This window comes from Nuphar pumila, chromosome 4 (genome assembly GCF_984573655.1).
Source record: "Nuphar pumila chromosome 4, dmNupPumi1.hap1.1, whole genome shotgun sequence".
NCBI lineage: Eukaryota > Viridiplantae > Streptophyta > Magnoliopsida > Nymphaeales > Nymphaeaceae > Nuphar > Nuphar pumila.
Genome location: NC_143252.1, coordinates 136,382,777 through 136,452,571, shown reverse-complemented (window position 1 = coordinate 136,452,571; position 69,795 = coordinate 136,382,777). Strand labels below are relative to the sequence as shown.

Genomic DNA, 69,795 nt, shown 5'->3' with positions numbered 1-69,795 from the left:
CCGCCTGCCATCTCACCCTCCGAGCGAGCGTCAACGACAGAAGCCGTCGGCCACCACCTTCTTCCTTTCTCTGCTGCGTGGGCGCCAGCGACCCACCGCCTCCACCATCCATTTCGACGACTTCGGCCGACATCCCCGAAGCCACCCTTTTCCCTATGCGTCTGTCGGTGACACCTGAGTCATCGTCGATGGCTCCCAGATAAAACCCCTCCCTTCGTTGCTCGTTGTGTCGACAGGGGGACTCTGTTCCCCCTGTTCCCCTTTCTCTTGCCGGCAGGGGGGGAGGGGGGGGGGGGAGCCCCCTGCTGATTCGTTGTGTCGACAAAGGGACTCTGTTCTCCTTGTCCCTCTTTTGGTTGCTGACAAAAGGACCTGTTGTGTCGACAAGGGGACTCTGTTCCCCCTGTCCCTCTTTTGGTTGCTGGCTGGAGGGCAGAGCCCCCTACCATCTATTGTATCGACAGTGGGACTCCGTTCCCCCTGTCCCTCTTTTGGTTGCCGGTAGGGGGGCGGAGCCCCTTACCATCTGGTGTGTCGACAGGGGGACTCTGTTCCCTATGTCCCTCTTTTGGTTGCCGGCAGGGGGGCGGAGCCCCCTGCCATCTATTGTGTCGACAAGGGACTATGTTCCCCCTGTCCCTCTTTTGGTTGCCGGTAGGGGGGCGGAGCCCCCTGCCATCTTTTGTGTCGACAGAGGACTCTGTTTCCCCTGTCCCTCTTTTGGTTGTCGGCAGGGGGGCAAAGCCCCTTGCCATTTGTTGTGTCGATAGTGGACTCTGGTCCCCCTTTCCCTCGTTTGTTTGCTGGGAAAGGGGCAGAGCCCTTTGCCATCTGCTTTGTTGTAGAGGGCTCTGTTTCCCCTATCCCTTGTTTGTTTGACGGCAGAGGGTGGAGCCCCTTGCCATTTGCTTTGTCGATAGAGGGCTCTGTTCCCTTCTTCCCTCGATTGTTTGCCAGCAGGGGGCGAAGCCCACTGCCATCTGCTTTGTCGACAGGGGGCTCTATTCCCTCTGTCACTCTTTGTTTGCGGATAAGGAGGGTGGAGCCCCCTGCCATCTGTTATGTCGACAGAGGGCTTTGTTCCCCCTGTCACTCTTTGTTTGCCGGCAGAGGGGCAAAGCTCCGTACAATCTGTTGTGTCGACAGGGGGCTTCGTTCCCCCTGTCCCTCTTTTCTTGTTGATAGTGGGCCATGCTTCTCCTGTCCTCTTCATCGTGCTGCCTCCACTGCCTTCTCGTTGGGTGCTGCTGTTTGGGTGGTCTGGCACCATTGCAGGTGTTGTCAGACCTATTTTCTAACTTTGGCTTTCACGCTAACCTTTCTTTTGCGCTTGCAGGTTGCATGACAGAGCGCACTCGTGTCCCATTGCCCGAGACTGTTTGCACTTACGCCCGCAGATGCTTGGCAACTCGCAACCCCCAAGGTAGGGGAAAGTTGTGTAAAAGGACCTTCAATGAACAAAACTAAAACTAAAACTAAAACTAAAACTAAAGAAAAGATAATCTAACAAGAGAACGATTATATACGTACACATATAAGTTATATATGTACGTTCTTTAACTCAAGGATGCGGTTTCGCAATCCTTATCCTCTTTGTCTTTTCAGCACTTTACTTTCTGTTGCCGCCACGCTTTATGTGCCTAGGCTTGATTTTCTGCCTTTTAACTCATGGACATGGTTTCACGATCCTTGTCGTATTTACTTTTCAACATTTTACTTTTCTGTCGCCCCATGCTTTATGCGCCTTGGCTATTTACTTTTCAGCACTTTACTTTTTTGTTGCCCTGCACTTTATGCTCCTTGGCTATTTACTTTTTATCACTTTACCTTTCTGTTGCCCCACACTTTATGCGCCTTGGCTAATTACCTTTCAGCACTTTACATTTCTGTTGCTTCGCGCTTTATGCGCCTTGGCTTTATTCTCGACTTGCTTATTTTACGTTGTTACTGCTTTATTTCTTGCCTGCACCATGTAAATTGCGATTATGCTATTGTTTCTATTACTGAGGTTTCTCTCAAGAATGCTGACAGGGTTGAATTTGTTTTGGGTGCCTCCTTGTGACCCTTGGCTATCATCATAGTCACATCCCCTGGCAATGATGTCGTGTGATACTACGATGAGTAGCATGAGGTAGAAAAACCTCATGGAATGCAATAAAGCATAATTATGGACATTCACTAAATAATAATCATGCGCCTTCACAGGCAAAATGCTCGAGTGGGTTGAATAGACCAGGGCATGTAGAACAAAGCGATGATGATGAAAAACCCCTCTTCATACTTGTTCGGGATGGTTCATCAAGGAAGAGGATAGATGGTATAAAAACTCTGATGGACATGCCAATAATGGCTATTTTGAGCAAAGGTTTGGTTTTTCCCAGTCATCGGAGCTAGGGAAAATGAAGGCTACCATAAGTATCCTAGGTGGTAGTCGCCCAACACTTCTGTAGAAGTTGGATGCATCCTTAGGCCCTGTTTGTCTTTGTGGACTTACTCTCTTGGCCACTGGTCGTCCCCTTAGGAGCGGACTCAGTCAGTCATTCGAGGTATAATAAAATACATATCATAATGGACCCCTGAATTGATCTCGGCTGTTTCTACATTTCATACATTGTGCGTACCCACAATGGTCAGTTAATAATCAAAACAAAATATAACATGCTCACGGTATTATTAGATTAGTACCTTGGTGATGTCACAACAGTTCTTTGCTCTTTAGCTTGACTGCGTGTTTTACCTTACTAGTTTGCCACTTGCGATGTTTAAAAAGTATGCATGGTTAGTCATATTGCAACTGCTTATAGTTAGATCTGTTATCACTGTAATATTAGCCTGGTTGTACTCATGATAATACTTATGATAGCTTGTTATAGTTTTGGTTATTCTCTTGCTTTCTGCCTATTGCACCAGTTTCTATCATAAGGTTCTATCTGCTCAGTTATCAACAAGCTTTAGATTAGTTGTTGTTCTCCTTGTTCTTTTTGCGCACCTACCAATTTTTGCAGGACTGACCCCATTTTTTTGGGTGTAGGTGACAGGTAAGCTCTCCTTACAGGAGGCAATGCAATGCTACATGATCAAAGCCTCACCTTTCTTTTGGTTGTTAGGGGTGGATGACCCCACTGTTCTATACAGACGGAACCTTTTTACCGATAAAAATCCTTTCTATCTTTTTGTTCACTGTTGGGCTTAGTTAAGAAATGGGTTTTGCTGGATCTTTTGGCTAGTGTGCTCAAAAGAATTGACTTGTGCTTTTTTTTAAAAAAATCCTCTGGTATCACTAAAAATCTTAGTTGCAAACTCTGACTTTCGAAGGGAATTTCATTCAAATCTTCTTGTCTCAAGTCAAACTTTTGGGGTGTTACAACTTTTTGGTATCAAAGCCATAACGAGAAAGGTTGAGCTTCAACCATCAAGCATTCCACCACACTGTATGTAGACCTTCGTTATCATTTAATTTTGGATTTGATAAATTAAAGTATTGTTTTTGCTTTGATTAGTACTTTTGTCTGATGGATCCGTTAGCTGGTCCTAGTGGCTGTTATGGCAGGGGTGCACGCAGAATGCATGCTCTTTCGGTTAGAGGTAGGGACCTCTTTGTAGAAAGAGGATGACTTAGGGTGTCCTCGGAGGATTTTTGGGCTAGTCGCCCACCTCTACCGACCTTTACGGACGAGTTGGATAGTCTGCTACCGTCATACTTCCAGATACCGTTGGCAACAACTTGGTCCTCGGTTTGTGCACAGATGGGTGGGCATGTACCTACGTAAATTCAAGTATATCGGTAGGTTATGCCAGAAGCATCAGAGAGCGATCGTCCCCTCGACGTATCAGTTGAGTGTGTCTTTTGTGGTGATTTGGGACACACCCTAGACTCTTGTCTCCTTAAGGAGGGGCACGATAAGGCTTTTGCGACCCAGGATTCTGCTGAAGCTGCCATCCCGGACCTGAATATGCCAGATCTACCTTTGGCGGTCCTCGAGCAGTCATTGCCCCCGGTGATCCCGGAGGGCCCTGTGCTTCCAATACATGTTGTTGATTGTCCGATCAACATTTCAGATTCAACTACGAGCGGCTCAGGCTCACTCGATTATACGCCTTCAACGCCGATGTATGAGATAGAGATTCTCTACGATGAGCCACTCCCTTTCACCCCTCGATGTAGGTTTAGGCGCATTGGTAATAAAAGGGAGTACCTTCGATAATTCGACCATCCCTAGAGGGAGGTAGTGCTTGCACAATTTTGTTCAGTTTTTGTTTGGGAGTTTGCAAACTCCAGTGCGGATAAGTTCTTCTTTTTGGCGTGTACACCAACATCGCTGGGATTTTGTATATGTAATGACTTAAGGATTTATAAAGCACTTTGTTTTTTTCATCAGTCTTGGTGCATTCTTACTTGTACCTTATGTTTATTGTTAACGATGGCACGAGAGCCGAACGAGGATTCAACTGAAGATGGGTTCGAGCGCAGGGGATTCATTGTGGATTCCCTCAATTCTTTGGCCGAGGCCATCCAGAGTCAAGTTGCTGTGCAGAGGGATCAGACTCCTTCCTCTGGGCAGAGGGTCACTTTTAAAAAAAAATTTAAAGTTGGACCCTCCGATTTTCTCCAGTGGAGTGGACCTGGACGCAGCAGCGTATTGGGTCAGCGAGATTGAGCGAGTTTTCGAGGTCCTCTCAGTTCCCGATGAGAGGAAGACTTTGTTTGGGTCCTTTCGACTAAAGGATGAGGCACGTGTTTGGTGGGATACCACTCGAAAGATGCAATTCTCGAGTATGGGTGTGGTGCTTTGAGAGACCTTCAAAAAGGCATTCCTTGATAATTATTTTTCCCCTCATGCGAGAGAGAAAAAAAAGATTGAGTTCTTGGAATTGTGCCAGGGCAACCTATCATTGAGCGAGTACGTAGCCAAATTTCAGCAACTGGAGTGTCACTGCCCCAACCTCTTTAATGACGAACGTGGGCGGGTAAGGAAGTTCATTAGGGGCCTGAAGGAAGGGCTCAAACCTAAGGTTCTTATGAGTATGCCTAAAACCTTCTCTACAACTGTTGAAATAGCTGCCTTTCTCAATGAGGATTGGGAGCGTACGAAGACCATTCAGGCCAAAAGACCACCTGTGGCAGGTGGCGATCAGAAGAAGGTTTAGCCTTGCATCCAGACTAAGCAATTGTTTCTGCCCATCAAGATCGAGGAAGGAAAGCAACCGGTTCTGCCCGTCAAGATCGAGAGAGTGAAGCAGTCAGGTCCTTCAGCCAAGAGGCAGCGAAACTAGTACCGTCCATCACCATGACAGCCCCCCAGACGCACCTGCAGAGGGCGTGGGGATCGCATGTTGGTCAGCCCTGTCCCTGCGAGACAGGTGGCTGCTTATATTTTGGCAAGATGGGCCACTACATTCGTGATTGTCGCAAGAAGGCGGCAGACGACCTTAGACAAGCAAGTGATGTGTCCCAGCCTCCCCAACTACAACAACAAGCACCGCAGCTGACGCAACTGAAGCAACCGCAGACTAGCGGTGTAAAGAAAGCACCTGCACGAGTCAATGCTGCCACAGTCGAGCAACTGACGAAGGGGGATCTCGTGCAAGGTACGGTCTTAGTTGCGGATCACGCAGCTTTCGTTCTTTTTTATTGTGGTGCCACTTATACGTTTATTTCTATAAATTTTGCTGCATAATTATAATTACCTGTATCCCAGTTAGACTCTGCCTTAAACGTATACAACCCGATTGGGAAGAATACGGTTTGCACCACCTACTTGCCAGAATTAGACATAATCATGGCAGAGCGACACTTACCTGCTTGTACCATTTTACTTGAGATGTTTGAGTTTGACGTTGTTCTAGGCATGGATTGGTTGCACAAATACCATACCAAGGTCTTGTGCCGCGAAGGCAGGATTTTTTGTCTCCTCCAAGCTTTCCAAAGGTGGAATTTTGGATTCTGCGATCGGTGCGCGAGACCAAGATGATTTCAGCACTGAAGGCACAAAGTTTCTTACGTAAGGGATGTACAACTTTTCTAGTAAGTGTTATTCAATCAGTTGCGACACTGACTCCTCTTAGCGAGTTGGATGTAGTACTCGATTACCCAGATATTTTCCTCAAGGAGTTGCTAGGTCTTCCTCCGTCCCGAGAGGTGGAGTTAGGTATTAATTTGTTGCCTGGTACGACGCCCATCTCGAAGGCCCCATATCGTATGGCGACCGCAGAACTCGAAGAACTCAAGAAACAACTCCAGGAGCTTATGGTTCAGGGGTTCATTTGCCCTATTATGTCACCTTGGGGAGCCCTTGTTTTATTTGTTAAGAAGAAAGATGGGTCATTGAGGTTGTGCATCGATTATCGAATGCTCAACTAGGTTACGATCAAGAATAAATATCCGCTATTGCGTATTGAGGACCTATTCGATCAACCTGCAGAAAGCCAGGGTCTTCTCAAAGATCAATCTTAGATCCGGATATCATCAGCTCTGAATCAAGGAGAGTGACATTTCGAAAATGGTCTTTCGGACTCGATACTGGCATTATGAGTTCACTGTTATGCCTTTTGGACTCACGAATGCCCCATCAGCTTTTATGGATCTTATGAACATGGTGTTCGGGCTTTTTTTGGACACTTTTTTTATCGTGTTCATTGACGACATCCTAGCATACTCGAAAAGTTGGGAACAACATCGTGAGCATTTGTGCATTGTCTTAGAGACCTTGCGAAGGGAGCGTTTGTTTGCCAAGTTTTCCAAATGCGAGTTTTGGCTCAAAGTGGTGATGTTTCTCGGACACGTCATTTTGAAGGAAGGAGTGTCCTTAGATCTTGTAAAGGTTGAGGCTGTGTTGAAGTGACAGCAGCCGAGAAATGTTCGTGACATTCAAAGTTTTCTTGGATTAGTCGGGTGCTAACGAAGGTTTATCCAAGACTTCTCCAAGATTGCTTAGCCAATGACCAAGTTGTTGAAGAAAGAGACCAAGTTCATTTAGGATGATAGTTGCGATGTAAGTTTTCGGTCTTTGAAGGAGTGACTTACTACTGCCTTTATCCTGGCCTTGCCTTCTGGCCAGAAAGGATTCGTGATTTACACTGATGCCTCAGGTACGGGCCTCAGTGGTGTCCTTATGCAAAATGCTAGGGTGATAGCGTATGCCTCTCGTCAGCTCAAGCCGCACAAAAAGAATTATCCAGCGCACGATTTAGAATTAGCCACCACCATCTTCACGTTGAAGATATGGCAACATTATTTGTACAGAGTGCAGTTTGAGGCCTTTACTGACCACCAGAGTCTCAAATACCTTTTCTCTTTAAAGGAATTAAATATGCGTCAGCGACGATGGCTCGAGTTTCGCAAGGACTATAATTTCTCTCTCTCCTACCACCCATAAAAGGCAAATATTGTGGCAGATGCCCTCAACTGCAAATCTTCAGGGGCCTCGGTCAGCACATTAGCTATTGTATGGAAGATGATCAAAGTCTTTAAGTCTTTGTCTAGTGGAAACCTTTCATTTCCTCAGCAGGCTCGTTACGTTTGTCCAATCTCGTTGTCCAACCGGATTTGTCCGCCAGGATTATATCCGGACAGAGGGGTGATCGACTCTACGAAGGGTTTAAGGCAAAAGCGACGCCGGATGATACCCCTTTTCGTCTGAGGGAAGACGGTAGTATATGGTTCAAAGATCATCTTTGGGTCCCTAATGATTCTGTCTTGAAGAATAAAATCTTGATCGAAGCACACGGGTCCAGGTACACCATCCATCCTGGGGGTACAAAGATGTTTAAGGATCTGCAGCGAAATTACTGGTGGAGCAGCATGAAGCGTGAGGTAACGGGGTTCATTTCTAGATGTTTGACTTGCCAGTAGGTCAAGATCGAGCACCAACGACCGGGTGGAGTCATGCAGCAGATGGATATTCCGCTATGAAAATGAGAAGATATTATCATAGACTTCATTATCAGTTTGCCTAGGACGAGGAGAAAGCACGACGCGATTTTGGTGATTGTCGATCGACTCACCAAATCGGCGTATTTTTTGCCTTTTCGTCTAAGTCAGTCGGTGGACAGCCTAACAAATTTGTATATCCGTGAGATCGTGCGATTGCACGGTGTGCCAGTCTCTATCATATCCGATCATGATCCAAGGTTTACCTCGAGATTTTGGGGACAACTTCAGCTAGCATTGGGCACCAAGCTAAAGTTTAGCCCAACCTTCCATCCTTAGACTGATGGACAATCAGAGCACACTATACAAACTCTAGAAGACATGTTGCGAGCTTGTATGATAGATTGAAAGGAGGAATGGGATTCCCACATCAGTTTAGCGGAATTTGCATACAACAATAGCTACCACGCAAGTATCAGCATGACTCCTTACGAAGCCTTGTATAGAAGGTCATGTCGAACACCAGTATACTGGGATGAGGTGGGTGAGCGAAGGCTTGATTCACCCATCATGCTTTAGCACTATACTCAACAGGTACATCAGATTCGGGAATGACTTCGTACAATGCAAAGTCGACAAAAGAGTTTTGTCTACTGTCATCTCGTGAACTTTCTTTCGCTGCTGGAGGTATGGTGTTTGTTAAAGTATCTCCGACGAAGAGTGTTTTTCGATTCAGAAAGAAGAGAAAGTTATGTCCCAGATATGTTGAGCCTTTTGAGATTTTAGGATGGGTTGGTGAGGCAGCCTATTATGTGGCGTTACCCCCTCAATACGCACAGATTCACGTCTTTCATTTGTCCATGCTGAGGAAGTACATCCACGATCCATCCCACATCATTTGTTTTGACGACGTTGATATTCGCGATGATCTGACATTCAAGGAAAAGCCGATTGAGATTATTGATCATCGCGATCGAGTGACGAGATCAAGGACGATACCTTTTGTAAAGGTTCGATGGCAACACCATGGCATTGACGAATGTACTTGGGAACCCGAGGTTGATATCAAGGAAAAATACCCTGAATTGTATTCCTAACTTTGATTGCAATAAAATTTCTTGGACGAAATTCTTTTAAGGAGAGAAAGATGTAAAATCCACTTAAACGAGTCTGACACGTATTGGACACGCGCTAGGCATGTGTCAGACACATGCCTAGGTCGGTTTGTGGTGTCGAATCCAAGCTAGACCCGAATCTGAGCCCGGCCCGAACCCAGCTTCTCGATGATTCAAGAAGCCTGTGCTTTTTAAAAAGGCATAGGTGCCTCGGGCGAGGGGCAAATGCCCTCATCCTTTCTCTCTCCTCTTTACTTCTTCCATCTCCTCTCAATCTTCCGTAACCACTGTTGCCGGCGACCGAAGCTGCCAGTCATCTCACCCTCTGAGCGAGCATCGACGACAGAAGCCGCCGGCCACCACCTTCTTCCTTTCTTTGCTGCGTGGGCGCCAACTTCCCACCGCCTCCACCTTCCGTTCTGACAGGCTCGGCCGACGTCTTCAAAGACACCTTTTTCCCTCTGCGTCTGCTAGTGACACCTGAGTCATCATCGGTAGCTCCCAAGTAAAACCCCTCTCCTTCGTTGCTCGTTGTGTCGACAGGGGGACTCCGTTCCCCCTGTTCCCCTTTCTCTTACCGACAGGGGGACGGACCCCCCTGCCGGTTCGTTGTGTCCACAGGGGGACTCCATTCCCTTTGTCCCTCTTCTGGTTGCCGGCAAGAGGGCGAAGCCCCCTGCCATCTGTTGTGTCGATAGGGGACTTTGTTCCCTCTGTCCCTTGTTTGTTTGTCGGCAGAGGGTGGATCCCTCTGCCATCTGCGTTGTCGACAGGGGGCTCCATTCCCTCTGTCCCTCGTTTGTTTACCGGTAGGGGGCGGAGCCCCCTGCCACCTGCTATGTTCGACAAGGGAGTCTATTTTTCCTGTCACTCTTTGTTTGCTGTCAGGGGGCAGAGCCCCCTGTCGTCTGCTGTGTCGACAGGGGGCTTCGTTCCAACTGTCCCTCTTTTCTTGTTGACAGGGGCTATGCTTCTCCTGTCCTCCTCATCGTGCTCCCTCCATTGCCTTCTCTTAGGGTGCTCCTGTCTGGGTGGTCCAGCACCATTGCAGATGTTGCCGTACCCGTTTTCTGACTTTGGCTTTCACGCTGACCTTTCTTTTGCGCTTACAGGTTGCACGACGGAGCATACTCGTGTCCCGTAGCCCGAGTGCGTTCACACTTACGCCCGCAGACGTTTAGTAACTCGCAACCTCCCAAGGTAGGGCAAAGTTGCGTAAAAGGACCTTGAATGAACAAAACTAAAACTAAAGAAAAGATAATCGAAGAAGAGGACGATTATATGCGTATACATATAAGTTATATATGTATGTTCTTGAACTCAAGGATGCAGTTTCGTGTCCCTTGTCCTCTTTATCTTGTCAGCACTTTACTTTCTGTTGCCGCCGCACTTTATGTGCCTAGGCTTGATTTTCTGCCTTTTAACTCAAGGACGCAGTTTTACGATCCTTGTCCTATTTACTTTTCAGCGTTTTACTTTTATGTTAACCTGCACTTTATACGCCATGGTTATTTACTTTTCAACACTTTACTTTTCTGTTGCATTGCGCTTTATGCGCCTTGGTTATTTACTTTTCAATACTTTATCTTTCTGTTGCCCCATGCTTTATGCGCCTTTGCTATTTACTTTTCAGGACTTTACATTTCTGTTGCTCCGCGCTTTATGCGCCTTGGCTTTATTCTCGACATGCTTGTTTTACGCTCTTACTGCTTTATTTCTTGTGTGTGCCATGTAATTTGCGATTATGCCATTATTTCTATTACTCAGGTTTCTCTCAAGAATGCTGACAAGGTTGAGTTTTTTTTGGGTGCCTCCTTGTGGCCCTTGGCTATCATTGTAGTCACATCCATTGGCAATGATGTCGTGTGATACTACGATGAGTAGCACGAGGTGAGAAAAACTCATGGTATGCAATAAAGCATAATTATGGACATTCACTAAATTATAATCATGCGCCTTCACAGGCAAGATGCTCGAGTGAGTCGAATAGACCAGGGCATGTAGAACTAGGCGATGATGATGAAAAACTCTTCGTTGTACTTGTTCGGGGTGGTTCATCAAGGGAGAGGATGGATGGTACAAAAACTCCAATGGACAAACCAATAATGTCTATTTTGAGCAAAGGTTCGGTTTTTCCCAGTCATCGGAGGTAGGAAAATGGAGGCTACCATAAGTATCCTAGGTGGTAGTCGCCCGACACTGCTGCAGAAGTTGGATGCATCCTTAGGCCCTGTTTGCCTTTAAGGACATACTCTCTTGGCCACTGGTCGTCCCCTTATGAGTGAGTCAGTCAGTCATTCGGGGTATAATAAAATACATAGCATAATGAACACCTGAATCGATCTCAGCTGTTTCTACGTTTCATACATTGTGCGTACCCATAATGGTCAGTTAATAATCAGAACACAATATAACATGCTCATAGTATTATTAGATTGGCACCTTGGTGATGTTACAACAGTTTTTTGCTCTTTAGCTTGATTGCATGTTTTACCTTGCTACTAGTTTGCTACTTGCGATGGTTAAAAAGTATGCATGGTTAGTCATATTGCAACTGCTTACAGTTAGATCTGTTATCACTGTAATATTAGCCTGGTTGTACTCATGATGATACTTATGATAGCTTGCTATAGTTTTTGGTTATTCTCTTGCTTTCTGCCTGTTGCACCAGTTTCTATCATAAGGTTCTATCTGCTCAGTTATCAACATGTTTTAGATTAATTGTTGTTCTCCTTATTCTTTTTGCGCACCTACCAGTTTTTACAGAACTGACCCCATTTTTTTGGGTGTAGGTGACAGGTAAGCTCTCCTTACAGGCGCCGATGCAATGCTACTTGATCAAAGCCTCACCTTTCTTGTCGGTGTTTTGGCTACTTCGCTTCGGGTTTTGTACTTTTGGTTGTTACGGGTGGATGACCCCACTGTTCTATACAGACAAAACCCTTTTACCGATAAAAATCTTTCTATCTTTTTGTTCACTGCTAAGCTTAGTTAAGAAGTGGGTTTTGCTAGATCTTTTGGCTAACGTGCTCAGAAGAATCAACTTGTGCTTTTTTTTTTGAAAACTTCTGGTATCACTAAAAATCTTAGCTGTAAACTCTGATTTTTGAAGAAAATTTCATTCAAATCTTCTTGTCTCAAGTTAAACTTTTGGGGCATTACAGTGAGTGTGAAATTTTGTTAACTTTCCAACGCAATAAATCACTCATCAAATTTCTTTTAACCGAGAGAGTTATGAGCATTTACTGGTCAAATATCTGGCAAAAAAGCTATCATACCGGGTCTATGCATTCGGGTGGGGTCAAACTGAGTCACCCAAATCCATACATTCGTATTGTTTTGATATAATTTAAATTAAAATTCTAGATAAAAGTACATATATTAGGCTATTATACTCTAAAATAGATAAACCTTTTTTTCCTGGCCGTTTGGCTGAAAAAATAGACCCGCCTTGCGTATAGCTTAATTCCTCAGAATTAATTTTGGTAAAATACACTATTAAATAAATAAAACATGGATTTTCTATACAAATAAAAATTTAAAAAAATATATTAAAAAATCATAAAATATACTCATGCACGTATTCTAGCAATTACAATCAAATATTACATGGACTTAATTACGAATTTCATGGGTTTTGCTAAATTTACTAATTTAAAAAAAAAAACTGATAAGACAATTCACAAAAACTAAAAATTTCAACCATAGAAATTCTTCATTTTTTTACAGGATATCTACAACATCATACACTACTGACCCAAATTGAAATTTACATAAAAATTATAGCCTAATTTACGTATTTTGAAAATTTACGGTTTATTTTTTGTGAAGCTGATTTTTGGGGAAAAATATATTTTGAAAAGAGTTTTTTCTTGAAAACCCATTTTTTTCTATATTTTGATAGCTCTAAGCCAAACCCACATATGTTAGGTTTGATTTAAGATCTATGCTTATGAAAAATTAATGGAATTTATGTTACGAATTCTGTTTCGCAAGCAAAGTATAAATCAACCTACCTATTTGAAAAACTCGATCCTATGCGTGTAGCTTGATTTTTTTGTATGTACGGACCGGTCCACACATACTACAACCTCGAATGGGCTCTCCTTAAGCCTCCCTTCAATCATGTGAATTTCTCTCTTGTAGACCCAAGAGAGAAAACAACATGGGATTTGGTCTGAAAAAGGGATAGAAAGAGGAGAAGAGGTAGGGAATTGGGGAAGAAGGGAATTCTTAGGAAAATTCTCAAGGGTTCAAAATAGGGGTGGGGGGGTGGGGGAGGCGTGAGCCCCTCCATAGTTTTATAGGCTTGTTAGGGGGTGGTCAAGGGATGGATTCATTCCTAGCCTTTGATCTAACCCATGGTTTGTTTCTAAATGTCATGGTTTTTTACTTTCTTTTGTTCTTTTTTTTCTCCTAAGCTCTTTCTTTTATATATATATATATATATATATATATATATAGGGAGGGGGGTAGATCGACCCCTCTCTTTCTAATTTTTTTAATCGGCAACTTGATTGCTTGGCAAACAAGTTGACTTTTTAATTTTTTTTCTTTCGTTTCTTCTCTCCATGGTTCAGCCCCTTCTAAAGGGTTCCAAAGTTGGCGCCACCCCTTATGGGGTTAATTATTTGAAAACAATAACTTTTGACTTTTCCAAACCTTTACTTTGTTTTGTGGTAAGTTTGATTTTAACTTTATCTTCAAGTTTATTTTTGTTTTTATTAATTAAACTTTGAATTAGGATGCTATAGAGGATGAGTTGACCCACCTATGGACTCCTACAATTTTATAAATCTTAGTTAATTTTTGAAATTCATTCTATGAAATTCAAGTTAAATTTATTTTAAATTAAATTGAAATGTTATATAAATGAATTTGTAATTCACTTGAAATGTTAATACATGTAATTTAATTAATTTCACTGCTAGTTACAATTCATTAATAATTTTTTAAAGTTTTAAACATTTAAAATCATTTATTTTAATTCATTCTCTCAAGGCTAAATCTGAATTTTATCAAAAATATATTTCAAAATTCTAAAAATTGTAGGTCTGTAGGGTTATATATATTTTTTTACTTTTTAAAATTTTCAACTAACCCTACAAATCCCTTTAGTGTAGTTCTAGCTAAAATTTAGAATTTATAGTTTATGACATAATAATTCAAGCCAAAAATTCAAGAAAAGCCTCAAATTTTTTGGGTATTACATACCCAACTGTAGATATTAATCATATATGACCTGGATTTTATTTATCCTTAAATTCTAACCCTAGAGGGTTTGGTACGGGTCAAACCCAACCCATTGACACCCCTACTTGTACTCTTTTTGTTTCTTTAAATCGGATTGTCATTGGTTATTGGCTTTGATAGGATTTAGAATGTTGTTGGAACCCACAATTATGAGGTTTTTTCTTTATTATTAATATTTTTCGAGAATCATGGATAACCATCACATTCACTCATGAGTTTCTTGGTGTAAAAGCCTTAGGTTTTCTTGCCCACCATGGAGTACGCCCAGCTTTGGCCTGGGCACATTTGGAAGCAAGTAAAAACTCTCATAGCAAAAGATTTTTTTTTCTATGAAAAGTTTTGAATTGATATTTTTTCTAAAATGAAACATTTTCACTTGTTTGGGTAGTATGAGAAAAATAAGATAGAAATTTTTTAAAAAATGAGAAGGGGTGGTGGTGAAGCTTCTCTAAAACAGTTTTTTTGGGAGGTGGGTGATGGTGATGGTGGTGGTGAGATGCATGGTATTGAAAAATCATTGTGAGGTGGAGGTGGAACTTCTCTAGCACTATTTTTTTTGATGTGGGTGGTAATGGATGGTGTTGATGGATGATGGTGATTGATGGTGGGTGGTTATGGATGGTGGTGATTGGTGGTAGGAAGGGTTGTTTTTCGGGAAGTGGGTGATAGTGAGTGGGGATGGCAGTGGATCGGAGGACAACGGGGCCCCGCCCCGTTTGGACCGAGGGTGAAGGCATGAAACAGGGATGGAGGTGGGGATGAAGGTTAAAATCTATCCCTGTGCGGGGATGGACTTACGCTTTCCCTCGCCCGACCCCGTCTCCGTCTCAATCCCTGCCTTGCCCCGTCCCTAATTCTTCGAGGATGACTATATACCAAGGGGAAACAGGAACCCGCCTTACCCCCGTTTGGACCGGGGATGGAGTACATGAAACGGGGATGCAAGTTAAAATCCATCCTCATGCGAGGATGGAGGCGGAGATGGAGGTTTGGATTTTGAAATGGGGAGGGGGTGGAGACCTTGTCCCCTGCCCCCGCCCCGGTCCACTGCCATCCCTAGTGGTTGGATGGATGGTGATATTGAAAAATCAACATGGGTGGTGGTGCGGAGCTTTTTCGGGAGGTAGGTGATGGTTGATGATAGTGATAGTGGTGAGATGGATGATGATGATGGATAGTAGAAAATCATCGTGGGAAGAACAATTTTTTCAAGAGGTGGGTGATGGTGATGGTAAGATAGATGGTGATGATTATAGTTGTCATAGTTAGATGGTGAGTGGTGGTGAGATGGCTGGTGGGGAGTGAACCTTACCATTTTCCCTTGATAAGGAACATTTGGAGAAATGTTTTCTATGGAGAAAAATATAATTTTCTCTTGTTTAGAATAGTAAAAAAAATGCTACAAAATTTTCATTTTGTATCACTTTTCCTACGTCTTTTCTACTTCCAAATGTGCCAGCGCACACTTGCCAGTTAACTTGTAATGTTAGTCAGTTTGTTGAGCCCAAATACAAGGCGTTTGGCTTGGCTCAAAGAGCTCGCATATATGTATATATGTAAATGCTAGTTATTAATCAATGTAATTTACAACTAATTAGAAATTACTCTTTTGTTCATAAATTTTAAATTTTTTATAGATTAAATGTTATAAGTGTGATCGGCATAATTTGTTTAATAGAAAACTTGTTTTGAATCATGTCATTATGACAAGTAATTAGGTTTTTAAAGAGGTAAAAAAATCAACAGTCCAAAATGTGTCAAAATTTTAAAACTCAAAAAATCATATTTTTACATCGGAAAAAGACCAACTTGATCTTTAACAAACAAACCATGCAGAGATTGATTAGATAGTTTTTAGGTCATTAGTTTCTTACCTTCGTTAGCATATATATATATATAAAACATTTAAATGTTTTTACAGCTTGCATTTGGCTTATCTTGTTTAGGATGAGCCGAGTTCGGCTTTGCTAAACACGAACATGAGTCGAGTCACAGACTCAATCCCCTAGTAAGGGAGCTGAGTAAAGTTCGTTCGGCTCGTTTACCAGCTTACGTACTTGTCCAGAGAGAGAGAGAGAGAGAGAGAGAGAGAGAGAGAGAGAGAGAGAGAGAGAGATGTCTTCTCCGTTTCCCTTTGAGAGAGAGAGCTGCAAACGCGTCCTCAAAGGGGTCTAGCGATAGAGGAGCACCATGAGGTTAGAGAAGGCCCACAGTTACACACTGTACAGAGTTTCTTACTGGGTGGGGCCTGCCACTCTCCAATTTCACGCAACTACATCATCGTCTAAAAACTTTTGAGTAGAGATTTTCTTTCCTGTCATTATCATAGAAAAGGTATTGAGTCAGCGCAGAGGAACACTCCAACTGGATCCTACCACCCCCAATTCCCATCGTCCATTTCCTTCCTCCTTCCTTCCATCGGGATTTCTTTTCTTGCTTCCTGCCTTTTTCCTTTTCTGGTTATTTTTTATGTTTTTTCCCCGTCTTTTCTCTTTCAGCTGGCGGTGAAATTTGCTTAAAGTCTAATTCTGTTGTTTCCATCGAATTTCTGCACGTATCGGGTCTCTTTCTTGGCTCTTTCCTTCGCCGTTTTGCCGTTCCGGATTAAATTTGATGGGTTGATTGAAATTGGCTCTGCCCATCGTACGGTCGGTTGATGGACGTACCATCACTCCATGATTTCGCGGCTCTTCGGAGGGCATAGGACCAAGGAGGGGGCGGGCAGCTCGTCCACTCCGGCGGAATCGAGCAGCCGGCGCCGACGGAAGCCCCACCGCCTGGAGCGGCAGAACGCCGCTAAGGACATCGACTACGATCCGCCCTCGCCCTCGCCGGCCTCCTCCCCCGCCCGGTCCCTCGACCCGCGCCCTTCCGACGCAGCGGCCATCGTCACCAGCTTCCGGGTCGTCGACGGCAAGTTGGAAGAGATCTACGAAAAGATCGGGATCGCCGGCCCAGACGATTTCGGCATCGCCGTCGACGCATGGTTGGCGATGAAGGTGCGGTTGTCGTTTGATCTGCTGCCGATCTCGTGCCTCCAAACGGCGGGGAACGGCATCCGGCAGGAAACAACCGGCCGGAAGCCGGCGGAGGTGGAGAAGCCTAGGCTTGCGAATGGGAGCGATGGGGTGTCGGAAAGCGGGGGAGAGGCGGCTCCAGCGCATGAGGTGCGGGTTTCAGCCCGGGGATCACGGACGGAGAACGGGATCAGAGGGTTCAGGCCGCCGGTGCTCGCGCCGGCACCTTTGATGCGGGGTAAGGGCTTCTCCACGTTGGGTACCACCAGCCGGTTCGCGTCTGATAATGGTTACAGGGGGAAGGATGAGGTCAGGGATTTGTCCGAGACCGAAGCGGAAGAGGAGAGGGAGGAAGCGCCGGGCAACAGTGGGGCCATCACAGCCTGCTGCTCGTTCTCGACCTCGAATGACGACGATTCATCTAGCACGACAACGGAGTCATCGATGTTTTTTATATCCCCAAATGGGAGATTCAGGAGACAGATCAAGTCGTGGCAGCGGGGAGGGATTCTTGGGAGAGGATCATTTGGGACGGTATACGAAGGGATCAGCAAGTAAGTGGTTCTTCCGATCTTTAAGCTATGAGGAGATAATTCATTGAATCAATAATGGTTTCTTTTTCTTATCGTTTTTGTTTGGAGTGAAAATTGTATTTGATTTTTTTCTTGATTGGGTTATGCAAAATTGGGGAGAATTAGTTGTTGCGCTAGATGGGGAAAGCGTCTAATAGGATTCTCATTGTCTGTTTAGAGCTTAGCATTATTACCCTTGGAATTTGTCTGCGGGTAATTGAACTACTATAAATTCATTCCCTGCAGGACAGCTTGGTTCTTTGAGACGAATTTAGGCCTTAGGGTGTGATAGCACTGGTTATCTAGATTAGTGGATCATTGAGTCAGTATATTTCGTTTATGGGAGAGTATAAATATTTTTTTGATTCTCTAATCTATTGCATTTGTGCGGACAGAAGGAATAAACTGAATTCTGCATTGTTTTATGATGCTCTGTGAACTATATCTGGGATGTAACTATGGCTGGTAAACGAGTTGAACAAACTGAATAGAGGGTGTTCAAGCTCAGATCGTTCTTGTGGTGAGCCGAGTGAGCTTGAGCTCATGGCAAGCCTGAGTTAAATGAGCTGAGCTTGAGCTCGCTCATTAACAAAAAAAAGCTAATTTTTTTAAATAAAAAGAAAATAGAAATTGAATCCTGAACCTATTGAGTCAATCTCAAAATAACTCATTTTACAAAATAAATACATTATTTCAAAGATATAGCAATAGGATTTCGTTTCTAGCTTATTGCTTTCCAGCCAAACACTTCAACTATGTATACTCTACGGTGTAAAATATATGTAAAATATTTTTGTTACTGGTTAAGGGGCTTATGCGAGATGAGCCAAGTTGAACACTCATTGTTCGTGTTCAGCTTGTCAAGCCTATTTCACGATTTTGAACGAACTGTTTATGACCTGAGCCACGAGTGGTTCATCCTGTTTCCCAATGTAACATTAACAAAAGTTGTTGAAACTTGAAAGAGACACAACAGGATGGCTAATATGCTTGTGGAGAAATCTCTCAGATAGAATTTGTTAAATTATGTATATATAAAAATATATATACATATACTTATATATATATACATTAGTATATATATATAAGTATATATACGTATATATGTATATATACATAATTATATTTTCTTTTTCTGTTTTGTATAAACCAAAAACCCAATAGGGGTATTTTGGTAATTCCCTAATGTACCTTTTTCTTTTTCACTTTTTTCTCTTTTTCCCTTTTTTCTTTTTCCTTTTTTATTTCTTCTTTTTGCTTTTTGGAATCATAAAGGGGCCCCACCCATCTAGTCGTTGGGGCCCCAACAGTCATATTTATGACCGTTGGGGCTCCCAACGACTAGAAGGGAGCCCCCTTTATGGGTCCTCTTTAGTGCTTCCCTCCTCTATTTAAAGAGGAGGTTCCCCCTTGTAAATGTATGGGTTTTTACACCCTTCTCTTCCTTTCTTCAATAAATCCAACTTATGACTTTAAGTCATTTCCTATATTTGTGAGTTTTGTGTGTGCACATTTGGTGTTTGTGTTCTTGGCTCTTGTAGTCACTCTTAACGAGTGACTTTTGCTCTATTGGTGCTTCCGCCTCTTTTCATTACATGGTATCAAAGCTCGGTTGGTGATTGGGCTTCTCTTTTGACATCTTGGAAAGCGTGCCTCTCAAAGTTTTGAAGAAAGGAAGTATATTTGGTGCCGATGGAACGTGACTCTAAAGTGGAGCTCTCTTTCAAGCTAAATGGGTCCAACTATCTCATGTGGGCCTCCGCTATGGAAAATCATCTAAGAGGTAAGAAACTTTGGGGTTTTGTTATGGGGACTACTCCCGAACCCTCTCTTGTTCTTACCAAAATTGAAAATGAAGTTGAAAAGGCTTTAGATGGCGATGAGCGCATCAAAGCCATTAATGAACATCAATCCAAAATCGAGGATTGAGAAAGTAACCATGCCAAAATCTTGGCATGGTTTATGAACAACGTAGATCTTAAAAATTGTGCCAATATTGCCAAGTTTAGAAGAGCCAATGAGGCTTGGTTTTTTCTTAAGGGTATGTATACCCAAAAGGATCTTGCTCGGCAATTCTTTTGCCAAGAAAAAATTCGTTCCACCAAACAAATGGATATGAGTGTCCGGGACTATTTTAGCTCTCTAACTCCTCTTTGGGATGAGCTTGCCCTTCTTGAGCCCAAATGGGTTGCTCCACAAGACATTGAACTAAGAAGAAAACAAATTGAAAAGGAGCACTTTTTTCAATTCCTTCATGAACTTCGCCTGGAATTTGAACAAGTGAGGGCATCTCTTCTCCATAGAAGCAAAGCCCTACCTATTGAAGATGCTCTTGCCGAGGTATGTCAAGAAGAAACTCGACTTGGCTTGAGCATTAGGAATGATGAGGTTTTGGCCGTTAATAGGCCCGGTTCTAATGTTAAAGCATATAGACCTCCCCACTTTAACAAAAATATCAATGGGCCTAGAAAGGGAATCATATGCCACTATTGTAATGAACCGGGACACATTAGACCGGTTTGTCCTAAGCTTAAAGGAAAGGTTGCCGCGGTTGGAGAAAGTTCTCCAAAGAAGGAAGTACCCAAGAAGGAGATATCAAAGAAACTCTTAATCATATCTCTGAAGTTCTCCAACACCTTCTCAAGTCTTCTCCTTCAACATCCGGAGCCGCAATCACCTACTCTTCATCACCTCCAGGTATGTGGATACTAGACTCTGGTGCTTCTTTCCATATGACATCTCATAAAAACTCCCTTTCCAATATTTTTTCCGAACCTATGTCCTCCTATGTCTCAACGGCCGATGGAACGTCTTTAAAAATTGAAAGTATTGGAACACTTGACTTCAAAAATTCTCAGAATTTCTTTGTTCGTAAAGTAAGAGTTGTTCCAAAAATTAATTTAAATCTTTTTTTCGTTTCCCAAATCACCGACCATGGATGCCAAGTCTCTTTCTCACCTAAAGATTGCATCGTGCAGGATCTCCAGTCAGGGAAGCTGATTGGGCAAGGCCATAGAAGGGGTGATCTCTATTTTATGGACTTTTTGACGCTTCCATCTAAGTCATCTTGCAATCTTGTTAAAGATAAAAGTATTGGAATTTGGCATGAGAGACTTGGTCATCCAAATTTTGTAAAATGTCTCTTTTCCCTTTTTTGAACAATACTTGTAAAGACAATCACATGACTTGTAAAGATTGCATTTTTGGGAAATCTAAGGCTATTCCGTTTCCTCAAAGAAGTTATTTTGCCACTCGGCCATTTGAACTTGTTCATTCCGATGTGTGGGGACCTTCCCCTATTTTATCTAAAGGAGGCTTTTCGTATTATGTGGTATTTATTGATGACTTCACTAGATTTACATGGATATACTTCTTAAGTCGCAAATCTGAAGTCTTTTCGTTCTTTAAAGAATTTCATGCTATGGTTAAAAATCAATTTTTGGGAAATCTATCTATTCTTAGGTCCGATTCGGGAGGTCAATATATGTCTAATGATTTTCAAACTTACTTAAAAGAAAATGGAATTTATCATCAACGTTCTTGTCCCAACACTCCGCAACAAAATGGTCTTGCGGAAAGAAAGCATAGGCACATAATAGAAACTACAAGAACATTATTGATTTCAAAAAATATCCCAAAATCCTTTTGGGCCGAAGCAGTTCTAACTTCAACATATCTCATCAATAGAATCCCTTCATCCTCTTTGAAAAATCTTTCTCCATTTGAAAAACTTTACAATATGTCTCCCGATTATAAAAGATTAAGAATTTTTGGATGTAAATGCTTTGTTTTAACTCGCAAAAATGATAAACTTTCTCCTAGAGCTATTGAATGTATTTTTTTGGGATATGGCAAAAAACAAAAAGGATATCGATGTTTTGACATCCTTAATAATAAACTTTATATCTCAAAAGATGTCACATTCCTCGAAGAAGAAAATGGTTTTTCGCATCAACCAAATGAAAATATTGACTATTCCTTTTTATTTGACTTGTTACCTCAAGAAAACATCATAGATGATCATATTGATCTTAATGAACCTCTTGAAGATCTTGTTGAACATCCAAATAATGATCAAAACTTAGAAGAGAATGCTTCAAGACAAATGCAAGTCTACTCTAGAAGGAATGAAAGAAATCCTCCATGTGCCCTTGAAAGATTTTCTGAAAATGAGTCGATAGAAGAAACCTCTCAAAGAAGATCAAATCGCATTCCTAAGATTCCAAATAGATTTGTTTCTTATGACTCTTTTTCCCCTAATTATCGAGCATGTCTTCTTGCTCTTCACTCATTTCATGAACCATCACATTACAATGATGCTAAACAATATGATCATTGGAATGAAGCTATGGAGCTTGAACTTGATGCCCTTAAAAAGGCACAAACTTGGGAAGTCATTGATCCTCCTAATGGCAAGAAACCCATTGGATGTAGATGGGTGTTTAAAGTAAAAACTAAGAGTGATGGTTCATTGGAAATATATAAGGCTAGGTTGGTAGCCAAAGGTTATGCCCAAGAGTATGGGGTAGACTATGATGAAACTTTTGCCCCGGTTGCTCGAATGACTAGTGTTCGAGCCCTTATTGCTATAGCTTCTGTCAAAAAATGGCCCATCTTTCAACTTGATGTTAAAAATGCTTTCTTGAATGGTAATTTAAATGAAGAAGTTTATATGGAACCACCTCCAGGTATGAATTTAAATGGAAAAATTTTAAAATTAAAAAAGACTTTATATGGACTTAAGCAAGCTCCTAAAGCTTGGTATGACAGGTTGAGTACTGTATTAATCAATTTAGGTTTTTCTTCTTGTTATACTGACACTGCTCTTTTTGTCAAAAGAACAGGTGACTCCATTATTATGCTTCTACTGTATGTTGATGATATGATCATCACTGAGAATGACAAAAAGGGAGTAAATGATGTTAAGTCTATATTAAAAGATACTTTTGATATGTCTGACCTTGGTTATTTGAGATATTTTTTAGGAATTGAAGTGGCCTATTCAGCACGAGGGTACATCTTATCTCAAATGAAGTTAGCTGCGGAAATTTGTACCAAGTCAGGAATATCTGATGAAAAGAAAGTGGAGACCCCTGAAGTTATCAATGCGAAACTAAGACTTGAAGATGGTGTTCTTCTTGAAGATCCAACCCCCTACCGCCAATTAATTGGATCCCTCACCTATCTATCCATCACACGTCCAGATATAGCTCATGCGGTTCATGCAGCGAGCCAATTTCAGCACGCTCCTACTACGGTTCATATGGCGGCCGTAATGAGAATTGTGCGATATATCAAAAATACCATCTCCAAGGGACTCTTCTTATCCTCTTCCTCATTTCTTGAATTAACTGCTTTTACTGGGGAGGAAATCCCAATGATCGGATCTCAATTACGGGTCTTTGCATTTTTTTAGGTGAATCTCTCATCTCGTGGAGATGCAAGAAGCAGCAGAAGGTCTCCTTATCATCTACTGAAGCTGAATATCGGGCTATGGCAATGACAACTATGGAGATTGTGTGGCTCAGAAGTCTTCTTAGTGACATGGGCGTTAACATTTCCACTCCCACAAAGCTCTGTTGTGATAACAAGAGTGCAATTTACATTGCCAGCAATCACACTTTTCATGAGCGGACCAAACATATCGAAATGGATTGTCATTATGTTCGAGACGAATATCTCAAAGGAACCATCACATTGCCACATGTCACTTCAGAGTATCAACTAGCTGACTTCTTCACCAAGGCGCTCCCAACTCCACGATTCATGTTTCTTCTTGGCAAACTTTCGGTCTTCTCCCCGTAAAGTTTGAGGGGGCGTGTTAAATTATGTATATATAAATATATATATACATATACTTATATATATATATATATACATTAGTATATATATATAAGTATATATATGTATATATGTATATATACATAATTATATTTTCTTTTTCTGTTTTGTATAAACCAAAAACCCGATAGAGGTATTTTGGTAATTCCCTAATGTACCTTTTTCTTTTTCACTTTTTTTTCTTTTTCCCTTTTTTCTTTTTCCTTTTTTATTTCTTCTTTTTGCTTTTTGGAATCATAAAGGGGCCCCACCCATCTAGTCGTTGGGGCCCCAACAGTCATATTTATGACCGTTGGGGCTCCCAACGACTAGAAGGGAGCCCCCTTTATGGGTCCTCTTTAGTGCTTCCCTCCTCTATTTAAAGAGGAGGTTCCCCCTTGTAAATGTATGGGTTTTTACACCCTTCTCTTCCTTTCTTCTATAAATCCAACTTATGACTTTAAGTCATTTCCTATATTTGTGAGTTTTGTGTGTGCACATTTGGTGTTTGTGTTCTTGGCTCTTGTAGTCACTCTTAACGAGTGACTTTTGCTCTATTGGTGCTTCCGCCTCTTTTCATTACAAGAATTATCTGCCTCTTCTTTGGCAGACTGCTTTTACTGCCATGTTAAGCTGCTAGCAAGCTTAAAATCACATATACACAATGATAGCAGAAGAAAGAAGGTCCGGAATTCGTGTATGGAAACTCCATATGGGTGCTATGATCTTTTTGCTGTTGAAGTGGAACCAACAAGGTAATTGTTCAATTCCATGCCCAAGATGATGGGTGAAGTGGGTTTCCATAGAACAGATGAGCATGAAAAGCCAAAACTACTAATTTCTGCACATCAAAGAAGATGAGTGGTGTGAACTTGTTGAAGTATTCAATGGTTGTATAAGTGCAGACATAGGGGGAATAAATGAAATAATGGAAAAGTCAGCAGGACTGAATTATCATCCCTGAAGGGGACATCTGACGTGGTAGATGCAAAATCCCTTCCCAAGCATAAAAAAAAACATTTAGCTTTGGGTTGTGTAAAAAACACACAGGGAGGTTTACTTTTTATTGGAGTGTTATTTTTTCATTCTTTAAAAAATGAAAATAAAATTGTATTAAAAGTATAATCTTGTGATATTTGTTACTTTAAACCCGTAAAACAATGAAATATCCAACATGATAATATGTTTTTTTTATGTTTTTATTGGAATCAAAGAAAGTAACTGAGAGTTGCCAACATCAGGTGAGGATTTCTTATTATCCTCTATGCGAATTTTAAGGTGCAACATTTTAATGTGTTTGGATTCATTGGTTTGGGATCACATTTTTATTTCCCATGCTTTATAGCATAGTAAAAAATCATGGTTCTTGGGGTTTTCTCTCTAGAAAGGATTGTTTTATAAGATTCTTGGGCAATCCTTTTCCTTTGGAAGAATCCCAGTAGCATTGAACGAGCTGTGTAAATTAAAATTGAGAATTTCCTTTCAAAATTAAGTTGACAAGATCCCATCAAAATATGGTGAAAATGTTGTTATGTGCAAAAACTTTTAAATTGTATAGAAAATAGACAGTTTTCTCTTTTAGTTAAGCCATGTAAATTTCTTTTTGGATCTTGGCAACTTAATGTGAGATTCTCAAATATTGCTGAAAATTTAAGATTTTGAGAAAAACTTAATTTGAATTTCTTACCAATAAAGTCTAATACAATTCAAAGTCAGTCATTTGTGAATATGCTTCACAGTGCTACTCGTAGTGATGAAGTATCATAATAGTGTAATGAAACAAAAAAGAATACAATGCTTGCCTCTAAGGGCTACAGGAATGCACAAATACAAAAGGACCACTAATGGGTCAAATACAATCTCCTAATGGAGATACACGAACACAAGCAAAGGGCTACTTATGGGCCTAATACAATCTCACAATGGAGATACACAAACACAAACACTTATAGAGCAACAAAGTAAAAAACATAGGTTTGTATTAGCACAAATATGCTTAGCAAAGCATATCATTTACAATGGGGAAGATCCCCTTATATACACAAAGAGGGGGCACAAGGGCTAGTCCAACTAGTCGTTTGACTAGCCCCAACGGCTAGTTGGACTGTCCCAACAGCTACCTAATACAACAACAACAACAACAACTACGCCTTCATCCCAAAACAATTGGGGTCAGCGATATGAACCAAAAAAGAAATTCATTTTGGGTCTTCCACATGAATCCTTTTCCTCCAATCATTTCTATCCAACGCCATGTCCTCGGTGAGGTTCAAAGCATTCATATCCTTTCCTATCATCTCCATCCAAGTCTTCCTAGGCCTACCCCGACCTCTTTTAACTAATATATTTTCCCATTTCTCCAACCTTCTAACTGGAGCATCATTAGGCCTTCGCCGAATATGTCCAAACCACCGTAAACGATTCTCTCGCATCTTATTTTCAATGGGTGCAACACCTACCTTCTTACGTATCTCTTCGTTCCGAATCTTATCTTTTATTGTATTTCCACACATCCATCTAAGCATCCGCATCTCAGCTACACTCATTTTTTGAATATGATGTCTCTTGGCAGCCCAACATTCCGTACCATATAGTAAAGCGGGTCTAATAGTCGTCCTATAAAACTTTCCCTTCAACCGCAATGGCATTCTACGATCGCACAGCACTCCAGTAGCACTTTTCCATTTCATCCACCCAACCTTTATCCTATGATTTACATCTCCATCAATTTCTCCATACTTTTGAATGATGGATCCCAAATATTTGAAATAATCATTCACCGGTATATCTTGCTCACCAAGCTTCACTACACTCCCATCACTACTTCGTTGCTTACTAAACCGACATTCCATATATTCAGTCTTACTCTTACTCAACTTAAAACCTCTAGCTTCCAATGTCTGTCTCCATAATTCTAACTTAGCATTAACCCCAGCTCTAGACTCATCAATCAAAACAATATCATCAGCAAACAACATACACCACGGTACATTTTCTTGAATTGATCTCGTAAGCTCATCCATCACTATTGCAAATAGGAAAGGGCTTAAAGCAGATCCTTGATGTAACCCAACCGTTATCGGGTAATTGGTTGTCACCCTTCCACAAGTGCGGACATTGGTTACTACTCCTTTATACATATCTTTAATTATACTAATGTACTTGAGAGAAACACCTTTCTTCATCATTGTCCACCAGAGAACGTCCCTAGGTACTCTATCGTATGCCTTCTCTAAATCAATAAAAACCATATGCAAATCTTTGTTCCTCTCTCTATATCTTTCAATAAGTTGTCTAAGAAGATGTATAGCTTCCATAGTTGATCTTCCAGGCATAAAACCAAATTGATTCTCCGATATCATGACAACCTTCCTCAACCTAGACTCAATCACCCTCTCCCAAAGTTTCATAGTATGACTCATGGGTTTTATACCACGATAGTAAAAGTAAAAAAAATAAAAATAAAAATAAAAATAAAAATAAAAATAAAAATAAAAATAAAAATAAAAATAAATTTACAAAACAGCCTCCACTAGGCCGTCTATTACAAACAGAAAATGACTAAAAATACCCCTAATGGGTATATACATGTTAACAAATGGCAATCTTAGGAATTCAAGAAACAAGGGGAATTGTAACAAGAGATTTTTATATGCTACATAGATAGAACTACTGAAATTTACTGCATATAATAACAGCATTATTAGGCATTAAAGAGAGAATAAAAGGTTTTGTAGAAGATATATAATGTGAAGGTAAAGTTATTGCTCTTAGAATGTAAATTTTTGTGCCTTATGCATTAAGTACAATTATTTAGCAGCTTATGCACACATGAATATTATGGAGAACAATATAAACTAGTAAATAACCAAATAATAGTTTGATTTATGTATTTAATTTCATTTAAACATGTTTTCATTGTGATATTCTCCAAGAACCCTTTTTAATGCCTTAATAGTGGCAGGAGTGATTAATAATCAATTAACAAAACCATTTCAAAATCACATGTAGATACCCGTCTATGCTGGATAGTCTTATTTGTCCTCATTTCTGTATTCAGCTTTTCCTGTTTAAAAAGAAAATATAGGTACTATCTCATGAAAATTTGTGCAATTGTATTTCTAGGAAAACAATCCTGGAACTATTATGAGTCTTGTCGACCAATGTCAGTTCAGGTACTCATATCTGTCCATCTTATTCTCTAGTCGCTTGTATTTTCTTCCTAGAGGTCAACAACTTGCCATCCCAGCGTGTTGTGTTCTGTTTTCCATTAAACTGTTTCCTTTTCTTTTTTCACCTTTTACCTGAAATTCTGTCATGTATCACCTTTCTAAGTTCCTGATTACTAAGTTTTCCTGACAATGGTCAAATAAGGACCTTGAGTTAACCTCCCTCAAACATAACAGTGGAAAATGCTTTAATGTGTTTTAAAATTCTTATTCTACCCTTATTCACTAAAAATACATGATTTTTCTTTTTACATGTTATGAACTTACATCCATCCACCTTTAAAAGTTGCTATACTTATGAATAACCAACATGGATCCGAGTTCCAACCCAAGTCCAAAATTGATCTTACTCATATTTTTTTGTTTTACTTTTACATAGCATATATCCATATTTGGGTCAAATTCAGTATAAATATATTTAACTAAAGTATTTAAAAATATCTAGCTTAAGTTAACTAGTCGAGAATAAAGTAGAAGGGTATTTTTGACATTTTAAAATATTTAACTCAGGTTAGCTAGGTGAAGGTAAAGATAAGTTAAAATAAATCCTTATTTGGCCATTGTCACCCAAAACCTAGGACTGTACCAGGAATTTCAGAAAAGGTTGTATCTAACATGGAATTACAGGTAAAAGGTGGCACCATATCAGGAATTTACCCAAAAATAAATGTGTGGCAGTAAAAAAGAGAAAAAAGGTAACTGACGTGATATGAAGCAATGTTGTCCGTATCATATCGATGATAGAGATCGATCATATGATACGGTACGATACATATCGTATCGATGCAAGAGATCGATACGAATCATACGGGTGTGTATCGTAGGTGTATCACATGTATGGTATGATACCGTATCATATTTTATAGTGCTGTTTCATATCGTATCGTACGATACGATGCCTGCAGACTTAAAAATGGGCAAAACCGTGCTTTTATGGTTTTCGGTTTTAAAGAGCTTTTGAGGGTCAAAACCCTCATTCGTATAGAACATACTGGAGAGCTTTCCACGCACCCTAGGAACAGTGAGACTGTTTTGGAGACTAATCTTACCGACAGAGAGAGAGCTTTCGTGATTTCGTAAAGTAAGAGTGCATTTTCACCATTTTTCACCCAAAGAAGTGGGTTAAGGTAAAAAAAAAGTGCATTTCCACCATTTTTTCTACTCAAGCAATTGGGTTAAGGTAAAAAATCTTTATTATGAGTAAAATTACAAAGCTACTCTCCAAACCGTGAAAATTAAAGATTTATATCAACGTAGAAATCAGGCTCCACACTTCTCCAACAAAGACGACATCAGATGATCCGACATGACAATGAGACACTCAAGTAATGAGTGAAAACCGATTGAAAATCGTATGCAACTATTGCCATAATATTTTTGTTTATGCAATATGAAAGTATGAGTCTTGTGGCATGTTCTTAATTGCAAGATATTTAATATTTTGCATTGTTCTTGTTAGATAGTTGATGTTTGATGATGTCTTATGCAGCTCATAGAGACATAAATGCTTCATGTGTAATTTTATGATTGCATTTTGTGCATTTCATCATTGTTTCGTATGTTATGATTTTTTAGATTTTTTGCTATTTTTTTCTGTTTTTAGAATTTTTATTTTTTTTCAAATTTTATTATTTTTTACGATACGGTACATATCTTATTTGGGCCCGACCAATACGGTTACGATACAATACTTTCCACCTTGATACAAAGTGTCTTATGGTAACATAGGCCTGATGATAACCTGATCTATCATGTTTAGTTTAACTTCTGATAGGCTTGTTGCAGTGATGATAACGTGAACCATGCGCTATTTAATTTCTACTTCCTTTGCTTGTGAAGAAATTAGTCAACAAAAAAAAAGTAATGATGACTGTGTGCTGGTTTGGTGCTTGGGTACTTTATGAATCGAAGAAAGAGGCTCATGCAATTGATTTCATGAACTGTTAAGAGTTTTCTTAGTTTTCTGCTGCTTCATGAATATCCTTCTTGACAAGGATGTTACTTGATCCAAGAATGTTATTTTTTTCTTTAAATGACATTTTGATTTGGCTGTTTCAAAAGAGAGAAAAACGAGAATACATATTATATGACACTGTTTATTCTTATAAAGTCTGCATCTTTTTCAGTTATGGGTTTTTCTTTGCGGTAAAGGAAATCTCTCTGCTTGGTCTAGGAAGCAAGGACCAACTTACTCAGCTTGAACATGTAAGTGAACTCAGACTACCAACATTCGCATCTTGTTTGAGCATGTGCACTATGTTCCTCAGTTGAAAAGGAAAGTGTTCCTCTGATTACTACTTGCAACTTGCTGGCCTTCAGGAAATTGCTCTGCTCAGTCAGTTTGAACATGAGAACATTGTTCAGTATCTTGGTACTGACAAGGTATAGCCTCTTTTTCTGTATTTGATTAGTTCTACTTATTTGTTTCATGTTTCATTATATCTTGAATATTCATACTTTGTCTCAATGCCCAAGCTGCTACTCTTTAGTCAATGTTGTGCTACTCAGAGGATAATTTCTATGGCATTAGCACAAAAATAACTGGTAAATGCTAGATAACTTACTGAAGTACTTAAAATCAAGAAGATTGTGTCTGATAAAAGAATACCAATTCCTTTGTTCTATCATACGGATGGTTACAAAGTGACTTATGAGAATGAAAGAAAAATTTTAAGAAGAAGCTTCGTCTGTATACTTCTGGTGGATCGTGGGCATCCTTGGGAGTAAGTTAATTCTGTGAATGGGTCATTTTATATGAAAACTGAAAATTCTAAATCCTGCTGTCTGCTGCTATAGAACTCCTCCACCTTAACTGCTTTGTCCACTGGGAAAAGTTGATTAGCATGACATTGGTGGACAGTGAAATCTGCTTGATGTTGTTAATGGTATAGAATCATAGATAGTGATGTTAGCCTGCAAAGGGCAGTTCAAAGCTTGCACTAATTGGTTCAATGTCTTTTAAGTACGGTAATCCTGCTTTAGTTAATAAAATCAATTCTGGCGAATCTGCTAGTGTTGTCATTTGAATCTTTATACTATGCTCTTCTTTTGCATTCATAATTTCTTCTATTCCTCCATTCGTTACTGTCATAAGATTAGATGAATAAATGAATGCTTGCAAACATGATCGTGTTTCTATTTGAATCATTTTTATCCTACCATGCATTTGTATTTTTCAATACAAACCTGTTTATCCTGCGATGCATTTGTATTTTTCAATACAAACCTGTTTATCCTGCGATGCATTTGTATTTTTCAATACAATCCTGTTTGTCAATGCTAGTTGGCGAGCCAAGATATTAAAAGGATTAGCCGACTAGGGGGCTAGATGTTATTTCCTTATTTGTGTAGCTGATGGCGTTTAAATTGTATTACATGTTCTATACAGGACGATGATAAACTTTATATATTCCTTGAACTTGTGACACAAAAGTCTTTGGCATCACTTTATCAAAAGTATCACCTTCGAGATTCTCAAGTATCTGTATACACAAGGCAGATCCTGAATGGCTTGAATTATTTGCATGACAGGGATGTAGTACACAGGTGAGATACTAAGTATTTCTTTTGAAATTTATGAAGCATGTTTCATTTCACATATCTTGTGTGATTTCAGCTTCCAAATGCCTATGTATTCAGACATATGTATTTTGTGCATCCTTTGTTTAATGATACTAGAAGAAGTGCTGTGCTGTTCAAGATGATTTATAAGTCCACTTATATCAGTCAATGTGGTGGTCTGACAACAAAAAATGCCATGTATGGCCTTTTTTCATAGCATTCTTTATGATTCCCTTTTTGGGTTTTTCTAGGGCCTATAGGTTTTCTTTTGTGAACTGTCTTGGGAAGCGTGCCATGCAAGAACATGCTCCGATTTATGGAAGCAAGGGTTAGAGAAAGAAAGCAAGAGGACTTGGAGGCAAAAGACGTCCAACCCAAAACTCTAGGGCTGTGTCTAGGGGTGGCAATCGGGTCGGGTTGGCGGGTCGTGTCGGCGGGTCAACATACCTCAACACGAACCCGACCCGTTTATTAAACGGGTCGGCTGTGGCAAACACGAACCCGACCCATTTATTAAACGGGTAACCTGACACGACACGGTTAACTCGTTTAATAAACGGGTCAGGTCGGGTTGGCGGGTCGTGTAAGCAGGTCAACATGCCTCAACACGAACCCGACCCGTTTATTAAACGGGTCGGCTGTGGCAAACACGAACCCGACCCATTTATTAAACGGGTAACCCAACACGACACAGTTAACTCGTTTAATAAACGGGTCGGGTCGGGTAAACGGGTTGTCGGGTCGGGTTCAGGTAAATGGATTGACCCGCCCGCCTAACCCGTTTATTAAACGGGTCAGCCGGGTTGGCAGGTTGGCATACCCCTAACACGGACCCGACCCGTTTAATAAACGGGTTAGACTGGTCGACCCGTTTACGACACGAACCCGTTTAAGCCAATCCCGAACCCGCCTAAGAAGCGGGTTGGCGGGTCGTGTCAGATTTTGCCACCCCTAGCTGTGTCTAATCTTATATATATATATATATATGACTCGTGTGCTATTTCACAACTATACCCTTATACAACTTAAAAGTTAAAACCAATCACAGATATTGGCGATATTTTCAAAATATCGCGATATTATCGCTGTATTTTTAACAAACACTATTATAGGTAAAATATCGTGATATTTTGAAAATATTGCCAATTTGATAATATTGTGATATTATCATGAGAATATCACGATATTCTCGTGATAATATCATGATATTATTAATTATTGTTACTGTTTTTATATATTTTCTAATATTAAATGTGTTTTTCTTCTTTATTTTGCATTTTCACTTATTTCTTTTATTATATATGTATTTTATTATCTAAACATGATACTTTCTTACTTTTTTTGTCAAATATATATTTATTTTTTTAAACCCCGAGATTTTTTTGAAATTTATCACTAAACCTATAATATACCGAGAAATAGCCTCGTCGAGATATAGCCGATACCGATATTTGTGATTGTGCTTAATATACATTACATACACTGAAATACATGAATTGGATGTAGATCGGTGATCCATTACTTAATAATGATATTTCTAACACGCCCCTTCAAACTGTGCATGGGTTAAAACCACTTGGTCTTTGCTTCAAATGAACAACTGTTGAATCTTTTTATCCTTCACTTTTTCTCAAACAAAATGTTGATCTATCTCTACATGTTTTATTTTGCCATGCTGAACTAGATTTGTGGATATGGCTATGACACTTTTGTTATCATTGTATAATAATGATTTTTGATATTTTTTGGTGCAAACTTGTCAATAAGTGACAAATCCATGAAACTTCAGTGTAACTGCTCCCATGGCACGATATTTCGTTTCTGTACTAGTGTATTAAAATCAAGAACTCTCCACACACCTCAAACAAGAGGCCAATACAAATTCCACAAAGAGAGCAAAAAGCGCAATAGCCCACTTAGGGGCTTAGATTAACACACAACAATAAAAGAATAATATTTGTTTCACTTAAAATGCACACAAAATGTATTGCTTTACAAGGGACTCAAGGTCCATATTTATATACAAAAGGGGGAGTGAGATGCTTCAAGAAATTGCTGTTGGGGGCTTCCTAGTGGCTAGAAATCTAGCCCTTGGGAGCTCCCTACAGCTATAATACTGTTGTATTGTTAAGGACAAAAATGTCATTGACAATACAACCTTAGTTGTCAAAGGCGCTAGGTAGTGAGCCCCTAAAAAGATTAGGTGAGGCCTAGGCGGTACCCCAAATAAAAAACACAAAAAAAACATATAAAATAAATTACTAAAATTAATAACAAACCTATGTCACAAGGATTCGGCTAGCAGGGTGCCACACCCGCGTCGACGCGGGTGCGGCACCGAGTGCGGTCAACCCGATTCTGGGTGCGTTGACCGCACCCAAGATCATTTAGGTCCTTTTTTTTGGATTTTTTTTTTAAAAAAAAATTGCCCTATGAAATGGGCTGCAGAATTAAAAAAAAAAAATTGCTTGCCAGCTGCTCTTGTTTTATAAAGGGGCACTTTTAAAACCATCTAAAATTGAAGAGCCTTTTCAATCCAGATCCTTCTTTTTCGTAAAGGATTTTCTCTCTCCATAATAAATGATAATGATGGTGGTAGCCTTGCTGGCTATTAGTATTCACTGTTCTCCTGACGAGATGGGTGCTCTAGCTGTAGCCTTGTGTAGACCTCTCTTTTCCACATGTCCAGTCCAATAAATTTCTTTTAGCTGTCGTGCAACTGTATATAAAATGAAATTTTAAGAATCCTATGGTGTGGCAGTGGGGTCGTAGGCTTCATGAAGACTCTCTCTCCAACAAACCACATCAAACCTTGCGCTTATATTTTTTTTCGTGAAGACCACGGAGTTTCAGACATGATTGAATCATGACAGTCAGCAGAACGCAGCAGGCTGGGTCGATCAGATTGCCAATCCTTTCGTTTCATTAATTTTGTCCTGTTGCCTCAAAGTACACAACAAGCAGAACGTGGGTAACGAGTCTTCAAACAAACACACCAGCAAAAAAAATTGGACCCCCGACCCGCGTCGGGGGAACCCCCGGACCCCCTTATATATATTACATTTTTGCCCCTGTCGCACCCCCGCACCCGGGTTTTTTGGAAGTGCCGAATCCTCGCACCCGCACCCGCACCCGCACCTGCACCCGCACCCATGTGACATAGTAACAAACATGTATACAACATAAAATCAATCAACAATAAGCAATAAACAAATAGTAACATGTTGTCGAGCATGGTAAAACAATTATATTACATAAAAATAGTCAAATAGATAACTCATATGCTTATAGATTATATATGAATTAAGTACACAGATATGTATATATATAATTATATATATAATATAAACACAAAATATTATAAATTTATAATATATGTTTATGATATGTTAATATATACAATTATATACATTTACACAAAACATATATGTGTGTGCAACTGCGCATCAGACCGAGAGACTACCACAACTAGGTGGCGCTTAGGCTCCGGCTTTGACAACTAAGTGGAGGAGTGAAAGGAGGAGGAAGAAAAAAAAAGGTAAAAAATGAGAGAATAAAAAAAGAAGGCTTTTGGGGCAGGAGGAAGAGAAAAAAAGGAAAAAAGAAAGGATTTTTTTTTTTAAAATATGACAACTATGTCCTTGCAGCTCAGACCTGGACAACCTAAGTAAAAAAAATAGGGCCTTATTGCCTAGGCTTGTGAGTCTAGGCAATGACCCTATGCCTAGCTAGCCTAGGCAGAGCCTAGGCGCAACTTTTGACAACTAAGAATACAACAATATACAATAAAATAAAAACAATAAAAAAACAAAAGGGGGTGACACTTATTATAGTGGTCAAAAGACCAAAATACCCCTAAACTGTGATACATATTATATATATATATATATATATATATATATATATATATATATATAAAACAACTATCCATATTATTTAACACCCCCCTTCAAACTCACAGAATGACAACCGAGAGTTTGCCAAGAAGAAAGTGGAATTTGAGAGATGATAGCGCCTTAGTGAAGAAGTTCGTCAGTTGATACTCATATGGCACATATGGTAAAATGATGGTCTTCTTCAAGAATTCTTTACGGATATAATGACAATCCATTTTGATATGCTTTGTTCGCTCATGAAATGTTTGATTGCTTGCGATATAGACAACACTCTTGTTATCACAACATAACTTTGAGGGCACAAATATGAAAACCCCAATTCTTCGAGTAATTGTTGCAGCCACACCAATTCAGAAGTCGTAGTGGCTATGACATAATATTCAACTTTTGTGGAGGACATAGACACATTTCGTTGTTTCTTGCACCTTCAAGATATCAAGAAATCACTTACAAAAACACAAAAACAGTGGTTGAGTAACGATCATTTATATTTTTCCTAGGCAGGGCTAGTATATGCAATAACATCTAATGGGGATGAGGATGACAAAAATAGACCATGATTAATAGCATTTTTAACATATCTAACTATTCTCATTTCAACACTCATATATACTGAAGTGGAAAAATGTTGGAATTGACTAACAATATTAATAGCATGATCAATATTAGGATAAGTAATGAAAAGGTAATATAAGGCATCAATCATTTAACGATATGAAGTTGGATCTTTCAAAAGTTCTCCATCATCTGTCCTTATTTTCGCATTGATGACCTCTGGCGTGTCCACACTCTTTTAATCTGTAAGGCCTGACCTTTTAACTATCTCAGCTGCATACTTAGTTTGAGACAAAAAATACCCTCAGGGTGATTTAGCAACTTCTATCCCAAGAAAATATCGAAAAACCAAGATATGTCATATCAAAGTTCCTTTTGAGAACATCCTTGATATGACTAGCTCCCTGTTTATCACTTTCTGTGATACTCATATCGTCCACGTAGAAGAGTAAGATAACTATACCTGCATAAGAGGAATTAACAAACAAGACAATATCAGTATAACAAGATCTAAATCTTAGTTGAACCATAACATCACTAAAACGATCATACAAAGCCTTAGGGTCTTGTTTTAGACCATACAATGCCTTTCGTAATCGAAGAACTTTTCCATGTATCAAACCTAACTCGGGTGGAGGTTCTGTATAGACTTCTTCATTAAGGGTTCCATTTAAAAAAAAAAATTTAACATCCATTTGAAAGATATGTCATTTTTTAATGAATGCTCTTGTGATGAGAGTTTGAACTGTCATCATCTTAGTTACTGTGGCAAAAGTTTTCTCATAATATATTTCATATTCTTGACTGTACCCTTTAGCAACTAGCCTAGTTTTGTACCACATCACTTTTGGTTTTAACTTTATAGATCCATCTATATCTTATGTTTTTTTTCCCTATAGATAATGATTGAATCTCTCTAAGTTTTGATTTTTTTTCTAAGGCTTTTAGTTCATTATTCATGGCCTCAATCCATTCACGGTGATTTTTGGCCTCATTATAAGAAGAGGGCTTGATGTAATAATGTATGACCATAAGACAAGCTCTATAGTGGGGTTTAAAAGACTCATAAGATACAAACCTACTGGGTGCTTGGGATATCCTTGTAGATCTTATGATACTAAATTAATCTATGTCTTGACTTTTGGGTATACCTTTGTAGTTGGCCTTGTATATGACGAGAATATATTTGAAGTTCATTATGAGGTTCAACAATAGGCATATCACCTTCATGATCATCATTAGTGTTACCATCTCATGCATATTATGGATATCACTACTTTCATTCACATCAACGTCATTACTTTCATCAATATTATCATTATTATGCTCATTCATTAGATCAAACAAAAATGAGTATTCACATGGTTTCTTAGACTCAATTTTTCCAAAACCATTTTCTTTTTTAAGAAAAGTTATATTTCTTGAAACATAAAGCTTGTCTTTCTTAATATCATAACACCTAAAACCTTTTTAGTTTTCAGCATAACTTAGAAAAACACAAGGAATGGCCTTAGTGGAAAGCTTATCATTTTTATTGGAAAGAACAAAACATTTACAACCAAAGACCCTTAATCTTGAATAATTGGGAGGAATTTTAAATAGTTTTTCAATAAGAGAAGTGTTTCTAAGAATAGTGGAAGGCATTCTATTGATTAAGTAAACCGTCGTAAAAGCGACTTCGGCCCAAAACCTTTTTGGAACATTTTTTTAATATTAGAAGAGTCTTAGTGGTTTCAATAATGTGCTGATGCTTTTTTTCTGCCAACCAATTTTGTTGAGGGGTGTAAGGGCAAGATCTTTGATGAGTAATCCCTTGTTGATCAAGAAAACTTTTAAAATCTTTTGATACAAATTCTTCTCTAGAATCAGATCTAAATATTTTAATAGATGTCTTGAATTGATTTTTAACATAATTATAAAATTTTTAAAAACATTCAAATACTTCGGATTTTAGTCTAAGAAAGTAGATCTATGTGTGCTTACTATAATCAATCTACAAAAATTATACAAATTGATTATTTTCAAAAGGTAGAGATTTCATTTTTTCAATCATGCAATCTTCACAAGTCAAGTCATTTTCATTACAAATTTTAAGAAAAGAGAATAAATACATTTTTGACATTCTTGGATGTCTTAATCTCTTATGCTAATGTTGAATGCTTTTTCTTTCAACAAAATTACAAAAATTTTGATTTGATAGTTCCAACTTGTCCATGTAGTAGAGGTCTTCTCTTCTATAGCCTCGTCCAATCAACTTCTTGGATTGAAGATCCTGTACCAAGCAATCATTAGTTGAAAATGTGACCTCACACCCATGGTCGATAATTTAAAAAACAAATAAGATGTTTAGGTTAAGTTTGGGTACCATTTTAATGTTTGAGACATAAAATTTTGATTATTTTTAGAAAAACTTTTCAAAGTACTGAAGCTTTTAATTTTTAAAGATGTTCTATCAACGGTTAAAACATAAGAATCATTTGAGTTAATTAAACATTTGGCTAATATGAAGTCATTTGGAGTCATATAGAAAGAGGCACCATAATTAAGAATCCAAGAGTTCTTACCGAGGTCCACGCATGTTGATACGACCACACCAGAGAGAGAGAGAGAGAGAGAGAGAGAGAGAGAGAGCTTTGATTAGTGGTTGAAGGATTTTCATGAATTGAGCAAAAGCGACATTCTTGAAACCTTCTTCTACGCCGCTCTTTTCATTTGATGATCCCATAGAAGCCACTTTTTTTTATTTCTTCTTTTTGGGCAAAATTGTTTGATGTGGCCCGGTTCTTTGCAAAAGTGATTATCTTATCACTTATCTTGTATTCATAGTCACTTGAATTTCTTTCATAATCACTTGAGCTCTTCTCATAATCACTTGAGCTCCTTCAATAGTCATTTTGGCCTCTTCTAAAGTAAGGAGGCCTATATGCTTTTGTATGATTTCTGCTTCTTTACATAACAAGCACCAATTCCTCATATTTAGTAGAGAAGTTTTTTTTCAATCTATAGTTTTTATTATGGAAGAAACACCTCCTCTACGAAGAAGAGTCGATTTTGTTCCTTCAAATTCGGGTCTAAGCCCATTTATGAAATGATAAAAATACTCCGAGTTGATTTTCTTTTCTCGGAGTTCAATGTGAAGTGAGCAATGCCACTTAGGCTCCAAGAGAGCCAACTCATCCCAAATGAGAGAGAGAGAGAGAGCACTGTAATATTCTGTTATGCTCATATTTCCTTGGGCCATAGTTCTTTCTTTCTTTTGGAGATTACATGAGCTACATCTCTTAAAGAATGCATATCTTGGAGATACTTCCTAGCAAAAAAAAAAAAAGGAACGGAAGAAAAAAGACAATATTAGGAAAGTTTTTTTTAGGATTGAAGAAAAAAGGCTTAAAAGAGAAAAATAGATTTTTTCTTTTGGGAGAGAGGAAGAAAAGGGATGACAAGAGGAAGAAAAAGAAGAGAATGATTGCTGCCAAGATCAAATAAAACATACCTTTTTGGTTGCTCTGATACCATGTGAGAACTACCTTGGGAAACATGCCCTGCAAGAGCTTTCTCAGATTTGTGGAAGCAAGGGTTAGAGAAAGAAAGCGAGAGGACTTGGAGGCAAAAGGCGTCCAACCTAGGGCTGCGTCTAATCTTATATATACATGACTCACATGTGGTATTTTACAACTATACCCTTATACAACTTAAAACACATTTCATACACTGAAATACATGAATTGGGTCCAGATCTGTGATCCATTACCTAATACTGATATTTCTAACATTTCTATCTACATGGAAGGTTTTTGTGATGATCTTTGCTCTAAATTGTTATGTAATGTTGGGCTTTTATAGGTGCCATTGGGATTCTTTCTGTGTTCATCTTCTACTGGCTTTGTTGGAAGAAACAAAAATGGCCTTTTTGTTTTTAGGTTACCCATAAACACAATCAAAGAGGGTGGAGGGTGATAAGTTTATATGACTATTGCTCTGAAAATTGTAATGCTTTAGTTTTCAGTATCTGAGAATGAAAACTTGCTTCAGTACTCAGTTTATTGATGCCCGTAAAGCAGTCAAAAGACTCAAAACCACAAACCTATAAAATACTGTTGGTGCAAGGCTGGATTTGAATATTATATCAACTAACCATTTATGTTTTGTTTGGAACCTTATGCATCTAATTTTGCTTTGAAGGGATATAAAATGCGCTAATATTTTGGTGGACGCAAGTGGCATGGTGAAGCTTGCAGATTTTGGATTAGCAAAACAGGTCAGTAATGATATTTCTGCACTAAGTTTTCTGCATGATTAGTTTCTTGGTGATGAACATCATGTTCTGAGGCAACCCATATTAATTATATTCAGGTAGACAAATTACAAATGTTGAACTCTTGCAAAGGAACTGCATACTGGATGGCTCCTGAGGTTTTTCCTATTATTTTTTGCATAGCTTTAATTATCAGTTGTTCTTTTTCTTTCTGTAACTTTTTGAATTCTTGCTTCTGGTATGTGCATTATATTTGACTCTGATGTTAACTAGATTCATTTTGCAGGTTGTAAATCCTAAAAAGTCCTATGGGCTTTCAGCTGATATATGGAGCCTTGGATGCACTGTTCTAGAGATGCTAACTGGTCAGGTTCCATATGCCAACTTGGAACCGGTGAGAGTATTTCAAATCATCAAACTTAAAGTAGCATATTCTTGTGATAATCCTAGTTGGTGTATTAATAGTCCCTTGATGGCCATTTTCTGTATTGATTAATATCTACAAATCCTTCACAGTTTATACTAAAAATTTCATTGATGACATATTAAAAGGTTCCTGTCGAAAATTTAATGAAATACAAATGGATGATTTGGTTTCATAAAAATCTGAGAAAATATCTGGATAGAGGGATACAGATTCATGTTTCATGTGTATGATTAATTTTAGAACAGTTGGTGTTTTTTCGCTAAAATATCCCAATAAAGTGAATTACTGTTATATCCATTTGATTATTAAAGCCAAAAATATTTGGTAGGGCATCTTTCAAGTCTTGTCACTGCAAATATTTGATTGCCTGGAAACTTATGATTTGTCAAGTTATTCTTGGTTTTATGCTAGTTGATTTTTGCTGCTTTATCTGTGCTTGAACATTGAAATGCATTGCAATCTGATGTTAGTCTCCCTTTTTTCCCATGCATGTTGGATGATTTATCACTTTCTTAAAATCTTTAATCTGATCATTTTTCCGATGTCTTATTTAATGTTAGTTGTTGGATAAATAGACTATTAATTAGGAGCTGTATTTGTTGTGTTGTGCTGAAAGATTTGCTGTTAGTCCACCCAAATGACACACTTATAGGCAGGCAGAGATAAGCTGCCTGTTGCCCCTTATGGAATGGAGACAAGTTTGGCATTTCAGTAATTCCTTGATGTGTCCATTCTACTGAACTTGGTTCTTCTGAAAATCATAGACCTGACAAGACTAGTGAGATACATGAAAGTTTTTCATCTGTACCTGTATTGAGAGAGAGAGCGAGAACCCAAAAGATCGATTGCGGCTGTCACGATTTCTTCATACCGAAATCGTGACCTAATGCCTGTATTAATAGACTTAAGTGTACACAGTGGGTCGGGTCGGGTCTGGTGTAATATCCGAACCCAGATACAAATAAAAAACAGGCTTATACATGAATGAACTCGGGTCTGGGCTAATACATGAGTGAATTCGGGTCTGGTACAGGATCCAGACCCGAAACACTGTTCACCTTTTTCACCCCCCTCAAGTTGATCATGGTTATGGACCATGCACAACTTGCCTTTAAGCGTCCAAAAACGATCCTTTGTTAACCCTTTCGTAAATAGGTCTGCAACTTGTCTTTCAGTATTGACGAACTCAGGCTCAATCTCTTTTTCTTCAACTTTTTGTCTCACAAAGTGTTGGTCAATCTCAATGTGTTTAGCACGACTGTGATGTACTGAATTAAATGACATGTTTATTGCACTTTGGTTGTCACATAGCAAGATAGTGTGGGAGATCTTTTCTCCTACTTTAGTCAGTAGATGTCTGATCTATGTGACTTCGGCAGTAGCAACAACCATAGATCTATATTCAGCCTCAGTACTTGATCTAGCGATAGCCTTTTTTTTTCTACTGCTCAAAGAGACTAAATTTCTTTCAATGAAGGCACAATATCCTGATGTAGATCTTCGTTCATCAGGATCTCCTGCCTAGTCTGCATCACAATATACAGTGAGTCTATGCTCATCTTTGCCATATGGCTGTGGTGATTTTGCCAATCCATCCCCAATAGTCCCTTTCAGATATCTAAGGATCCTCTTGACAGCTTCCATATGTCCAGTACGTGGCACATGCATAAATTGAGACACTTGATTGACTGAATAAACAATATCAGGTCTAGTGAATGTGAGGTACTGTAATATTCCTATTATGCTTCGATACTTGGTGGGGTCATCACACAGATCTCCATCATAAACGCTAAGTTTTTGATGAAGCACACTCGGAGTTCCCAAAGGTTTGCAGTCTTTCATGCCTGCTTTGCTGAGAACATCTACGGTGTACTTGTGCTGAGTGAGTGTCAAGCCATGAGCCTGATTATCAACTTCTACACCAAGAAAATAACGCAGAGCTCAAAGATCTTTCATTTTGAACCTCTGACCTAGTAAGTCTTTTACTTCTTGGATGTGGACCGCAGAGTTTCTTGTGATAACAATATCATCGACATAAATTAATAACAGAGTGGTCACAGTCTGACTTCTGAAAATAAACAATGAGTGGTCTAACATGGAACGTGAAAATTCATGTTTCTGAATCTCTAGTGAGAAGCTATCAAACCAAGAGCGAGATGCTTGCTTCAGACCATAGATAGCTCTCTTCAACCTGCACACATGAGCTTTACAATTTTGTTCTTGATATCCAGGGGGTTGCTCCATGTACACTCCCTCCTTCAAGTCCCCATGCACGGTTTTCTGACCTCAATGGGATGTCATATGCGACTCGATTTTTTGACCTCAAGAGTGTGAGATGGAGTCAGATTGCTGTCTGAGACATGATCTGAATGGCTTGATGTTGTCGGTCTCTATCTAGAATAGACAATGCCTTTGTATCTGCTCGGTACTTTTTCTGAATTCTGTGGCTCCGACGTCTCAGTGTTTTCAGACATCTCTTCTTCTTGCTGCACGCAATCTGATGAACATGCTTCACTGGAGCCAGCAAAAAGTTCTGAACTCAACCAAGGATAGTAAACTTCAGTTGGTATATTCGTTGCATCAGCTTTGTCATCAAAATTTTGTTTATCAAAGACAACATTTCTTGAGATTCTGATACGTTTGTTGGTGGGATCATAACACCTATATCCTTTGTAGTCATCTACGTATCCCACAAACCTACACTTCTGGGCCTTGTCTTGAAACTTGTTTCTCAGGGACCGATCAATATGCACATAGCAAACACATCCAAAAACACGCATATCATGATAACTAGGATGAGCTCGAAAGCGACAGTGATAAGGAGACTTATTTTCCAGAACGACCATCGGCAATCTATTTATCACATGCACGGCAGAATGAAAAGCTTCTGTCCATAGGTTGATGGGAAGATTGCTGTCATGAAGCATACTCATGGCACTTTCAACGATATGTCTATGTTTTCGTTCAACAATCCCATTTTGTTGAGGAGTGTGAGGGTAGGACACCCTTCTTCCTATTCCGTTATTTCGAAGAAAAAAAATAAAATCACGGGATGAAAATTCCCCACCTCCATCACATTGGAAAAATTGAATAGACTCAGAAAATTGGTTTTTGACCAAGGAAAGGAAATTTTGAAACAAAAAGAAGACTTCTGACTTATTTTTTATGAAATATATCCAAGTGTATTGAGAATAACTATCAACAAAGATTAGATAATATCTGCTTTCAGACCCAGAGACAATTGGGGCGGGTCCCCACACATCAGAACAAATAATCTCAAAAGGTTTTGAAGCTCTCTTATTAATGGAATGGAAAGACAATACATGACTCTTGCATAAAAGACAACTGGAACATTTATGACTGCTCTCATCCCCATTAAGTCTTTCTTTTGGAATGAGATTATTAGAAACAAGTTTCTCAATAAAATGACTCCCACAATGTCCTAACCTACTATGCCATAAGAATGACTTATTACTTTGAGAGATACTAAAAACACTGGCAGAAGAGGATGAACACGACTCTGATGAAGGCTTCGAAATCTGGTGAGAAGGGCGAACATCATGACATGGAGCTTCTTCAAAGACTACATGTTGCCTCGTCTATTTCCTTCAGCGAATGTTTCCCTCGTGCGTAGGAGCTTGACCTATACAGAAAAGAGAGTGAATTCAACTGAAGCATTATTATCATCAATAAGTTTGGAGACAGAGACAATATTTTTCTTAATGCCAGGAGCATGTAGAACGCCAGAAAGAGTAAGAGTGGAATGTGACATGAGAATGACAATCTTTCCAACATGAGAAACAAGATGGTGGGATCCAACTCCAGTGACAATCTTACTTTTTCCGAAATAAGGAATATGGTTAGAAATTTTACCTGTATCGTTGGTTACATGAGTTGCTGCCCCTGAATCGACAAACCAGGTGCCTTCATCACTCTGCTTCAATTTTAACTCTGACAAGGCAGATATCAACAATTATTTAATCTCTCCACTGTCTCTGGTATTTGAGAACTTTCTTTTGGTTTCTGTCTGTGGACCCTTTCCTTTATTCTCTGGATTATGCCAACAATTCGCCTTGATATGCCCCTTTTTGTTACAAAGGAAGCAAGTATGAATGGGTCTTGGTCCTTGCGCATGAGTTAACATGTTTGGAGTGGGAAGAAAACTACGCCCTCCATGTCCACTTCGCCCTTGTCTTCCTCATCCCCGTCCTCTACCATAAGTCACTCCTGTGGTCAAAACTTCTTGAGTATTTGGATGATTATGAATTTCTTCAGAGAATCCCTTCAGAGCTATGTCACATGGGTGCGGGTGCGGGTGAGGCGCAATTCCAAAAAATTTGGACACGGGGACTCGGCTATATATATATATATTAAAAAATATATATTATAAATATATATATTTTAAATATATATATTTTAAATATATATAATTATATATAACAATAAATTAACACATAAAGATTGTAAATTTTAAAGCAAAAATAAAAAAACAATTCTTAACAACACAAACTTACCAAAATATAACACATAAAGAAGCTTGTGAGTGTAATAAACAACAAAACTTATCATAAATCTGCCTCATCGTCTGAATTAGAGGGAAGAACATGATCGAGGTAGTCCATGTTGAGAATATGTAAATTATGTTCTCCCTCCAAATCAAAATCTTCTGGATTTACATCCCAATTCTTGGATGGTCCACAACTGCATCAAAAAATGACTATATTAGTATCTAACTTAAAACTTTGAATGCAAATAGTTAAATACAAACTTTGAATACAAAAAAAAGTACCTATACTCTTTTTTGGTGCGGCGAGAAATTAATCGTAGATTTGAGTGAACATAAACCAAATCCTCTGCTCTTTTACTAGTGAGTTTTTTTTTTTAATGTTGTGAATTTGAGCATATGTACTCCAATTTCTTTCACAACAAGATGATGTAGCAGGTTGGGATAACAACTTCATTGCAAGACGTTGCAAATTTGGTGTCTCTGATCCATATGTTGCCCACCAATTAAGGGAATCTTCCTCGTCCTTTGCCACAAGTGCTGCTAAAGAATCAAATCTCCCAGTAGAAAACTTGCCAAACTCACTATTTACAACCTTAAACATGTGAGGATCATTAAAAAGTCTTTCCAAATATATCATTCTATTTCTTGATATCTCAAGATCTTCATTTGGAGAAACACGATCGACACCTGCTCTCAACCATTTTTTTGCATAGTATTTTAGATTAAGAGTGTGTGCCATGCAATGCAAATGTGCATTGCTTTTATCCCATCTTCCCACTAAAACTGAATGTACATGATTGTAAAATTCTGAATCATCAAGTGCAATATCTTTCTTCTCATGTTTAAAAATGATACTTTGAACTTTTTCAATCATATTGTCCCACATTTCATAAATTCTATGAAGCATGGGTACATCTCTGTCAACTTCTCTCAACATTTCCCAAATAGGCTCTGTAAATTCAACAAAGTATATAATTTTATCCCACCAAAAATCATCACAGATGTATTTTTTGATAGCTTGAGCCTTGACATCATCTTCAGTACGATAAAAATCCCAATCTTGATCAACCACCATCATTATCAATGCATTCTTGAGTTGCTTAATTCTTTTTATCATAACAATGAGAAGCAAAACGAGTTTCAGCAACTTTCAGTAACTTGAGATCAGAATGCCTATTAAATATAGAAAGGGCATGATGATGGTTTACAACAAAATTTCTAATATTTCGAACATCATGTTCTATTTCCTCAATCCATAAGCACATTTCATGTGCATGTGCATCATCTTTTGATGGATTGCATATACTCTTAAGTGCCAAATTTAAACTGTGTGCTGCACAAAGAGTCCAAAAAATATGTGAATATGTATCTTCACTTGCCAAATTCATTCATGCACGACTGCAAACTGGAGCATTGTCAGTAATGATTTGCACCACACTTTCTTCACCCACTTCTTTTATCACTTCGACAAATAATCTCTTTAAATATTCAACATCTTTATACTCTCCAGATGCATCAACAGTCTTCAAAAAGATTGACCCATTAAGTGAGTAAGCAATGAAGTTTATCAGTGGTTGCCTTTGTATATCAGTCCACCCATCAGAAACAATCGACACGCCATGTCGTTTCCATGCAAATTTTTGAGTCTCTAACAAGTCTTCAATTCTATTTTTTTCCTCTGCAAGAATGACTGTTCTTAGTTTTTCTGAACTAGGAGGCACATAACCACTCAAATTGCAATTAGCCAAAGATGTAATCATATCTTTCCAGCATGGACTTCTAGCTACATTAAAAGGAATTGAGTTTGAGTAAAAGAATCGACCAATCTTTTTATCAATTTCTGCTCTTGCCATGTTTTTGAATGACGCTTGTATTGTTTTATTGCTTTCCATCTTTCTTTTCTTTAAAAGCTCTTCTTGTATATCACTAGCAGTAGGAAAAGACAAATTAATCGAATCACTTCTCATCTCTGCAATTTTCTTCTTTTCAGCTTCCTCTTGTTCTTTTAATTGCTTTAACATGTCTTTGTCAACCCCAGAACATGCTCTAATTCTTTGACCACGAATATGCAAAAGATGTGCTTTCACACGCGTATAAGAACCTGTGAAAACAGTCTTACATAGATTACAATGAAACTGCACATTCCCACTACCACCACTACTAGCTTTTAGCCCTTTTGTCACAAGCCTCCAAAGTGGTTGAGAAACTTCTAATTCAGGGTTAGAACTTGAACCAAATGTATTGACACTACCGCTAGAACTCGCCATTATATCTGAAAAGTGAAAACTGAAAAGAAGATAAGTAAATAAAATAAAGTTAATAAACACTTCAAAATAAGAGTAATAGGAGCTACCCCCTATCTAACGCAAAAAAGGAGGGGCAGGGCAAGCCCCTGCTGAACCTTATCTATGCCGGGGGCTTCACCCATCCCCCCTCCCTGCACCCTCCCCTCGCAGAAGAGGGGCTTTGCCCCTCCCTTTGCCTTCGATTCACAGAAGAGGGGCTCAACTCCTCATTTTCCTTCTGTGAATCGAAGGCCTTCTTACCCCTGCCCCCACTCCTTCTTACCCCTGCCGAACAAAAGGAAAACGAGGAGGGGCTCGACCCCTCCTCATTTCCTTTGTTGTTCGGCGTGGCAAGGCTCGGCCTGTCAGTCGAGCCCCCTCCTTCCTCCACTCCTACTTTGAACTTTTTCAATAAAAGGGAAACGAGGAGGGGTTGAGCCCCTCCTCTATGAATCAGACGCACAGGGAGGGGCTGAGCCCCTCTTCTGCGAGCAGAGGGTGCAGGGAGGGGGGGCGAGCCCCTCTTCTGCGGGCAAAGGGTACGGGGGGAGGGGCCTGCCTGTCATAAGTCAAACGAGGGGCCAAGCCCCTCCTCTGTGAATAGGAGGCACAGAGAGGGGCCGAGCCCCTCTTCTGCGAGCAGACGGTGCAAGGGAGGCTGCGAGCAGAGGGAGGGTTAATCGACGTACCTATTGAGTGTTGATGGAGGGGGAGACGGTGGCTGCCTGTGCGTACCGTCGCCGGAGTCTGGATCGCCGGCGTGGGTGGAGGAGAAAGCTGCAGGGGCTGAAGGGGAGAAGCAAAATCGAGAGGGTAAGCCCCTCCCTCTGTCGATAAACCCCTTTTAGGGTTCGGCTGCAAAAAAAATGTGGATCTGGTTCGGGTCCAGACCTGACCCGACCCAGATCCAAAATGTAATTTAAAAGTCGAAATGGACATTTTTGGACTCGGTCAAAGTTGACCGAGTCCAAAATGTGGACGGACTTGGCCTGGACTCGTTGACCGAGTCCGACTCGGCGTTGATCGAGTCCGGGCCGAGTCCGAAGCCGCACCCGTGTCGGGGCGTGTCAACTCGGGTGCGACACCTCCTTAGCCGAGTCCGTGTGACATAGCTTCAGAGTCATTTCATACTGGATCAATTTGGCTCGTAGCTCATCGAAGGTAGGAAGAACAGGAAGGCACAATAGTGAAGTAACTATCATATTGTAGTCAGATCCCAATCCACTCAGAGTTTGTTGCACCATGTCATTATCACTAACGACACACCCTATAACTGCAAGCTGGTCTGTGATGATCTTTATCTTGTTCAAATATTCTATGATGGTTATAGAATCTTTTCTTAGCAACTGAAATTCCCTTTTCAGAAAAAACAACCCTTGCTTCAGAAACCTGCGAATACGTTTGAACCAATCATTCCCAGAGTTGTAGCGCTGTACAGTTGTCAGGAATGACAATGAGAATCTCTTGAGACAAAGTTGATGTGATGTATGCAACAACTGATTGATCTTTCCTTTCCCAATTGAGAAATTCAACATTTTTGACATACACGATTGAACTCTCCCCTTTATCATCTTTTTCTTCTCTCGGGACAAATTCTGGTGGGACTGAAGTGGTTCCATCCAGGTGACCTAAGAGGCCTTGACTCCTTATGAAAGAAATAATTTGTCTCTTCCAAATCAAGAAATTTGAAGTGTTTAACTTTTCAGAAACAAGCTGGTTGAGAAAACTTGAAGTAAGGTTTGATTGAGTGTGATAAAGATCCATTGAGAATAAGAATCAACAGGAGTATCCACGAAAATTTTTAATCCCCCCCCCTCTTTTTTTTTTGGAACAGAGGGTCATAAATTGTCAAAATCGGAGGATGCAAGAACTAATGTTCAACTTGTGAAAACCAGGGTTACCGGAAGCGCGGAACGTCGCGCTTCCGAAGCGTGGGGGGAAGCGTCCCCCTTTTTGGGAAGCGCGTCCCCTTTTTTGGGAAGCGCGCTTCCCTTTAATGGGGGGACGCGCTTCCCTTTAATGGGAGACACGCTTCCCTTTAATGGGAAGCGCGCTTCCCCCTCGCTTCCCCCACGCTTCCCCTGTTTTTTTTCATTTTTTTTGTATTTTTTATTTTTATTTTTTTCGCTTCCCCTTCGCTTCCGAGACGCTTCCTATGTCGCTTCCGAGACGCTTCCTAGGTCGCTTCCGAGACACTTCCCGAATCGCTCCTAAGTGGTCCCACGCTTCCCCGCTTCCTAAAATTTTGAAAGTGCCTCGCTTCCCGCTCCCGCTTCCCGCTCCCGCTTCCTCAACTAGCAACCATGGTGAAAACTGATATTCAACGACGTGTGAAAAACACCTTCACACGTTAAATATACCTCTCCCTTTTTGACAAATGTAGAAATGAGTAATCAAAGGATAGATTGCGCAACTAAGCAATGAGAAATCATGGGAAAATTGAAAACTGTAGCATTCGAATATGAAATCATGGGAAAACAACAAACTGTAACATTCGAATATGTAGATATAGATTTTGAAAGATAGGGCAACAAGCAAAAGATGATCGAACAATGGATAATAGTGGTTCTCGTGAATGGGTTCACGTGAATTGGTTCACCTGGAATCCCTTTCACGTGAATCTATACACTTGGAATCCTGTAGCCCCCCTTTTTCACGATCTGGGTTCTCGTGAATGGATTTCACCTGAATCACAGATTGACAGAAGTAGTCCCACGCGAGATGTGAGAACGCAGGGGACTTCAGAAAAGGGGTGAAAAGAAAAGGTAGACAAGGAAGGGGAGTAAGAGAGGAACGAAGAACCTTGGATTTTCAGATCGTCGACTCTGCCGAAATTCCTTTTCAGCCTTTAGGGGATCTACGCTCTGATACCATGAAAGTTTTTCATCTGTACTTGTATTGAGAGAGAGAGAGAGAGAGAGAGAGAGAGAGAGAGAGAGAGCCCAAAAGATCGATTGCGGCTGTCACGATTTCTCCATACCGAAATCGTGACCTAATGCCTGTATTAATACACTTAAGTGTACAGAGCGGGTCGGGTCTGGTGTAATATCCGAACCCGGATACAAATAAAAAACAGGCTTATACATGAATGAACTCGGGTCTGGGCTAATACATGAGTGAATTCGGGTCTGGTACAGGATCCAGACCCAAAACACTATTCACCTTTTTCAATACATACATAAATGCTCCGGTATATGCACCATCAGTTCATTGTTGGCTAGCAGCAACGTGATGACTTCTCCTCTGGGAGTCCATTTTTCTTGTTACTGAAGATCCACAGCAATATGGGAGTTGAACATGTGAAGAGAGTAGAAGTGAAAATCTTTGATGCATTGTTTGGTTGATGCCATTGAGTGATTTCATCCTTGTTGTAGTATGCACTATTAAGGACTCAACCTAGTGAATAAAAGATCCTCTGAAGGATGATATTTCCAGTTAACTTCTTGAATGATTACTTTTGAAATGTTAACTATTATTCTTCAAAAAATTGTGCTTAGGCAAAGAGCCAATTAGCAACAGTAAGATTTTATGGATGATCTTTATGTTAAATGTAGTGCTATAAAATGTGACACTTGCAATGGCGCCTTACCAGGATAGCAGTTCTTGCTGCAGTAGCCGTACTACACAAGGAACCTGGCTTATTACTTGCTCTCACTCTTTGGTGATTCGTTGCAGCCTGCCTTGATGGATGTTCCTTTTAACTCTTTTCCCTTTTTTCTTTTTTCTTTTTCATTTTTTGCTGGCTCCTTAAAGCTACCTGCCTTACTACATGTTTTCTCTCTTTTAGTTTTCACTCTTGCCTGGGAACTGCTCTGTAGGATAGTCTTTTACAAGTGATTGGGCATTCTGGCACTAGCCACTGAAGAATGCCTATAGGAGATCTAGTTTGACTTCATAGTTCTAGCCAAGGAGAAGCCTAGTTTGCACCAGGGTTACTGGAAGCACCCTTGGAAGTGGGGAAGCACACTTCCCCAAAGCGCATTTCGGAAGCACGAAACGTCGCGCTTCCGAAACATGTTGGGAAGCACACCAAAAAAATGGGAAGCACGCTTCCCCCTCGCTTCCTAGGTCGCTTCCAATTCTCTTCCTAGGTCGGTTTTGTGACGATTCTTGGTTCGCTTATAAGTCGTCCCACGCTTCCCGCTTCCTAAAATTTTGAAAGTGCCTCGCTTCCCTCTTCCGCTTCCCATATCGCTTCCCGCTCCTGCTTTCTCGACTGGCAACTCTGGTTTGCACTTTGCTGAAACTGAGGGAATTTCAGTTAGCTAGAAGAATGACATGGCTGATTTAATGCAGGCATGATATTGCTGGCTGGCTGCTATGCAAATGCTCACACACTCACAGTGGTTTACATGGCTGTATTAAAGAATGCAATTTTTTTTAAGAAAGAGTATATTCATAAAAAAGAATTTCTCTGTGATGAGAATTTACCGGAAAAAGAGTAGTACAATTAGGAAAGATTAAACAATTCAACGCTCATTCTGCTTCACATTCTGGTTAAAGTCTGTAATTTTTTACTCAGGCAGATTTCAGCTCTATGAAGCTTGCACTTTAGTATCTGGACTGATTGATCCAGGTATATTTTAGCTCTCTGAAGCCTGCACTTTAGTGCTGGTAAGTGCTTCAAAATGTCAGTCAAGGCTGGTTCTTTTGTGTGCTAGTGTTGGGTGCTTCTTGGTGCTGCTACTCACACACATTATATGTACAATTTTTTGCATTTTCTTAATGTTTTAACGGATCTCCTCATTTGGAATATATTTATTATGTATATGTGTGGGAGGGCTATACTGATATGGGTTGCATGGAGTAAAAAGAATGATAATATCTACTAATGATATTGAAAACACAAAGGAAAGTGAAACTGCATGTAAATGGCTGTATTGGGTAGCTTCCTTTCCTCAGGTCTCTCTGTTGGCTTGGTTTTTCCCCTAAAAAATGCCAAAATAAATGGAGGTGTATGTTCAAACTGATCTGCTGCACAGAGTTTATGGAATCTTAACATCACTATTGAGCTGATTTAGATTCTTTGTTGCTGATTCAGTTAAATTCTGTTTCTAGAACTGTATGTCGTTTGCAATTTTTTTATTTGCTTAGCTTGTTGAAAAAAAAACATTCTCTTGCTTGGATTCTGATGTGTTGAGTTTCATGTATTTTCTCTGTCCTCAAGTGTCTATGTTCCATCATCATGGGACAAACCAAGTGTCCTATCTATGCTCAAAGCATAGTTGAATTATAGTTGGGTTTCATTTACTGGTGTGGGAATATAATGGTTTCTTTACTGATATGACAGACTGCTGCACTATTCAAGATTGGCCATGGCGAACCACCATCAATTCCTGATCGGCTATCAAAAGATGCACGCGATTTTATCAAGCAGTGTATACAAGTGGATCCTCACAGAAGGCCCTCTGCAGCTAACCTTCTTCAGCATCCTTTTGTCAGCAGATCATCAATTTCAATCGGCTGTAGCGCATGTTGTTAAGAGAGGAGAGAGCTTAATTGCTGGACTTGTTTGTTTCGGGTTTGATTGAGGTCCATTAGTTTGCTCAAGTTGTATGTTTCTCTCTTTCATCTAACCTTCATTGAACTTTATTCACATGGACACGTGTGAACGTGCATACACCCGTGAACAAGGAAAAAGAAAAGTATTTCTTTTTCTTTTTTTAGTTAAGCTGAGGGATAACCCCCGTGGGATTTGAACCCGAGATCCCTCTGTTATGATAGTGGGACTTCATCCTGCTATCTCATTCCCTAAGGAGAAAGAAGCAATTACTAATGATATCATTAGGTTAGTTTGAAAATCCTTGATATGTATGAGTCTGCAAATGACGGTGCTTACATTTGTTGGTCTGCAAGGGGACATGGTAAATATGAACCACAGAAGCAGCAGATGCTGCAGTTGCTTGCCGTATTGCGAAGCTGGCGTGTATACTCTTTGCATCATTTGATTGTGGATTCAGTGTCTACACTAGCAAGCCAGCTCACATTCATGTTATTGTAGTATATTGGCGAATTTGATGTATATTTGTATTTGTTCATAGCAGGTTTGTATTGCCATTTGGAAAGTTTTTTTTTTAATTGTAATCCTGGATAGCATAATTGTATATGGAAATGAAATCACTTGGCCAATTTTTGTGTCATGAATCATGTATTTGCTGTGTTTGGAGTGCGATCTTGCAATTACATGCAGAAGTTTTGAGCGACATGATATTATTGCTTATGGATCAATTTTTTTTTTTGACGAAAAAAGAAAAATCAGAAGGCAATTTCAGTTGTCGGCAAGCCACATTTTGTTTGGTGCAGGAGCTAGAACGTTGCAATCGTGTGTTCGTGTCCAATGCTAATTATATATTTATCTAGTTTCAGGTGCTTGTTGTCCTGATAACATCCCATAATGTGCTTCCAACTACTGCCACTTGGGCACCTTTGCTTGCACCTGAGTGTTTGGGAGCCTGGCACTGGGATGGAAACACCATTTCCATGTATTGCCAAAATGTATTGATGATGGAGTTGCCAAAAACATCATCTTGTGAATGGTATAAAAATGTGGTGTTGGGGCTGCCAACTTTATTCCCAATGCACTTTTTTTGGCAACCCCACAGCTTCCAACTTAAGAGAAATAGGGAACTGCAACATGCTTCCAATTCATGGCTCTCAAACAGCCTAAAGCCATGTTTGGGAGCTTTGAATGGGTGGTTGTGTTGTGGTTTCTGCCATGCTTTCATACTCTCTTGCTGTTTGGGGGCAGTGGCATTGCTGAAACAATGCATTAGGAACGGTGTTGGCAGCCCAACAATACAATTCAACACCTTTCACAAGATATTTTTGGCAACTCCATCTCTCAACACACGTTGGCAAACCAATATTTTGGCAACACACAAACCGTGTTTCCATCCCACTGCAAGGTGCCCAAACATAGCCTAAATGTGATTCGAAATCATGTGATTCCATCTCATGTGAATGGTGAATTGCATGATGCACAATGGGATTTTGAATCTCATGTTCTGTGAGTAAATGAACCTGAATGTACTTGCTGAATTTTACTGTCCATTTTCTTGTATTTGGTTCTGCAAGAAAGCGGGGCTTGTTTGAATCGTTCTCTCACCACTCATTTGGGGTCTTAACTAAAATTCAAAGCAAATGGGCCCTTAGGATGTGATAACTGGAGTCCACGAAAGTACTCGATCAATCCAAAAAAAAAAAGGAAAAGTAATGGGGTCTTAACTTCTCTATTAGATTCCTATTGGTCGGACTCTTTTCTTAGAGTCATCGTCGGCAGCATCTTCGCCCATGGCCAACGACTTCTCCATGAAAATGAACCTCAAATCTTAAGATGGTGTTTATCACTGATCAATTTTCATCTCGGAGGACAGCTTTTGGATTGGCCTTGGAGGAGGGTTGATGTATCTATCTATTATGCATATCATGCACCAAAATCCATTAAACACCACTTTTTGTTTGTTTCTGCCATCTCTATTATTAAAAACATATGGAAGAGGCTCGGGCGATACGAATGGAGAGTAACCAGTCGAACGTTGGTCACCAACAAATGGAGATTGGGGATGCCGATGCAACTGGAGGTGAACTCGACCATCCCTAATAGATAAGGATGCCAAATCTCTCAGTCCAACTGTGGTTGGAGGACGTCTTCAAAGGGATCACAGAAGCACTGGGTGGAGAACTCTTAGGAATTGATTCCTACACCAGGTTGAAAGAGCGGCTACAATTTGCAAGGCTTAAAATGGAAGTTCCTCTGAACTGATTACGGTGATGAACATTGAGATCGAGCATGGGAGAGAGATTCAACAGGAGATTATTTATGAAAATAGCATTAGGTTCTGCTCAGTTTGTGAGTCCATCACACACTCCACAAGTGCAAGGTGCAACAGTGTTGGATCGAAGATCGGCTCACACAGTTTCACAATCATCATCATGATATAAAAACATGATATAAATCATAATATGCAGCAGAATACAAATTATGATTTTCAGCAGATCGAAACAGAAACAGGGAGCAGGCATGTCGGGTTCCGCATTACACCAAAATTCAGACACAAATAAATAGACAAACAGATGCAAGGAACATAATAGAAACAACAAAGACATGTTTAGATTATGTAAAAGGCTAAGGCATACGAAAGTACTCTCCTTAGAGAAGATTCGCCCTCACATACAGTGTAAACAGGGTCCGGCGTCCTTCCCCCAGGATACAATAGCCTCGACGATCAGACCGGTGCACTTCGACGGATCGTCCTTCGAAAACAACCTCAACGAATCGAAGTTGCAGAAAAATCCCTTCAGAGAAACTCAGGAGAGAGAGAGAGAGCAACAGGAAAAGAGAAAACAACAAAGTTCTTCTTCAGATATCAGTGCGTCTAGGATCCCAGTAACCCCAGCCCTAACCATGCTTTTATAACCCACGAACGATTACAAAGCGTGGAAGGAACCCATTACGAAATCCAAGAAGACGTGACCCGTTAACGAAAATCGAAGAGTCGAGAGCCGTTAACGGAATCCGAAGAGTCATAACGGACACAAACTATGAGGAGTCGTGACCCGTTATCATTTCTCATAACCCGTTAAAGAATCTAAATATCCAGAGAAACTTTGATCAAAAAGATACTTTGATCTTAATTGGATATGGCCCTAAAGGACCAATTACCCGAGCCCGGCCCGACGGGCAAACGCTCGCGTGTGGTAGTCATCCCAACCTCTTGTTCTTAGAAACAAGTGTAAGATCAATGTGGGACTATTACCAAACTTTCTCTAAAACAGCCCACGTTTCTTCTTTTTGAATTCTCTCTCCCTTCCTTTCTTACACCTAACTAACATAACCAATTGGAAAAGACCCTTCACGGGACCAAGGGGGTATGTGCGGAAGTAAAAAAACGATAATAAAGCCCAGTAAGACAAAGATGAAGGAGGAGCAGACGCAGAACCAGAACAAATTCGTTATGCTAAACGACCAACCTGAAGGAGAACAAGAGCCTAGGCGAGAGATGGAAGAGGATACAACTCAACCCGTGGAGGAAGAATAAGCTGGGAAGAAGGGCAGGTCAGAAACCCAAACAGAGTAGACAACGAGTTAAGCCACCAAGGGATCAGTGAGAGTGATAAAAGGAGACACGACACGGTCCAACGAAGAGGACAAGATCGCAAAACCAGGGCTAAGATCTCTTAGGAGATAGTTGCAGACCCGGGGGAGAAGCGTAGAGACAAGAGGAAGGCGGCTAGACTCAGGCCAACACGCTAGGGAAAGAAAATTGGGAACTTTACCGAGGTAATCGAGTAAAGTTCAAAAGGAAAGGGGATCTAGTTAAACGTGACATATTGAAAGAGATCAATAATGTTGGGGTGCAGAGGGCTAGAAGGGATCATGCGTTAGAGGAAGTCAGTGATCCCCAGACAACTGCTTGACAGGAGATGGCAACTGCCAATGCTGGACAAACACAAGGGGTATAAGAGGAAGGGGCCCAACCTCCCCTTTGAGACAAAGTCCATCCCCTTTATCCCATGAAAATTAAAGCATGGAACATGAGGGGCCTAGGGAGATGGTGGGCACATAGTCTAAAAAATTTCAAGTTTTGGACTGGGAAAGAGGGTTGTGAGGATACAATCAGGAAAGCGTGGAACAGATAAGTGAAAGGGTGTGCAATGTTTAAACTCACAAGCAAGTTAGATTATATTAAACAGAAGCTGAATCAGATAGTCTCAGGACTCCATAGGTCACATCCCTAATTGCATTCAGGCGATTATGACAGAACTAGAAGAGTGCCATTGTCAAACAGAATCGGGTGATGGGGAAGGGTTGAGCAAAGAGATTTACTTGTGAGATGAACTTCAATGACTTTGAGAAATGGATGAATCAATGTGACATCAGAAATCAAGGTGCAATTGGCTAAGAGAAGGCGATAGAAACACAAGGTACTTCTATGCTCTCGCCAACAGGAATATCACAATAAAACAAATCTCCTACATAAACTACGAGGATGGGACACAAATCAGTTCTAGCAAGGAGATCGAGGGGGAAGCTATTCACTACTACTCAAATATTTTAAGGGGACATCCAGAACCTTGACATGATCTCCAGAGCATAGCCCTTCCAGGAGTTACAAAAGAGGATAATTGCTTCCAGGAGTTGAAGATTCAGAAGTTAAGAAAGTGGTGTTAGAGATGGATGCAGATAGTGCCCTAGATCCAAAATGGATTTTCGGGTTCTTTCTTTCAAAACTTTTGGCATATTCTGAGGGAAGATTTAACGAAGGCAGTAAGAAGTTACCAAAGGGGGCTCCACTTGTCTGGTAGGAGCAGCTAGTGCACGTCACCCTGTGTTGGGAGGTTGCAGTTTCAAAACCCAATGGTACAGTTGTATAACTGGTAAGGGTTTGCCTAACCCCAACTTGCCTTCCAAAAATAGAAAAAAGGCAGTCAATAAGTTTTTTTTAGACTGAGAAACTCTTCATGCGGGTGAACTAACTAACATCATTTTAATTCTCAAAATGGAGGGTGCTACCTGTAGACACCCCAATTTTTACTGAGTCATTTTATGTCAGAAGCCATATGCCAAAATTCAGTATTTTCAGTTTATTTTAGAGTTATTTTAACTTTAACTTTATTTTGACTTACAAAACAATATACTTAAAGATTTTTGTCTAAAATATCAATTAAACTAAATGATCGTAACTTTTAAACAAGACAAAAACAAGGTCAATCCAACATAGGAGTCAAAAGTTATGACCAAAATAAGGTGAAATGTTCAATAAAAGTTCTTTTTTTTAGTTAAAGCTCACTTTATGTATATTTTTTACCATCAAAATTATCAAATTTGGTTATTTACTTAAAAGATAAATTAAAATAAAGGATTTTACCTTTTCCAACACATCAAAAATCAACTTAAAAGGACATCTAGATAAAATGTTATGGCCAAAATGAATGAACCTATGAGGCATGTTTTATCCAATTTTGGTAAGGACAATTGGATTGTAGTTAGAAAACTACTAGTGACACATGAATTTTCATTAACATTTTTATAGCATCATTTGTAGTTTTTGATGTATCTTTAGGAGGGCCCAAAAATGATGAATTATCATTGGTAAATCCAAATATATCGTTAGCATTTTAAAGTTTCTTTAGCACTTCTGTAATGTCGTTAGCAGGATGTGTTGCTATTAGTATGTGTTGTTAGCGGTTCATTTGATCTAGAAATATACGTCATTAAGAGATAAGCCTTTGAAAACCTCATTCATATCTCACCAACTCGTGAGATAGGATTCAATGAATCTACCCTACTCTTAGAACCCCTAGAGTCTATATTCTAACATATCTCTTCCCTAGATACTAGGCTAAAAAATCATACATCCAATCAAAAGAAGTCCTTTTAAACCACAACCAATAGAATCCATAATCACATCTTTGGATGGATCCAGATCTTTGGATCCTAGATACATTAAAATTGCATCGAGATCCACCAAAAAAATTATAAATAGGGGTTCACCCCCTATTCTAGCATATGAAGTTCGAGATCTAGTTGTGCTTACACTGCCAAAATCTCTACCTATCTAGACTTAGCCACCTATTCTAGTTGAGCCCACTTATTATAGCCTAGGACCCAAATTCCTATCACACACACTCTTGGAATCTACACCTAGCCTGAGTGATGCCCGAGTTTCACCACTCTCGTCACCATCATAGAAAAGGGCTACCTAAAATTGGGGTGAGATTTGGTTCACTTTATGCTTATTTCATTTATATCATTTGTTTTATAAGTGTATATTTTCCTAACCTTTGTATATTGTTCATGTCTCTTCCCTTTCTTTGAGCCTTAGTGAAATTCTACACCATCAAGCTCGCCTTTTTTTTAGGACCCGCGTACGAGGTACGAGCACCCACAAGCTAAAGTCCACGTTGAAGGTTTCAAGCTCCTAGTGCGATTGATCCCTACTCAATGGAGTAGGAAATACACACAAATTGAAGAGCAGACCCACAACTCTCACTAATCTCAAGTTTGGATCCGATTTTATATCTAAAATATTTTTTTTTTGAAAAAACCCTCTTTTCATTTTTCAAAATTTGGGGATCCACAAAATGACTATCACGGTGTGACAACTTATCTAGACTTCAAAATTGACATCTTCAGGATTTTCAGTGTTGGCGTATATTTTATTTTATATTATTTTAGATATTAGATCTACCTCAACTCTAAAATCCAAGTTTGACTGCATTTTTTTGTTTAACACTATCCTGTTAGCAGTGCCATATCTCCCTATCTATAAGTTGTAATGTTGTGTTCTATAACTTATTGGAAAATAGACAAGTGGCTCTAGAGTTCTCATTTTTGGCAAATATTCAGATTTTGCATCTAAGACCTCCAAAAATGCACTGAAACTTAGAAGATAGTAATTTTTTTTACTACTTTCTGCAGACCCTTTTTTTTAGACCATATCTCAACACTCCAATATCAAAAACAAGTTTTCTTTATAACCATTGGAAATTTGTGACACCGATCTAAAAGTTCCTTTTTTTAGTTAGAACTGAACACTCCTCTAGGGTCCTTGTTTCTAAGTCACAAAATTAGGGCAGAAATTTGGCTTGAAGAAGATGCCCGCTAGATAGTCTATCTTCCTGAAGTCATTTCTTTCTAACCACTTATCGAATCAGGGTGAATCTAGTGGCATTGAAAAGCTGGCTTCCCAAGATTTCTTTATTCCTTTTGCTGTTTTTCTGATTTTCGGTGCCAGTGACCAGAAAGTATTTTAGAATAGTCATAACATGTATCCTGATGTTGTCAGGGTTGTATCTTAGCCACCGCTGATCGCTTTATGATGAATAAGGTGACTTTAGAAAGATCTTCAAGTCTAATTTCTCTATCTTTTTTTGATTTTTTTTTTAAAATCTATATTTTTTTAGTTTAAAATCAGTGTCAAAAATCTGATATGGTCCTTGGATTTCAGAAAAACCTTGAAAACTTCCTTATTTTGGATCAGATTTGGTTTTCAAAAATCGAAATCCCATGATTCCATTATCCTAAAATTTTATTCCATTATTTAGCTATTAGAGACCCGAGAAATATTTAGGTTAGGGTTTTCTTTGGATCCAATTTTTGATCCCATGATCCGTATTCTTCTGAATCGGATCTCGTTAGAAAGTAGTATCCCATGAAAATTGGTTCTTTGTTTCTTAAAACTATTAAAATAAAAATTTGTGTGTTTATTTCTTGCTTTATATATAGAACTTGGTGTTTGCCTATTTGCTTTAGTTTAGGAGATATAACTAGAGACATTTGTTGGAGAATATCTTGACACATAGATTTCATAGAAAAAATTTGATAACCTCCAACAAGTTAGCTTCACATTTTGTGTGGGACATTGTTTGCATCGTCGTTGTTTTCTCTTTATTTATCCTCACGTCTTAGGATTTTGATTGTAAAGTCGTTGTTTTCTTTTTTGGATTTTTAAAACCTCTTGTCTTGCCCTAAATTTTTAGATTTTTGGATCTCCTATTAGTACCAGAAGCCATCAATTTGGGTATATCAGTAGTGGACCAAGGAGACATAGAACACTCTCATATGTATCAAGAGTTATAATTTAGATATATAGCGAAAGGTCTGGTAAGAAGGAATCTCAACCCATTAAAACCCGTTGAAGTGAGCTCACAGATCTATAGAGCATTTAAGGAGACTTAAGAAACCTAGTTTTAAAAAATATTTGATATGTGTTTTGTATAAACTGTGTGGACTCTTGTGTAAAAATAGATCCCATGCCAATGATTCACAAGAAGGATTTCAATATAAATCCTCTTAAGAACTCAAGCTTGTCTAATCAAGAGCAACATTCTGATAACCCTGACCCAAATATTCAACCTGAGTCCATAGCCCAAGATCTATCAAGAAACCCCAAGAAAAAATCCAGAGGTACTGGGGAGTTGTGAGCCCTATTGGGGGACATTTCACACCCAGGAATGATGGTGACCTTCCCATCTGTAGGAGATTCTTTCGGTCAACATAATACGGATAAGACAAATTTTAAAAATAAAGAGGAAGAGGTTCAATATGAGATGTCAGACATGAGAAAGGGAATAGTCCAAGATTTCTCGAGAGGATTACCTTGGAGGAATTAGAAAACTCCAACGCTGCCTTGAAATTAATGATGCAAGAGATCTAGTAGAAATTCATGGAGAATGAGGATAGGTTGAGAAGCTATTGGCAGGTTCACAGACAAAAGAGTCAGTGTCCCTGAAAAAAAAAATTCAATTTATCAGTATGCTAAAAATAATGGTCCCAACAATTAGAGTTGCACCATCCCAACACAATGAATATGAGTAGCAAGTTTGGAACTTAGAAGAGGAACTAAGGAACATGAGTTGTCAGATGAAAGGTATCAAAGTTGAAAGAAGACCATATGAAATTTTGAATTTTGTCCTGAGTCAAGATAATGAGCCTTTGGGGGTCACCTCTAGAAAGTTCATAAAGTTTAATGGGATAGGAAAATCTCGAGACCCATGTAACTTTGTTCCTGGATATATACACATATTGTTTGAAGAATGACCATGACCATGCCCATGACTTGATTTGGTGGTTCTTGAAGAGTCTTGAGGGAGAGGCATTGTCTTGGTTCTCTACCTTGGTTGTTCATGAGATAAGACAATTTCAGACCCTCATGGACCTATTTATTGAGTAATTTTGGTTCAAAATAGATGCTTTGTTAATGATCAACCAGCTCTATGATGTTAGGTAGATGAAGGATGTGGACAATTAGGACTTTATAAATAAGTGAAGATTTGTGTATCATCACATAAAGGATCCAATTAGGGAATCAAATGTGATTACCTCATTATAAACAACTTCAATCAACCTCTTAAAGACCTCTTGGCTACTCAGAGGTGTGAGTCATTCATGGATTTGATTGATATTACCACTTGGATGGAAGAAAACCTTAAAAGAGGCATGCATGATGAGATTTTGGTTAATACTAGGTCTAAAAAAGATAGATTTGAAAAGAAAGAATCATCTAGGAGTCAGGTTAGTGTGGCTACTCTTTAAAAAGCAAAGAAAAAGTCTAAGTCTCCTAAGAAAAAGCAAGGCCAAGGCCAAAGTCATAGATGACCTAACAACAGAGAATTCACCATGATTCAATAGACTCAATCTCAAGTCTTGAATATTTTACTATAAAATGAGGATTTGAAATTGCTTAAAATGTCAGATTCTCCTCAGGTGAAAGAAAATGACCTAACAAAATTTTATAAATATCATTGGTGTATTTTCCTTAGGTATGTAATCCAAGACCACATTGACAAAGGTGAAATATTCATTAAAAAAGAAGCACAAAATGAACCAAGTTGCGTTCAGAATAAGAAAGTCCAAATGATAAGCAAAGTTGAACTAATATTGATTTTTTTTGTTGTAATCCCTAGAGTCTATATTGACTTTGCTAATAAAAAAGGAGCCTCACAATTGTTTGAATCACCATAATCTGCTTGCATTCAAGTCCACCAATATGAGACTCAAGTCAAGGAGAGAAGAAAATGCTTTTGGCCAAGTCCCCCCAAAAGTAATTAAGCTTGAGTCATTCACTTAGGCTATCATTATAATGGAGAAAGAGGAAGGCTTTGTGAATGCTCCATAAGAGGACTATCCTACCATGACTCTAGAAAAAGAAGGTTCAGTTATATTTGAGTCAACTCCTATTGCTGTCATTTTTGAGGAAGAAGAGGTGTTTGTGAATCCCATTGAAGAGGAAGGCCTTAAATTTATGGAAGTAATGAAAGACTTTGACTCATCTAATTCAGCACATGCAAACAATTATGCTCATATGAATTGTTCAAATTATATTATTGAGAATTCAAAAGTTGAAATTTCTCACATCTCCTTTGAGGAAAAAGAAAGTTCTACTAGCGAGATTTCTCGAGATAACTCAAAATTTGCCAAAGAAAGATGCAACCTCGTCATGCCGGTACTCATGTTATTCTTCAATCTTGTGATCTCAACCTGAATCATGAGCAATGTCCATAGAATAATCATGATATTCATATTCAGTTTGAACCTCTACCTCTGATATTGAAAATGGTAAAGAGTCACCTACAATTTGTACTATACAGAGCGAATCTATGTTGGGTCAAGAGAGACAAATGGTGAGAAAAAAATTTCAATAATGTGGAAGATCAACATCATTTTCCATTTTACAGAGTCACATTTGGAGCAACAATAGAGCAAAAGTTTAAATCATAATCTTTTAAAAGATTGAGGTTGGAAAGGAGGATGACAAAATAAGAATATGGGTCACATTATACCTTAAGAGAAAAATATCATGGACCTCTCCTCACATCATTTGTATTGTATTGCAAGGGCAGATTCAAAGCTCACCCTATTCTCCATATTGAGTTAGAGAGTTGTTGGAGGTAAAACTACATCAAATTTACTTTCAACTTCTTATAGTTTAAAGTCATGCCTTCATCATTCTCATATCTTTTGAGAATATGAGTGATTTATTCTCATTGCCTTTTGTAAATAATTATTTAAAAAAAAAACAAAAATTAAAATAAAAAAATGAAAATAAAAAAAAAGTAAAAAAATAAAAAATAAAAATTTTCAAAAAAAATTACCCTTTTCACTGTTAAATTTTTGTCAATTAAATGAGTTTTGCTAGAAAGACATTGCATTTATGAGAAGTTCACATGCACTTTATCTCACTCAATGCATTATTAACAGTAGTTAACATTTTTTTCCATTATTGTGAAGAGGAAACTTGAAAGTAGAGATCTTTATGAGAAGAAAACATAAAATGAAAGAGCTTGCAGTGAAATAAATGGATAAATATTTTTGTGATGTCTGAAAATGATAAAGGATGAATCATAAGGAGCACAATGACTTATATTTTATGGTTTAAGACCATGCTGATCTACTTAGAGGGAAACTCTTTAAGTTGAAGGATATCAAGACTATCTTCTGCTTTGTCTTTGTTTCTCATCTCTTCATTTAGTCGGTCATGTAGACTTATTCATTTTATGCACTAGTACCTTTTGCTCCTAAGTCTTGTTTTCAATATCCTTGAAAATGACTAAGTTGGTCATTTTATAGTATAAAGCAAAACCTACCTATTCAAGCCTTATCACAAGGCATGCCTTTTTACCTTATAAAGATGAGTATCAAGAAAAACAAGAATTTTTTTTCTAAAAACAATGCCAAAATGCAAAAAAAGTAAAAAATCTAAAAAAAGAGAGTCATTTCATCCCCTAGGCTTGGCGGTTTCCCTGAAAGTCATCACCCGATCTTAAGTCTTGATGGAGCTAACAAAAGAATGAAGAAAACAGGCATGATTGAAAAAAAAAAGTGAAAAAGCTCCAAAAGTTGCAATGTTTCCTCTGCAATTGAATATCTCATGCAAGAGATGCCTATGACCCCTTTTCTTTGATTCTCACATTCAAGAATATTGTGTTCAACTTCTTTGTTACCCTTTTGAGCCTTGTAATACTCAAAGTTAAAAAAATCCATTCACCTTAAAAAAATTTAGCATTTCGTCTCTTACCATTGTTACTACAATTTATCCTCATTATTCTAAGTTCAATAACTCATGTCCTATTTGTTTCCTTCAAAGTATTTGAAAAATGGTTGATCACTTGAAAATCTTCAATTTTGATAAGTTTTATGCGGGCCTAAGAGTGGAAAAGTTAAAGTGCATTGGAATAAAAAGTCTCAAACATTTTTGTTCTTGGAGCTAAGATGGCCAAGGAGTTTAGCACATTTGAAAGTTTCTATAATCTCAATCTTTGTGAGATTAGATTGACAACTATTAAAGTATAATCTTATACATGCACTTCTATGACTTGCTGCTTTAAAATTTGAGGGTCATACAAATGATTTATTCTAGTGAAGAAGATTAAGTTTATTTATTTTATGATGATTTTAAGTAGGGACAAAAATTAGAAAGTGAAGTCAAATCAATATTGGCAAAATCAAGTTATTAATGAGTAATACAAGTTACACATAGTCACTTCTGCACTCACTTTTGTCATGTTTGCAACACTTTTCTTCTGCACTCACTCTTCTCATGTTTGAAACACTTCCCATGGCAAGTATCCAGTCAAATAAAAATTTTTATTTTCAAAATTTGTTCTCAGTACTTTTAGCAAATGACAGTTTCTTTTTTATTTTTTAAAAAATAAAGCATTATTTTTAGACTTAGATCATCATTTAACATTGCGTTTTATAAGCCCCACCATGACACTTAGCATTATGTCATGCACCCTTGTTTATCATAAATGTCATCTTTGTCTTGCCATTTTTTTATCAGGAAGTTCTTTATCACCATGATTCAATTGTCTCATTAATGACATTCATATATTGTAGTCAATAATTCAAGCTGTCTCATTTGACCCACGAAGGTCAATAAGTTGACCCTGCGCAAGTATTATTTTAATAAATTTTTTTTGCAATGTTTGTCAATTTTATCCAAAATTGGGGTTTTCACAATGCATGAATCATTGACATAACTTTTGCAAGAAGTGACATTTTGAGTTGATCTTTTAAAAATATGCTTTTGTTTTACAATATTTTATCTTGCTTATTTTATCCTGAGACCGATGGTTGGTCGCCAGCAAGACCTCTCACATTGAACAACTACTCATTATGCTGAAGAGATCCTCATGTGAAACAAGGTTCCTGCTTTATTCTGAGACTGATAATTGGTCGTTGACAAAGCCCTCCCACCTTGAACAACTAACCATTAGTCGAGTTATGAGAAACGAGGAACATCCAAAAATATATTTTGCCAACATAGTTGTTTTTCGTCAATGATGACAATATTGACTGCAAGACAACTAAGGTCAAGTATCTTTTGCATTGTTCTTTCATAAAGTTTATCTTTTAAGAGTAATAAAATTCATCTTAAGAACTTGATTCATGATTAGCTTGATTAAAATTGGTCAAATCAAAGTATTTCATCATGCATTAGCAGGTTATATAAGATGCATTTTTTTTGCATATTACTAACTAGTTTTCTTGCATCTAACAGAGTTCTTAAGAACCCAATTGTCTCATTAGAAAAAGCCTACCCAATCTTATCTTAAGATCATCCTGTAGAGAAATAAACATTAGGTCCATAGGTTAACCCACAGATTGATGATGCAATCTGAACCCATTTGATGATCACATAAACCATTTCACCACTTATCTTCAGAAGCGTATTTGGACCAAATAATGTCATTTCAAATGTCTCTGCCTATCTCGATATTTTTTACAAAAGTTTATCTTTGTCTATGTCTTTTCAAAAAATTCTTTATTTTTTGAAAAAAAATTCAATCGCATATCTATGCAACCTTATATGACAAGTACCTTGTCACACTTGTTTCATCTCTTAACTACCGAGTTCAAGGTAAAGTCCTAATGTAAAACATGGTACTGACTTATACTTTGATCCAACCTTGTTTGGCAAGACCTTTTTGTTTATATATATACCAGCATCACAGCGAGACCCTTGTGTTAAGCTATGTACATGCCTTTAGCTATCACTTGCACCATCAACTATCAATGTCTTTGTCTTTTCATATGACCTTTTCGAAAAGCCCAATGATAGAGTTAATACATTTTTATTTCAAAATCGATGTGTCTACTTCTTTGTTATCGACTAAGCTCTAGATTCTCAACAATAAAGAGGAAACATGTAGACACCCCAATTTTGACCGAGTTGAGTCATGTCAAAATCCAGTGTTTTCAACTCATGTTAGGGTTATTTTAACTTTACCTTTATTTTTTGCCTATAAAATAGTATACTTAAGATTTTTTATCAATTAAATTAGAGAATCTTAGCTTTTAAACAAGCCAAAAATATGTCAATCCGACATCAGAATCAAAATTTGTGACCAAAACAAGATGACTTGTTTAGTAAAAATCTTGTTTTTCAGTTAAATCCTACTTTGAATGCATTTTTAACCACAAAAACTCTCAAATTTGGGTTTTCACTTAAAAGATAAATTAAAGTAAATGATGTTACCTTTTCAACACATCAAAAATCAACTCAAAAAAATATCTTGATAGAAAGTTATGGCAACAACAAGTTAACCTATCAACCATGTTTTAGCTAATTTTGCCAACAATAATTGGATTATCGTTAGAAAACTACTAATGACTTGAATTATCATTAGTAGTTTTATTAGTGTCATTAGCATTTTTTTTGATGTGTCATTAGGAAGGTAAATAAATGATGAATTATTATTAGCAAATCCCGTTATGTTATTAGTATTTTGGAGTATTGTTAGTACTTTTGTAATGTCGTTAGCAACATGTGTCATAGTGATTCATTTAATCCAAAAACATGTGCTATTTAGAGATAAGCCTTTGAAAACTTCATCCCTATCTCACAAACTTGTGAGATTGGATTCAATGAATTTATCCTGCTCCTAAAATCCCTATAGTCTATCTAACCTATCCCTTCCCTAGATATTAGGTTACAAAAACTCCACGAAAAATCAAAAGAAATTCTTTCAAACCAAAACTAATAGGATCCTGCCATCTCATCTTTGGATGGATGTTGAATATGTAAAAATTGCATCGAGATCTACCATAAAAACTATAAATTGGGTTCCACCCCTCTATTTCAGCATTTAGAGTTTGAGATCTAGTTGTGTCTACACTCTATCAAAATTTCTGCCTATCAAGACCTAGCCTCCTAGCCTAGTTGAGCCCACTTAGTCTAGTGTAAGACCATATCCCCTCTCTCACCCTCTTGAAACTTGTGCCTAACTAGAGTGCTGCCCGAGTTCCATTGCGCTTGTCACCATTGTAGAGACGGGGTATCAAAAGCATTGAGGTGGGATTTGGCTTGCTTTATGCTTATTCTATAGTGTCTAGCACGTTCTCATATTTTTTTTTAATTTTAGGGCTTGTAGTTTAAGAGATACAAATTTTATTGTAAAACTAGTTATGTTCAAAAATGAGAAAACAACTTGTCTTCTCTTCAAGAACAACAAGAACCTTTATGAAATCATGAAATAACTTTGAAAAAACCTCAAACATATTTCCAGGTGCATGAACATATTAATAACAACATGAAAATAGTCTAGACATGCATGGATCATGTTAAACATGCAAATCTATCATTAACCATGATTATGTATAACAAAATCCAACATTTTCTAAGAGTAAATCATAAATCTTAAGCAACTAGTTCTAGATCTAGTCTAACAATATAATTAACATGTAAAATCATTCATATGAATCATATATGAGCCATACAAAATCAGTTCTACATATACATGCATATACCACATATTTTTCAAAGTTGTTTTTAAGGAAAACCTCTTACTATTCATAAAAAAACAAATTTTTTATATATCAATCTTGGTCTGATCCTAAGTTGATATGTCTGTGGGTCTTGATCTATGGATCAACGTAGGGTATGCCTACGTATCCTAATATCATGCATGAATACAAGCAATGGCATCCCTACCTTTTTGAAGCTTTTTCCAAAACGCCACCCTCGTCTAAGCTCTCTTCAATGAAGGTCCTATTCCCTAATTGTGGGGAGGAAGAAGGAAAAGAGAAAATAGGTCAATGAGAGAGATGAGTGAATGCTCCTACGAAAATGTGTGGAAGGATGAACTCTAAGAGTTTTTTTTAATAAAGAGGTTGGGCTTCATTAGGAAATCCAATTCAATTAGGCCCTTGACTATTCACCAGGCCATAACACAAAGGAATCTTTAAAAAAAAATGTCCCCTCCCTTGATGGCTTAGATAGTTTTCAAAAACCCAAATACCAAGCCAATTTGTTTCCTTTTTTTTTACTCTCCCTAATTTATAATTCTCCAAAACTTACCTTATTCTATTTTAGAATCCAGATTGGACACTTCTTGGTTTATCCACATGGGATGCACCTTTCTCTTGCGAGTTTCCCCAAACCACCCCCCTTGTGGATTATATTCTAACTAAACAAAATCTATAAATTAATTTCCTAATTATCTAAACACCTACATTACCTAATTAATTACTCTATGTAACTAACCTCACTTAAGTAAGACCCCAAGGCTAATTAAGCCATGTGGGACGTTCTACTAGGTTGGACCCCCTAGCCTAATGAATGACAAGTGGTGCCCATCTCACTGGATCGCCCCCTCTTGTGGGGCCCACATGGCACCTAAGGGTTTCTTGACTTAATATGATCCCAATACTAATTCATACAACTCACAAATGCAAATCCAAACAAAAATAACAAGAAATTCATCTTTATTCATATGAAATTGTTGAAAAGTCCTCAAATGTTACAAGCAGGGGCAGTGTGTCCGGCTGGGAGGACACTTTGGGGTGCATTCGGACAGGGGGACACGGTAGAGACACAAATAAAGAAAAAATGATAAGGGGAGAGATAGATGTCTCACCTGGATGGCAAAGGTGCAACTAAAAGGGAAAAACATGTTTCCAACTGGTTGGCGATGAGCGGAGATGGACG

At 38.7% G+C, this 69,795-nt stretch overlaps 1 protein-coding gene across 3 annotated transcripts; it reads left to right on the top strand.

Annotated features, from left to right (window-relative positions):
- The first annotated feature begins 16,530 nt into the window (after positions 1–16,530).
- LOC149841209 (mitogen-activated protein kinase kinase kinase 1-like) lies at positions 16,531–53,491 on the top strand. Of its 3 annotated transcripts, none has more exons than XR_016431431.1 (9): positions 16,531–17,809; positions 30,003–30,081; positions 30,196–30,258; positions 31,265–31,422; positions 40,071–40,146; positions 40,242–40,301; positions 40,430–40,537; positions 52,653–52,915; positions 53,219–53,491. XR_016431431.1 is itself a non-coding variant. In XM_090003684.1 (8 exons), the coding sequence occupies exons 1-8, from the start codon at positions 16,914–16,916 to the stop codon at positions 52,842–52,844; spliced, it is 1,632 nt and encodes a 543-aa protein (XP_089859810.1). In that variant the 5' UTR covers positions 16,531–16,913; the 3' UTR covers positions 52,845–53,491. The 3 variants fall into 3 exon arrangements, 1 of the variants encoding a protein (XP_089859810.1); XR_016431432.1 differs by having other exon boundaries at positions 52,653–52,894; positions 53,219–53,446; XM_090003684.1 differs by having other exon boundaries at positions 52,653–53,491.
- Positions 53,492–69,795: the final 16,304 nt, after the last annotated feature.

Coding starts and splice junctions, on each gene's coding strand:
- LOC149841209 (XM_090003684.1), top strand. CDS start 16,914: ATGATTTCGCGGCTCTTCGGAGGGCATAGGACCAAGGAGGGGGCGGGC. Junction 30,259..31,264: donor AGTATCTTGGTACTGACAAG/GTATAGCCTCTT, acceptor TGTTCTATACAG/GACGATGATAAACTTTATAT. Junction 40,147..40,241: donor ATTTTGGATTAGCAAAACAG/GTCAGTAATGAT, acceptor AATTATATTCAG/GTAGACAAATTACAAATGTT.